Source organism: Citrus sinensis, chromosome 9 (assembly GCF_022201045.2).
Source record: "Citrus sinensis cultivar Valencia sweet orange chromosome 9, DVS_A1.0, whole genome shotgun sequence".
NCBI classification, from domain to species: Eukaryota; Viridiplantae; Streptophyta; class Magnoliopsida; order Sapindales; family Rutaceae; genus Citrus; species Citrus sinensis.
Window position 1 is genome coordinate 9,084,483 of NC_068564.1, and position 72,089 is coordinate 9,156,571.

The 72,089-nt window shown below is 34.0% G+C and overlaps 2 protein-coding genes and 2 long non-coding RNA genes across 4 annotated transcripts; 2 read left to right on the top strand and 2 right to left on the bottom strand.

Moving 5' to 3' along the window:
* Nucleotides 1-10,351: 10,351 nt before the first annotated feature.
* On the top strand, nucleotides 10,352-14,034 carry LOC112495625 (probable LRR receptor-like serine/threonine-protein kinase At3g47570). The gene is made up of 3 exons (XM_052434525.1): nucleotides 10,352-11,272; nucleotides 11,393-13,390; nucleotides 13,509-14,034. Exons 1-3 carry the CDS (start codon nucleotides 10,579-10,581, stop codon nucleotides 13,865-13,867), a joined length of 3,051 nt encoding a protein of 1,016 aa, XP_052290485.1. The 5' UTR covers nucleotides 10,352-10,578; the 3' UTR covers nucleotides 13,868-14,034.
* Nucleotides 13,994-33,248, bottom strand: LOC127900075 (uncharacterized). The gene is made up of 3 exons (XR_008052103.1): nucleotides 32,363-33,248; nucleotides 32,053-32,241; nucleotides 13,994-14,330 (listed from the first exon to the last, which is right to left on the bottom strand). It is a non-coding gene; the product is annotated as an uncharacterized LOC127900075 (long non-coding RNA).
* Nucleotides 33,249-43,152: 9,904 nt separating this feature from the next.
* LOC127899843 (uncharacterized) lies at nucleotides 43,153-45,163 on the bottom strand. Its single transcript, XM_052433977.1, has 2 exons — nucleotides 44,154-45,163; nucleotides 43,153-43,849 (listed from the first exon to the last, which is right to left on the bottom strand). The coding sequence occupies exons 1-2, from the start codon at nucleotides 45,161-45,163 to the stop codon at nucleotides 43,153-43,155; spliced, it is 1,707 nt and encodes a 568-aa protein (XP_052289937.1).
* Nucleotides 45,164-62,924: 17,761 nt separating this feature from the next.
* Nucleotides 62,925-63,560, top strand: LOC127900050 (uncharacterized). The gene is made up of 2 exons (XR_008052030.1): nucleotides 62,925-63,055; nucleotides 63,354-63,560. It is a non-coding gene; the product is annotated as an uncharacterized LOC127900050 (long non-coding RNA).
* Nucleotides 63,561-72,089: the final 8,529 nt, after the last annotated feature.

Genomic DNA, 72,089 nt, shown 5'->3' on the forward strand with positions numbered 1-72,089 from the left:
TCTCAATTGAGAGAGTTGAGAGCAATTGCAAGTAAAGTAATTTGAGAGATTTGAGCGAGCTTTTCACTTGAGTGTTCTAGTGAGGATTCAATTAGGTGTATCGGAGTTGTGGATTTTGAGAGATTTTCCCACTTTTGTAAATTCCAATTTGTTAGTAAAATTATCTTCCAATTATTACCCATGAGTGTAGGCATTACGCCGAACCACGTAAATTATTGTGTCCTATTTTTTTTTGCATTTATTTGTCACATTTATATTTTTCCAGAAGTCACAGTCACTAGAATATTAGTAATTGTTCAACCTGCGCTTCTGCAACAGCAACAACTCAAACACATATTTCCTTTGTTTAAAGTTTAGTTTAGTCTCGTGACAATATAGTTTGGATATCTAGTTACAGAACTACACGTATCTACTTCCAAATATCTTGCAAAAAAGATCGATCTTCAGCTCTTCACAAAGCGTATGAAAAAATTCAAACCACCAACTTCAAGAATGAGAGAGAAAATGCCCGCTATTCAACCAAGAAACTAAGTCTTTTAGTTAGGGAGAGCCTTGGTAAAATCCTAGACTATAAATGCTTGTAATCATAATATAATAATAATACAATGTGAATCGTTTTTTATTTTTTTTTTCAATTTTCTAAAACAGAAAATGGAAACTTTTAAGGCAAAAATTCAAAGACAGCATATTTCATGACACACCCATCCTAGACAGGGACCAGAAATTTTAAGTTAGCCAACTACCCTCTTGACCGAGATGAAAATGGAGACTTGTTTGTTAAACATTTGAAAGCTGAAATTTTATTAGTTTCAATTTTTTTTTCAAATTTACCTTTGTTTTTTTTGTAACTTATGTATGATTTTCAAACATTTATATCTTAATAGAAAAAGTAAAATTTTGTGACTTTAATTTGAATACGAAAAGATATGAATGTGAAGTAAATATTATATCCTAAAAATACCTCTATTAAATATATTTAATCCCTTTATTCATTTTGACCTACAAGGACATAAATATTAAATAACTATATTTAAAATATTTTTATTTATAAAAGTAAATATGATACCACTTATATTCAGATATTAAAAAAAGAGAAACAAACATTATTCGTACACAAATCCATTCAGGCTTCAAACAAATTCAAACCTATTTAAATTTCAGATTTAAAAAAAAAACAAATGCATGTTAATTCTTCGTCGTTGACTGAGGAAGACTTGTTTTATATTTCAAATTAAGAAGTAATTAAATAAAATTATGAATCATTTAGTGTTTGCTTATTTATTAGAAATGGTGTTTGCTTATTAATTCTTAATTCTTCTCTCTCACTACATAGGTTATAGATATGGTGTTTGCTTATTTATTAGAAACCTGAGTAAGTAAGTCCGTAGGGGTGTTTCAACACTTAGTGCCTTAAGGTCAACTGGTCTGGAAGTCATTGGCCCGAAGCTCGCTACATGGGTTAAAAATATAATATTTTAAACTACTTGTGAATCATTTATTGCCTAAAGATAGAATTTCTAATGAATTTTAGAACTAAAATGTTGTTTTCTTTTAATGAAGTCCCATAAGTATTGTGTTAATTACTTGACCACAAAAGAAGGTTTGGTGATATTCTGAATTAATTACTTGACCACCAAATAAATAAACTCTCCCAAATTTCTTTAGCTCTTTGTCATTCACTCATTATCCAGAATATCATCAAACCTTCTTTTGTGGTCAAGTAATTAACACAATACTAAATTTAGAATTTCTAATGAATTTTAGAGCTAATTTTTTTTTAATGAAACCTCATAAGTATTGTGTTAATTAGTTGACCACAAAAGAATATTTGATAATATTCTGGATAGTGAACAACAAAGAGCTAAAGAAATTTGTGAGAGTTTATTTATTTGGTAGTTTAGAGCATAGATAAACAACTATTAACTTGCATGTGAATTTTGCAAATCTTAACTTAATATAACGCTTTAATTGCTAGGGGCTAGCAATAAGCTGGTTGGTGGGTGTGATTAGTGTTAAAAATTGTATGTTTATTAAGGGGTAAAAATTTTATTTTATGCTTATATTATAATTTACATTTGTAATTATGTAACATATTGTGAATTTGTAATTATTTTTCTAAATATTTGATTTTATGTATATTTGTGTGTTTATTAGGTAAAAATAATAATTTCACGTAATTTAAGGCTCCAAACAAATGTACGGATACCAAATGTGGATTTCAGAAGTCCGAGAAATTAGGTCATTGTCGAGGATGATCCGCGACTTTTATTGTAAATTTATAAGTTTTTACAATAGTAAATGTGGTAATTGTGAAATTATAAGTTTTTACCATGTTAGATGTGGTAATTGTTAGTGGAATGTTTTGGGTGTACTTGAATGGATTAAGATAGATTTATGTTTTATTAGCAGGACAAATGTATTGTTAAGATGTAATTAGCTTTATTTATTTGTGTGATTTGGATTAATCGTATATTAGTATAAACAGAGGGGGGGGGGGGACACACCTCTCTACACCTTTCTTTCTTTTCTTTCCCCTCAAATTCTTCTTCTCATCTCTCTTTGTAATATATTTCAATAAATAAAATTAGTTTTATCTTCAAATTTCAAATACTTTTTTTAATTATGCTTTTTTATAATTTTAATAATTCCCTTTATTTCAATATATGTTTAGCTAAATACTAATAGTTATGGTAAGGTGAATCTCTTAGCAAGAAAATATGATTTAATCAAATTTTAATTTTTTAATTATATGAATTAAATTATTTTTCATCTAATTTTATCCATATTTTATATTTTGAAATTTTGATTTGTTGTAGACAAACATGGGGTTTGGTATAATGAATTCTTAATATCTTAGTACAAAGTATGTAAAATGGTATTTTGACTCATTGTAGACAAGTTAAATTTTGGCACACTAAGTACTTAATCTATAATAAAATTATTGGGAAAATAATTTTAATTTATACAATTAATCTTTTGGGCAATAAAATAAAAATGAAAAGAATTTATTAAATTATATTTATTACTAAGAGTGGATCCATAACCCTAACTAATTTAATTTCATAGTTTCACTTAAATTATTTTGCATATATTTAAATTTTATTTTCATTTTTTAAACTAAAATAAAAAAATTAAATATTTTCTCTATGGATTGACCTCGGACTCACCGAGTTATATTATAACTAGACATTTTTATATTTAGGAGTTAATTAAAATAGTATTGAGTCATGTCACTTGTTATACATGCTTGGAGCGATGGTGTTATAAAATGAAGAATTGAAGTAGCTCTCACCATTTTGAATAACCGAACCAAAACAGAGAGAAGAAAAAGAAGAAAAATCGAGAGAAAAGAGAAAGCAAAGAAAAAGAAGAAAGCCGAGAGTGAAGGAAAAGAGGAAAAGAAAGAAAAAGGAGAAAAACAATTAAGTAGAAAGAGGAATTGAGAAGGAATGTTGCAGGAAATGAAATTGAACTGATAGATTAATATCCAGTAAACCCGTGGATAATAGATTTATGAAGTTTGAATAATTATGATTTAATTTACATCATACGTATAATTTTTTTTATATTAGTTCTAATTGTTAATTTTTGAACCCTTTAGTTTAGGAGAAATCGAAGAATTTAGAGACCTGCAACAGCCCTAACAAATTCTGAAGTAAAACAGGAGCTGTGAGTGGATACTGCTATTACTATTATATATTCCTTAATGTATTTATGTTTGATAGTATGATTTAATATCATGTTATGATTACATGTATGCATATTATATGTTTGATTGACTCATGAGATGTGATTGGCAGTCACCATATATGTACCATTCCCCATAGTTCTGCACATGCGTATTGAGAGTTAGGTTACTCTACCCGTGTGATGTAGCTAAATTTCGTTGGGTATTGAGAGATTTTTTTCCCCACTCTACTCGTACGATATTGATCCTGGTGAGTATTGAGAGTTATTTCCCTTGAGTACTATTTCGTGTAGTTTTGTCATGTATGTATGTATGTATGAATTTCATCTTTGCTGATGTATTATATTCAATGTGGAGTTATATCACATGATTATGTATAACCACTAGTGCATTACTTTATTTTTTATATATAACTATATCCACTCATTGAGTCGCAAGCTCACTATTTTCCTATTTATCCCGTTTCTCCTAAGTTTCTAAAGGATTTCGTGCATATTAGTTTCTAGTCAGTTAAGATTGGGTCACGAGATGCATTGCTGCATGACCTGCATTTTGAGCACGTTTAAATTGCTTGTGTGTGTGTGTGTGTGTGTAAATAGATAGATAGATAGATAGATAGATAGTGCAAGTATTTATAATGAGAAATAAACAGCACAAATTTAAATTATCGTTTCAGATGAGCTACAGATATTACTATATATTATAGTAGAGGCCTGAAATCATTTTTTTATATATTCATGAATTAAGTTTATGTCACGAGTTTTAGTTATTAGATCGCATGATTCACTTTCCTCATTCACTTTTGCCAACGTTTTGTTTTCTTGGAAAAAAAAAGTTGAAATTCAATAATAAAAAAAGAGAAATTAAAGGCGGATTTTAAAGATTATTATGAATTACGGAACTCACATTTTTTATATATACCTCATATACCCAGTACCAAACCAACAACAAACAGAAATATCGTATATTCTTGCCAATGAGACAACTCATAGTCTGAGCATGATTACAGTTTCATCTACCTCTCTTTCCTTCTCTCCTTAGTTGCAGCAGCAGCCAGCACCAATAGCACAGACCAAGGTGGCTTACTATGTTTAATGCCTATTCTCGCGAGGCTCTAATGTTTTCAGATAATTGAACGAAATTCTGTGATTGTGGGTAGTTTATAGTCTAATTGATAAGAGCTCGGATTCCTTTGATGAATAACAATAACATATTAACATATTACCGTCAATCAGAACACTGAGGTAAAACAAGCTCTGCCCTTTATCAATCGTGGTGACTGAACGATGACTAGAGAATAGAATGAAGCACTGGAAGCTCAGACAAACCAAGTTGGTTCCTTTAAAAGTCATTGAAATGATGAAAAAATAAGTAGTTTAAGATCCTGGTGTTTTCTTGCTTAAAATCAATTTTGACTTTTGACTCTTGAGTTTTGTGTAAAGTAAACTAGCAATTAAAAAGCCAGATGACTTGATATATATTCATGTGATCCTCTTAAATAATAATAGCATTTTAATTAATGTTTGAGGATCTATCATTTTAATTAAGTTAAATCTGTAAGGTTTTATTTTCATTATTTATTATTTTATTTAAAAAACAGCTATTTTTGTTAATTTATGATTGATTATAATAATTTGTTGATTATTATTCAATTACAAATTTATAACAAAATAAAAAAAAAACTATTTAAAACATCTGTTAACTCCTAAGTCCACCCCTCTAAGCTTGGATGGGCTTCAAGATGGGCTGGGCCTGTTTCTCTTAATGTGGGATTGAGTCTGGACTTGAAAATGTTTGGACCGACCGATCAGTTTTGCCGTCCTTAATCTATGACTTCTGTTGCAAACTATTTCAATTTTTTGTTTTATTTAACTTTTTGGTTGTTTAAATTAGCCTTATAACTGGAGAAGAGTAAAGAACATGTAACAAATTGATGTGCGGGGAAAACAAAAAAAAAATCGAAGGGAAAGGGTGCTTGCAGAAATGGGTGTTGAAGAGAATATCGTTCTATAAGTATTATTGGGGTTACTTTTGGTATTATAAAAATTTTTAGCAAGTAAAACTTGATTTTTTCCGATTTAGTATTAAAGAAAAATTAAAAACTTCGGTGTTCTAAATATTTTTATGGGTGCATATAACCCTCCCCAGAGAGAACGGTTGATAATGAATATAATATTAAATCCTAATAAAACCTCAACGTCTGACCACTCAACTTTATATGTACTAACCAATGGGCCTTTGGTCCAATGGGAGAAACCTTGCACTTACAATGTTGAGTACAAGGGTTTGAGCCTCCATAAAAGCATTATGGATGTTAATTTCAGTTCTTCCTCAATTATTAATTAATTGAGTGGAGACAGTCTCTCCCTTACGAAATATGAGTGGAGCAGACACCCCTTAAATATTAGAGAGGGTTTAAAATATTTGGGCATATACTTCAGTGTGTCAATATATGGTGGTAGTCCCAGTTATATAGTATGATTGTAAATATTAATTGTAATGTCTGATGTAATGTCAGTAATATCTGTGTATAACAGACTTTAAAAAAAAAAAACTTTATATGTACTAATGTCACTAGATCATTAAAAGTAAAGGATACAAAAGGAGAGATACAGATCCCTTTTCCACACGACAATACATTAATTTCTATGCTAGGATCACTTTCATGTAGAATGCATTATTAAAAAATGCAAGTTAATTTGTGGCTATAGAAAAACTTGCAAAGAAAGAAGATAATAATCGAGCGTTGGTAGCAAAATTAATTAGTGCATGCAATTCTTCTTGACTTAAGAGATGACTAAAAAGTACCTAAATTGTCCGGCACTTAGTGATGTGAATACTTGGAATGAGGATGCAGGCTTCATATATACGAAATATCAGTCAATTATTCTCTTGCTAAGCTGTATCCGGGGGCTCCCGCTCATTAATTCGGCTCCCACTTAAGATTCAAAAGGTACCTTTAAAAGTTTTTATTTTAAAGATTTGGATAAAAAAGAGAAATCTTATCCATTATACATCAACCCTTATTCTCTATCATAACTCAAATTCAGGTGATTATAGGTGTAAAGTGCATTCACGAGTAGCTAAGCTATGCCCAGGGGCTAAACAGTTGGAAAGGCAAAAACAAGTGAATTAAAATTAGCAAAATAATAATTAAATAAAAAATTGTAGAGCATTGGATTGTATAGAGGTAGTAAAATGGGTTACGACATGATTCTACGACTTGTTTACGAGACGACTTTTCTGTATTTGTATTGACAAATACTAACATGATTAATAAATGGGTTAACAAGACATGATACAGTAAATAACAATGTCGTATTCATGTTAGACCACCTCAAAACATTTTCTTATTTATGACACGAATATCAATTGATATGTAGTAATATTATTGAAAAATTAACTAATATATATATTGAACACTATATTAATAATTTGTGTCATATCCATATTATGTTATAAAATTATTCATGTGATATATATATAATAATTCTCTAATGAGAACATTCTCGTTTTAACAAAGTAAGGATGCTACTAATAGATGAAAAACACAAAATTTAGTACACTAATAGATAAAAAAATATAGTCTCTAATATATTGAAAAATATATTTTTTATATTTTAGTATACATCCTCGCTAAAGAAGAACTCTCTCTCTCTCTCTATATATATGATTTAACTACTATCAAATTTACTTGAGCACCTGACACTCTTTATATTTACAATTTATTATGAGTCTTAAAAGGAAAAAAATTATCCTTCTTGAAAAAGGTGGAAGAAAATGAAGAAAGTGGAGTTAACCAGTACAGCTAGCAATGAAAGCACGCCATTGTTAAGTCTCATCTCCATCAACCTTCATTCACACCAACATGCCTGAAGTCGCTTAAAAATCTACAAGCAACACAAACAATATCACCCCACAAGACCACACATTGGCTACGACTCCGTCTTACCCGCTCCGAGCCACACAGGTGAAGAATTAAAGTTCCAATGTTGAGTGTCATGTACAACGAATAATAATTTTGTCGTCTCCATTAGTAAATGATTAAGATCCAAAACCTTTTGTTGGAGACTAGTTATTTGTCCACTGAACAAAAAGAACAAGAACAAGTCCACCAAAATGAAAAAGAAAGCGACAGCAACAAAAACTTACAAACGATTGGATTTGTCAATACTAATGGAAACGAACGGGCACCCATCGTCACTCCTACAAATTGTTGGACTTTGAGATTGAGATTGAGATTAGAAGGGATTCTTGAATTACCCTTGCGGCTGCTAGTTAAAATTGGAGTTGTTGAGTTCATAATAAATGTTTTAGCTTGAAGGCTAATGATTTTGGGATCATGATTTGGAATAATGGATCTGAAACTAAGGGATCTGATGACATTGTAACGAAGAAGCTCTCCATCAAAACAATTTACAATTCGCTTTGACAACATCCGATTCGAGTTGACAATTGAAATAATTGCCATGAAATTTTTAGAACATTTGGGGGCAAAAATGTTGTTTCACAAATATTCCCCTAATTGAGTGAAGTTGGCAATGAACAAGTGGGATATAATGTCAACTTCGAGTGGAATTCTGTAAAATATATGTGTGTGTATATTTTTGAAAAAGTGGAATTATGTAAAATATACATATGTGAGTGTGTTTATGAAAAAGTCCAAAAAATGGGTGATTGGTGTATAATTATCCAAGAGCAAAATATGTGAAGATCAGGACGATGGAAGAAGACAATTGTGAGGAGTGATGATGATGGCGATAAAGGTTAGAGGAAAGAGAAAAAAATCTTAAATTGTACTTTTATTTTATAAATTTAAGGATATTGTTGTCTTTTTAATGATATTAGTGTTATATGTTGATTAATATGTCTTGGTTGTAAACAAAGAAATAATTTAGTACTTAAAAAAAAAATAAAAACAGTGTAAAGTGCTAAATAAAATTTTAATAGTATATGTAAACAAAAAGTACCATATTATTTCTTAATATTTTATGAATAAAAAAGAGTATAAGGAGGTCAATAAAATTTAACATTAGTTAAATAACAAAAGATAAAACCTAAGGTGCATTACAACCATTAACTTATTTATTATTTATTTTTAAGAATAATATTGACATATTTATTTTTTGTTAAGTTAATTTTTGATTTTTTGTGTTAAATATAGTAAACAGGTGATTAATATAATTAATAAACAAATTGTATTCATGTTTTGATGTTTCAATATAATTAAAAAATTAATTGTATTTGTGTTTATTTAAATTTACCACGAAACACGAATAAGACACCACACAATTTTAAAAATCATCACCCGTGGGATTGTACGTAGAACTTTAATTAATATCACGCACGCGTGGGCCGGAAGCCGACGATCGATGTAAACGGAAGAAAAACAAAGTTCTTAAACGTGAATAGTCAAATGAAAATTAAATGACATTTAATTTTATTTCCACACGTCAATATGTTTCTACTTTCTACGCTAGATTCAATGCACAGAAAAGCAAGTCTGTGGTTGTGGAAAAACTCACAAAAAGAAAGAAGAAAATGATTGACCATTCAAAAGAGAATTAATGCACAAACAATTGAAATGACCCCATAAAATGGGAAAAATTATTGGTTGCTACTGGAGCAAACCAATTTGTAAATGAAGGAGTAAATGTTAATTACTTTTTTTATTTATTCACTTTTAATTCTAATTATGGGTATGTTTCAACTAATAATAATAATATGTATATACACATAATAAATAATAAATAAATAAAGAACAATATTCTAGAAAAATTAAAATACCTTCTACCACAATAGAGTAAGAGCATCTCCAAAAAAACTATTAGATTTTATTACTTATTTGAAGAAGCACATCAATATTTAAGAATTCAAAAAACACTCCAATTAAGATTTTTTAAATAAATAATAATTTTCTCTTTTCAATTTTGTAGAGTTATTTTCTCGCTCTTCAATTTATATTTTATTACTTTTTTTCGGAGAGAAAGAGAAGTGCTTTAATTACCATTTATTTGATTAAAATAATATAAACTTATTTTTATTGGAAGAATTTTTTGGAGAATAACATATTTTTTCACTCTCCTTTTTACTACATAGATAAATAAATAAATATTTTAAAAAATAAAATTAATAGAGTAGAAAAAAAGAAAAACAAAAAAAATCTTACATGTATTTTCTTCATGGTTCGTTATTTATTCCTCAGTAATCGAATATCCATGCATTACAAAACCAATAGCAAACAGCAATCTTATATCCTCTTATGGAGAGAAATTTTATTTCCACACGTCAATATGTTTCTATGCTACATTCAATGCACAGAAAAGCAAGTCTGTGGTTATAGAAAAACTCACAATAAGAAAGAAGAAAATGATAGAACATTCAAAGGAGAATTAATGCACACGCTGTTGAGATGGCCCATAAAACGGGAAAAATTATTGGTTGCTACTCCAGCAAACCAATTTCTAAATAAAGGAACAAATTTTAATTACTTCTTTTATTTATTCACTTTTAATTCTATTATGTGTTTGTTTTAACTAATAATGATATGCATATACACATAATAAACAATAAATAAAGAAAGAACAATATTCTAAAAAATAAAAGACCTTCTACCATAATAGATAACAAGTATCTAGTGTCTTTGACGGACACTTAATCACAATCACCAGAAATTCTACAGTACACCCGAAATAAATCACGGTTTTTTTTCATCATTCAGGAGCCACAAAGACCCCGCCATTGACTTTATATTAGCAGGGGAACCATGTACAAAAGAGAAAAAGAAAAAAATCTTACATGTATTTTCCTCATGGTTCATTATTTATTTTCAGTCATCGAACCTCCTTGCATTACCAAACCAATCGAAAACAGCAATCTTATATCCTCCTATGGAGATGATTAAAGTGATTACAGTACGGTCAGTAATCCACTGCCTGCTTTGCTTGGTTATTACAGTAGCAGCAAGCAACATTAGCACAGACCAACAAGCTCTTCTTGCGCTAAAAGATCACATAACTTATGATCCAACCAATCTTTTAGGCACAAACTGGACCTCAAATGCCTCTATTTGTAGCTGGATAGGCATCATTTGTGATGTCAATAGCCATAAAGTTACAACCTTGAATCTTTCTAGCTTTAATCTACAAGGCACCATCCCTCCTGAAATTGCAAACCTTTCTTCACTTAAATCACTTGATCTTAGCCATAACAAGCTTTCGAGCAACATTCCCTCCTCCATCTTCACCATGTCAACACTCAAAGTACTTTATTTGATGGATAACCAGCTCTCTGGTTCTTTGTCTTCCTTCACCTTCAACACATCTTCAATATTGGACATTCGTTTGTCTAAGAACAAACTTTCTGGTAAACTTCCAGAAAACATTTGCAATCATCTTCGTTATTTGAAACACCTTTTTTTACGTGAAAATATGTTTTATGGCAAAATTCCATCCTCTTTATCAAAGTGCAAACAACTGCAAGAGTTACATTTGGGGTATAATAATTTATCGGGAGCTATACCAAAAGAAATCGGCAACTTGACAGTACTTCAAAGGATATCACTCATCAATAACAAACTCCACGGTATGTTCATAACGTTAGCTATATAAATGTTCTGATCTCGTTATACCTTTCTTAGATACACTTTTGTTTAAACAAAGATTTTCGTAAGAGAGCTCCTTCGTATCTATGTTAAATTTACAGGTGAGATACCGCAAGAAATCGGCTATCTTCAAAATTTAGACGTTTTGCAGCTTGGATTCAACAACCTAACTGGTGTTGTACCTGCTACAATCTTCAACATGTCTACACTGAAAGAAATTTTCCTGTACAATAACTCTCTCTCGGGAAGTCTTCCATCAAGAATTGACCTAGCCCTTCCAAATCTTGAGTTTCTTAACTTGGGGATCAATAGTTTTTCTGGAACCATTCCTAGTTCCATCACCAATGCTTCTAAACTCATTCTACTGGAGATGGGAAGCAATTCATTTTCAGGTTTTATTCCAAGCGCCATCGGCAATTTAAGAAACCTTAAGCTTTTCGACATTTTTTTTAACAACTTGACATCTTCAACTCCAGAATTGGGATTTCTTTCCTCTTTGGCAAATTGTAAGAAATTAAGATACCTAGGCTTAGGAGGCAATCCACTTGATGGCTTCCTTCCAAGTTCAATAGGTAATCTTTCTCTCTCTTTGGAAAGACTTAACATTGCCTTTTGCAATATTAGCGGCAACATTCCTAAAGCAATCGGCAATTTAAGCAACCTGATAGTTTTAAGTTTAGGAGGCAATAATTTATCAGGATCAATTCCAGTTACATTCGGCGGACTGCAGAAACTCCAAGGTTTAGATCTTGCATTTAATAAGTTGGCAGGATCAATCCCAGATGAGATTTGCCTTCTATCCAGGCTGAATGAATTGGACTTGAATGGTAATAAGATTTCAGGATCTATAAGTTCATGCTTAGGTAATCTCACTTCTCTACAATATCTCAACTTAGGGTCCAATAGATTTACTTTTGTAATTCCCTCAACTTTTTGGAACCTAAAAGACATCTTGTCCTTTGACATTTCATCAAATTTATTGGACGGTCCTATTTCTTTAGCTATAGGAAATTTGAAGGCTGTGGTAGGAATAGATTTGTCAAGAAATAATTTATCAGGTAATATTCCAACCACACTTGAAGGTTTAAAAAGTCTACAAAATATCTCCCTAGCATATAATAGATTAGAAGGCCCAATTCCTGAATCGTTTGGTAACATGACAAGTTTGGAAAGTTTGGATTTGTCGAATAATAAAATCTCTGGTTCTATTCCTGTGTCCTTTGAGAAGCTCTCATATCTCAAAGAGCTAAATCTCTCTTTCAACAAACTAAAAGGAGAGATTCCCAGAGGAGGACCTTTCGCCAACTTCACAGCTGAGTCATTTATGGGAAATGAGTTATTATGTGGTTTGCCAAATCTGCAAGTCCCACCATGCAAACATAGCCAGCCTAGGGCGCAACACAAATCAAAGAAAACAATACTTCTCCTTGTGATTTTTTTGCCATTGAGTACTACTTTGGTAATCGCAGTTGCTCTAGCTCTCAAACGTGGAAAAAGAGGCACAATGTTGTCAAATGATATTATCTTGTCATCACAACCAACAATAAGAAGATTTTCATACTTCGAACTTTTACGAGCAACAGATAATTTTGCTGAAAACAACATAATTGGCATTGGAGGTTTTGGTTCTGTTTATAGAGCAAGACTTGAAGACGGGGTGGAGATTGCAATAAAAGTGTTTCACCCCCAATGTGCAAGCACATTGAAGAGTTTTGAGGCTGAATGTGAAGTGATAAAAAATATTCGCCATCGAAACCTTGTCAAAATTATCAGCAGTTGTTCGAATGATGATTTCAAAGCATTAGTTCTAGAATACATGTCCAACGGGAGCTTGGAAGATTGTCTGCATTCTAGCAACTGTGCTCTGAATATTTTTTGCAGGTTAAACATAATGATTGACATTGCATCAGCTTTAGAATATCTTCACTTCGGTCATTCAACTCCTATTATTCATTGTGACTTAAAGCCTAGTAATGTATTGTTGGATGAAGATATGGTTGCTCATCTGAGTGATTTTGGCATGGCAAAACTCTTAAGTGGAGAAGATGAGTCTACAATGCGAACTCAAACCCTTGCCACTATAGGTTATATGGCACCAGGTTTGCTTCAAATAAATTTTTAGTTCATTTTAAATTTTCCAAATTAACATTTTTTTCAATCCTCATATCAAAATGTTATTGATTACTTATCTAATTATGAAATTAATTTGATTCATAGAGTATGGCATAGAAGGGCAAATATCAACTAGAAGTGATGTTTACAGCTATGGGATTATGTTAATGGAAACTTTTACAAAAAAAAAACCCACAGATGAAATTTTCGTTGGAGAATTAAGCTTAAAGCGTTGGGTTAATGACTTGCTTCCTGTTTCATTGGTGGAAGTTGTGGACAAATCTCTGCTAAGTGGAGAGGAAAAACATTTTGCTGCAAAGGAGCAATGTCTATTGTCTATCTTTAGTTTGGCTCTGGAGTGTACAATGGAATCACCGGAAAAAAGGATCGATGCAAAAGATACTATTACCAGATTACTCAAGATAAGAGACACATTGAGTAAAAGGATAGGAAATTTAAGTTAATTTCGTTTGCTTTCATTGACAGTTAATTTGAATTCATGTAATAAGTGTAAGAATCTTATATCTTTTCCTTTGGTATTTTTTCTTGAGAAAACTGTTGTAGTCATCTTGCTTTCATGGCAGAGTTGATTTAGTTCTTCCAAGAAATGCTACTGATGATCTTTGCTATACTTTTTTTTTTTTGCATGTGTTTAGGTAGAATAGTGGTCTGGCTGTAGGCGAGGAAGTCAAGCTACACTAAAAGCATATGATTTAATTTATTAAACATGACTTCAATTTCAAGAAATGAATCTCATTGCCACCAATGCTTTAGACACCTATTGGTAGATTTGTGTCCTCAACTTTGTTTAGAGCACAGGTTCGAGTCCCATGGACACTCAAACATTCCTCTCCTACATCCACGAGCACGCTAAATTCATCAGCCTCTTGAACCCTCTCCTAAGGGCGCCTTCTGTCCTCCTGTTTTCTGTTTTCATACACAAATAGCAAAAAGAATTCAGACTGACAACTAGGACATATATAAGAGTGAATTGGTTAAAAAATTATGCTTTTTTGTTGGTCGTGTGAAAATCACAAGTACCTAAGTACTGTGAAAGAGATTAATTTACGGAAACTAAAGCCAAGGGTTCAGAAAAAGAAGGCAAAGAGGATAAAGGACAGCAATTATGTAAAGCGACATAATTGTATTGGTAGCACAATGTCATATTCATACAAAGATCAAGTATATTATTTACAGTTGGTAAGGAGTAAGAATTGATGTAGCTAGAATACAAAGATGATAAGGTATGTTGTGCACTATTGTTTTATTCTACCATCAATCTTGACCCTTATGTTTGGCTCTCAATCTTGTCCATCGATCTTTTTTGATCTTGGAAACTTCAAGAGCTTTCAGTCTCATGCCTTATTATTGGTGTCTTTCCCGCCAACTTGCCAATTATTTGTTCATTGATGCATTTTATCAAACAGTTTGGAAACTGTTTAAGCTTGTTTCTCAAGTATATGAATCTGAAAATTAAATTTTAATAATTATATTCGGACTCTACACTTTCAAATGAACATTGGTTTGGCTTGTTATAGGTAGTCTTGGTAGGATTAAAGATGGCCAATGATCCGGGCCGGCAAAACAAGGCACATGCGTGTTCGTGCCCGTGCCGTGTCATGCCCACTATGTGTTTCATGCCGTGCCTAAATTTTTTTGTTTAGACCCAGCCCAGCACACGTGCCGTGCCCATTTGTGCCGTGCCTAAGAAAAAAAGCCCAATAAGCTTTTTTTAAAAAGCTATTTTTGAGCGCATACTAAACTGTTAGCGTATTTTTTTTAAGTTTATTTACTTTTCTTAAGTCTATACCTTTGTTCAAATTTAATAGAATCGAAAATTCAAAACTCAAGTCCATATTTAATAATAATAAACTAATAATAGTAATAAATCGACCTTATAGTATTAGATTTTTTTAATACTTAACAACAATAATAAAAAAAAATTCTTAAGGGTTAACTTAATTATTAACTTGGACTTACATAGAGTCATAAATCATAGTTCACAATAATATTATTCCATATTTATAAAATCATGATATTTATAATTTTATTCATTAAAATCATGATATTTATAATTTTATTCATTAAAATCATGATATCAATTATTTATTTAATAAATTATAAATATAAATAAATTATAGTATTTTTTTTAAACTAAGAATTAAATAAATTTAAAAAATTCAATTTCAAGTTATTTATAAAATCATAAAATTTTAAGTTTACTTTCGTTAAAAAAATAAAACGTGCTTATTGCGTGCTTTTTTACCGTGCCATGCTTAGCCCATCTATAATCGTGCCGTGCTTTGAAGGCTCGCGTGCCTAAAATTCTAAGCCTGGCCCGGCTCACGTGCGTGCCATGCCGTGCTGTGCCGCGTGCCCCACCGAAACGTGCTCGTGTCGTGCTGTACTGTACAGATACGTGCCATGCCACGTGGCGTCTAGCCCATTGGCCATCTCTAGGTAGGATTATCGATCGGTAGATAAATGAGTGTTAGAGCTTTCAAATTTATGCCAATTAAAAAACAATCTACATAAATTTTCAACTAGGCTATTACTACAAGAGACATTTGGATGAACTATTATTGAAACCTTGTTGAGAAGTAGGACGTGTAACATACCAAAGCACTAAGATATCTTCAAATAGTGTTAACTCCACACAGCATGGCACAATAAATAAGAGTTATATAGATAAAATCCTTCACTCTTATTTGGCAAAGGAATTGCAACTGCATTTGGAGCTAGTTTTAATTTTGTCTTTTAATTCTTTTATACTTGTTTTTGTTATTGATGTTTGTATGTGTGTGCGTGTGTGACTGGATACAACTTATATGCCATTGATGTAGCCACCAAAAAGGGTGGTCCATCATTAACCAACAAGGTTTATTATTATTTGTACAGTTTTGATGAAGAAATATATGAGAAAATTGTTAAGAAACACAGTATCTGAACTCTGAAGTAACAATGATCACTTTTGATGAAATCATATTGCTTTTCATGCTAGACTGTTATTGTTTTTCAACAATAGAGTGAATTTAGTAAGAAATCGATTCAGACGTCTACTCATCGAGTTAAATTTATGTTCGAAATTTCAACAGGCATGCACCACCGAACGTGTTTCTCATGGGAAAAGATTGCCAAAACTTAATTGCTGATTGCCAAAACTTGAAAAAGATCCTTGATTGTTACATCTGGACAAATTTTTAATTTTGAGAAATCTTCTTTACTCCTAAGCGGCAACATCCAGAGTGATCGAGCTACTGCAATTGGGAACATCTTTCAGCTCAACATTGTCTCAAGGCACGAGAAGTACCTAGGCCTGCCATCTATGATTGGGAGAAAAAGAAGCAATTTTTTCAATGACATTAAGCTAAGGCTTTACAACAAGATCTCAAGTTGGCAGCATAAGCTCTTTTCAGACGGGGGCAAAGAAATTTTGATCAAAGCTGCAGCGCAAGCCATTCCAGCCTACGCAATGAGTGTCTTCAAGTTTCCTATGGGAGTGTGTAATGATATTCAGCGAGTAGTTGCTAACTTCTGGTGGAGATCAAAGAGTGATAGAAGGAACATTCACTGGTCGAAGTGGGAAAAGCTGAGTCAAGCTAAATGGAAGAGATGAATGGGGTTCCGAGATTTTTCCAGCTTCAACCAGCCGTTAGTAGCAAAACAAGGCTGGTGGATTTTGAAATTTCCAGATTCTTTGGTGGCAAGAGTTCTAAAGGCTAGGTATCTCCAGAATAAACACTTCTTGAATGCAAAGCTTGGCTCCAACCCTTCCTTCATTTGGAGAAGCATTTTTGTGGGGGCAACAAACTATACATGCTGGTTCTAGGTGGAGGATTGGAAATGGATAGCAGATTGAGATTCACAAGGCCAATTGGATCCCCAAGCCACTAGCTTTTAAACCTGTGTTCAAACCAACCATGCCAACTGATGCTTTGGTTTCTGAACTGATAAACGAGGAGAATCAATGGGATGAGAGGCTGATATACAGACATTTGATAGGTTGGATGCTGATAGTATAGTCAAAATTCCTCTACCAAGAAGGCCACAAAAAGATGAAATAATTTGGTACTATGAGAAGAAAGGTTAGTACACTATAAAGAGCGGGTATCAAACAACACTTAGACTGAAGTTTCCAGCCATGCCATCAAGCTTCGAGGCTATGAAAAATCAATGGAACATAATTTGGAACCTAGCCTTGCCGAAGAAGATAAAAAATTTCATATGGAGGGCTGCTAAGAATCTCCTCCCATCAGCTGAGAACTTGTGGAAGAGAAAAATAATTCAGGAGCCCACCTGCCAGGCAAGTAAAATAGGGTTGGAGAATGTTCTTCATGTGTTAGTGGATTGTAAGGCTACCAAGAAAATTTGGAGGCTTACTCACATGGAAGATGATATCAAAGGAAGGTCTGGGCAAGACATTCTGACTATGATGCATGACATGAACAGAAGAAGAGGAAAAACTGACTTAGAAATGATGGTAAGAATTTTTGGGTGACATGGAACACAAGAAACAAGATGCTCTTCCAGGGAAAAAGGCAAAACCCCCAGGTGATTATTGCTAAAGCTGAAGTCGTAATTAAAGCTTATACAAGAGTTAAACATCCGGGTGATGCACGCAAGGAAAATCAGCAGGTGATGCTTAATGAGACTTGGAGTCCCCCCCAAAAAGGATATGGCAAAGTTGATGTGGATGCAACTACCAACTCAGACACAAACCTTGTAGGGCTGGGAGCTATTATTAGAGATGAGCGAGGGAAGGTGATAGCAGCTGTAATTAAGGTTTCAAAATTCTTTGGAGATGTTTTTGTTTCTGAGGCAGAAGCCATGGAATGGGGCATGCAGATTGCTAAAGATGCACATGTACGAGCTTTGATTGTGGAATCAAATGCACAAGGAGTGGTTAACTTAGTAAACAATAACCAGGGCAGCAGAACCGAGATTTTTTGGGTACTTTCAGAAATCCAGAGCTTAATGAAACAATTTGAACAAGTTAGCATCATATATGCTCATAGATCTTGCAATGCCATTGCCCACTATCTAGCTAAACTAACTTTAGAGAAATGTGAAAATATTGTATGGATGGTTCATACCCTTCACATTTGATATACCTAATTTCTTCCTTAGATTAATAGAATCTTCCTTTTCAAAAAAATATAATAACAATTTTACCCCAAAATGAATTAAAAGACTATTTTATTATACAAAATATTGAAAAATATAAAAATTATAATTATAAGAATACCCTAAATTCAATAAAAATAAATAAATACCGAAATCTAAGATGATAATTTTTAAATAAAATTATAATTATAAAGACAACATCTTGTCATTATATTTTTTTGTAATTATAATTTCATTTATTTTCTGTAGTTAAATTAAGTATAGGGAAGCTTACAAAAATTAACATGAAAAGAAAAGCTCCTTATACTTCTTGTATACTTCCCTATACAAGTTAAATGAAATTATGATTACAAAAATTAACATGATAATTTTTAAATGAAATTATATTTATAAAAATTAACATATTGGATTTTAGATTTATTTATTTTATTAAATTCAAGGGTATTCTTATAATATAATTTTTTATTTTTTAAAATTTTGTAGAATAAAATAATCTTTTAATTTATTTAGAGATAAAATAATTATTTTATAAGGTCAAAGTAATTGATTGATACAAACTTTAAAATAAAGGTGGTGCAAAGTACATGTTAAAATTTTGTGGTGATTAGATGTACATATGATCTATCTCTGTGAGTGCAGGATTAGAAAGAAGGAAAAAAGGTGATTCTAACCCCTGGGGCATTCGTAGTTGTTGAAGGAGACAAAGGGCAGTATCCTCTCCATTGAACACACAAGCGTTGGTGGAACAATCTGGTCAGGCAAAGGACAAGCAGATTTCAGCATCAACATTTTGGCGCCGTCTGTGGGGATTTGAATAAAAAGCAACCACCAAGTTAGTAATCATCAGAGAAGCAGCGAACGATTGATTATGGATATGACAAGGAAGGACGCCTTAGGGGGAGATAATGAAACTGGCGAAACAATCACTCTCCGAGAGATCGCAAACGAAGCTAGAGAGAGGATGATGCAAGATCGAATGGAATAGATGGAAAAGCAAATGGAGACGCTCACAGTTATATTACATGAGTTGAGGGATGAGCGGAGAAGGGAATGCGAGACCACTGTGGTAAGAGACGAAACCATGGCGGAACCCATCCTACGGAGGCGTAGAATCAAGGAGATCCCTCTGCTAGTAGACCAACCCTATGGGATACATCCCCATAGAAGCGCTGGTCGGATCCCAGGAGAGCGTGTGGATGAAGGGAGAGACCAGTCTCGCCCTGGGTGAGTTCTAAAAATCAATGACCGATGAGTAAATGTTGACGAAGGTGAGCTCAGATAGCGGCTGCATAATGCCGAGCAGGAGCGAGATCAAATAGCTGCGCGCGACCCTGACCGTGCTTTAGAATTGGAGGGTGAGGTACGCAGGCTGGCGCAGGTGATGGATGAGATCTAGGGCAAGAGAAAGCCTCCGAACTGGAGGATAATGCTGGATGAAGAATCTCCGCTATCAGCTGAGATCATGGGCACTGTTATCCCAAGAGATTTCCGCTTTCCCGACCTTAAGTACTCTGGAGGATCGACCCGCTAGTGCACATTGAGCGCTTCAATGACATGACGGGCGTACAGGGACTAACACCAGCTCAAAGATGCAGGGCATTCCCCTTGACACTAGAGGGACAAGCCCGAGAATGGTACCGTAAGCTGCCACGAGGAAGTATAAGGGGATACGAGCAGATATACCAAGAGTTGGCCGAGCAGTTCCGAGGAGCGGTAGCCCCAGAGGACGATATGATGGAATTAATTGGGATGAAATAGGAGGAACACGAATCCCTTTGGGATTTTGTGAAAAGATACCATCGGGCCATCCTTGATCTGGGAGTTTTCAATCACCAGCAGGCGTTGAGGGGATTAAAGGAGGGTGTAAGGATAGGCCGATTATGGTACAACTTGAGAAGTCCCATCGTTCAGAATTATTTGACGGGGTATGAGCAGGCAAAGAGAGACATAGAAATTGAAGAAGAAAAAAAAGCAAGGATAAAGAGTGAACAGCTAGAGGAGCTGAGGCGAAAGAAAAAGAGAACCCTGAGTGGGAGCGGGTCAGGAAGACGAGCTAGAGAATCACTAGTGATGTGTGGAATATCAGCTCGGTCTCGCCATTATCCCATGGCTCAGAGACCACAACAGCTCTAATACAACCGAGCTCAGCCTCCGCGCCCCCCATTCCCGGAGCGACAGTGAGAATTCAGGCAGTTGGCTGCCCACCCTTATCACAACGCTCCCAGGGCACTGCATGCAGTTAACTCTAGGGCTGGTCGACCAAACCAGCTACCTACAATACCAGCCCGGGACGATACCCACGATAGCCGAGCGGTCTAACTGATTGATCAGAGCTTGGCGTACAAACAGTACACCCCATTGAAAGTCTCTATGAAGGAGTTGTATGAAAGAATCGAGGGACGAGGCATGCTGTACCCTCCTGCCCCTATAACAAAACCCGCTCACAGACGTGATAAGAGCAGATTATGCAAATTCCACGACACTCGTGGTCACACTATCAGCCAATGTCGTGACCTGGAGACTCATGTGGAAGATTTGGTGAGGAACCGATATTTGGATGAATATGTAGATGGAGTGTCCCCCGTCATTGAATCACAATATACACTGGGTGATGGAGTTAAAATGAGCCTAGAGCGGGAACAGACAACTATTCAGGTGATAGCAGGAGGGCCAACATTGGCTGGAGATTCAAACAGAGCACGGAAGAATTATAGGAGATATGCTTTGACCAGTAAAGAGGTACTTTTCAACCTGCCAAAGGCGAAAGTAAGACAAGTTCCCATTATGTGGACAGATTATGATGAAGAGGGCATTTTATACCCTCATGATGATGCACTGGTGATTAAAGCGATTGTGGCAGGTAAGGAATTCCGGCGAATATTGGTGGATACAGGCAGCTCGGTCGACATACTATTTAAGTCGGTCCTAGACGATATGGGGATTGCGGATTTGAAATTAGAGCGGACGAACACATCCTTGAAGGGATTTGGAGGAGGACGGTTGACCCTCATGGGAATCGTCGAGCTGCCGATTACCGTAGGAGCGAAGCCATCTGAAAAAACAGTGATGCTGGACTTTGTAGTAGTGGAAGAGAAACGCCCCTACTAGATGATACTGGGGCGACCTTTTATGAGAGCAAGCTAATGCGTTGTATTCACGCATTATCTGGCATTGAAATACAGAGTAAACGGAGTCGTGGGCGTAGTAAAAGGTGACCAGAGAATAGCGAGGAGCTGTTACGCTACAGTGGCCAAGGAGACACTACAGGTTACCACTCTGGATAACCGAGGAGATTCTAAAAAGGGTCACCAGGAGCCAGTTGAGAAACTGGAAGAGATTTTGGTGAGCAAGAATAATCCGAGCAGAGTGGTAAAGATCGGGTCAGGATTGGGTGAGGCAATAAAAGGCGAGCTGGTAAAATGCCTACAGTCCGATGCAGATATACTTGCCTGGTCGCATGAAGACATGCTAGGAATTGATCGTGGGGTAGCTTGCCACAAATTGGCAATCAAGAAAGGGGTCAGGCTGGTGAGGCAAAAAAGGAGGTGCTTTAACCAGGAAAGGTACGAAGTCATAAATGCCGAGGTGGAGAAACTATTGAAAGCAGGACTCATAAGGGAGGCTAAATATCCGTAGTGGATTTCCAATGTAGTGCTAGTAAAGAAGGCTAATGGGAAATGGAGAATGTGTGTGGATTTCACAGACCTTAACAAGACATGCTCAAATGATAGCTTTCCCCTACCTAAAATAGATCAATTGGTAAACTCAACGGCGGGTCACAGTTTGCTCAGCTTCATGGATGCCCTTTTTGGATACAACCAGATACCCATGGATGAGCAGGATGAGGAGAGTACCACATTTATAACTAACATGGGTTTGTTTTACTATAGGGTGATGCCTTTTGGCCTGAAAAATGCAAGGGCTACCTATCAAAGGTTGGGGAATAAGATTTTCAAGTTGTTGATCGGTCACACTATGGAGGTATATGTGGACGATATGATCACGAAGTCTAAAGAACCGAGAGATCATGTGAAGCACTTGGAAGAGACTTTTGAACTGTTAAGGAAGTACCAGATGAAGTTGAATATAGAGAAATGTGCATTTGGGGTTAGCTCGGGTAAATTTTTGGGGTTCCTGGTGAGCCACCGAAGGATCAAGACCAATCCTGAAAAAATACGGACAGTAACAGAAATGAAGTCCCCCCAGACAGTTAAGGAGGTGTAGAGCCTTACAGGGAAGTTGGCAGCATTGAACCGTTTCATCTTGCGGGCCACAGATAAATGTCACCCTTTCTTCCAAACCATAAAGAAATGGAGGAAAATAGAGTGGACATCAAAATGTGAGAAAGCACCCAGGCAGCTGAAGGAATATCTTGTCCGTGCCCCGTTACTATCAACTCCGAGGGAAGGTGATCAGCTGTATTTGTATTTGGCTATCTCCAAATGGGCTACCAGCTCGGTACTGGTCAAAGAGGAGGAAGGAAAGCAACATCCTGTGTATTACACTAGCAAGGCCCTGGTGGACGCAGAAACTAAATACCCACTGATGGAGAAATGGGCGCTAACTTTAATAACGGCAGCACGTAAGCTCAGACTGTATTTTCAGCCCCACCCAATAGTAGTAATGACTGACCAACCTCTTCGGCAAATGTTCCAAAAACCAGATGCATTTGGTCGGCTAGTAAAATAGTCTGTAGAGCTAAGCGAGTTCGACTTATCTTACAGACCACAAGGAGCAATCAAAGCCCAAGCCTTGACCGATTTTATGGTTGATCATATTGAATCAGGGGAAGAAGTTCAGGAGGAGCAAATAGGTGAACATGAGAAACCAAAGGGGGTATGGCTGATAATGGTTGATGGGTCACGTAGCGAACAGGGGTCCGGAGTAGGAGTTGTAATAGGAAGCCCAGAAGAGATAGAAGTATCCTATGCAGTGAAATTCGAATTTCAGCTCACGAATAACCAAGTAGAATATAAAGCCTTCATCACTAGGCTCGGGCTTGCACACGCACTATGAGCAGAAATGGTAGAAATTCGAGCAGATTCCCAGTTAGTCTGTAATCAGCTCAGTGATCAATTCCAAGCAAGGGAAGAGAAGATGAGGCGTTATTTGAAGAAGGCAAAGCAGATGGTTGGGCTTTTCCAAAAAGTAGAAATAAAGAAAATATCCCAGAGTGAGAACTACCGAGCAGATATGTTGGCCAGAATGGCTGCAATTGCGGATCCAAAGTTACCCAAGTCGGTTTCATTAGAAGTGAGGACCTCTCCAAGCATAGTAGAGGATATAGAAGTAATGTGGGTGAGCATCGAAAAATCCTAGATGGACCCGATTCTCTCATATATCCGCGATGGCATCTTACCAGAGGACAGGAAGCAAGCAAGGAAGTTGAAATGTCGGGCAGCAAGGTATACGCTACTCGATGGGATACTCTACCGCCGAGGATTCACCTTGCCCCTTTTGAGATGTTTGGATGACGAGGAAGTAAATTATGTGTTGAGAGAGATTCATGAAGGAATATGCGGCAACCACTCGGGGGCAAGGACTTTAGCCTTCAAGGCACTTCGGCAAGGATACTTTTGGCCGACCATGCACCAGAATGCTAAGGGGATGGCAAAAAATTGTAAAGTCTGCCAAAACTTCACAGAGGTTCCTCCTCAGCCCCCAGGAAAGTTGACCATAATGTCATCCCCATGGCCTTTTGCCCAGTGGGGAATTGACCTAATCGGTCCATTACCCAAAGGTCGAGGAGCCGCAACACATGTGATTGTAGCTATAGATTACTTTACTAAATGGGTAGAAGTGAGAGTCCTCAATCAAATCACAGAAAGAAAGACAACGGATTTCATCTGGAAGAATATCATTTGCAGATACGGGATCCCCTATGCTGTCATAACAGACAATGAGAGGTAGTTTGACAACCACAACTTTAGAGAATTTTGCCAAAACTTGGGTGTGGATATGAAGTTTTGTACCCCCGCACACCCCCAGACAAACGGGCAAGTGGAAGCAGCCAACAAGGTAATAAAGAAACTCTTAAAAACTAGGCTAGGAGAGAAGAATAGAGCTTGGGTCGATGAGCTACTAGGAGTGTTATGGGCCTACCTGACAACCCACAAAACCGCCACAGGAGAAACCCCATTTGCCATAGCTTTCGGTCATGAGGCAGTAATCCCTGCAGAAATCGGGGTGGGAACACATCGGATAGAGTATTTCAACAGGGAACAAAATGACGAGCAAATCTGCATGAGCTTAGACCTGCTGGAGGAAAAAAGAGAAGGGGCCTCGCAAAGAGTGGCCAAATGCCAGAAAAAGATCATGCGTTACTACAACAAAATGTACGTATGAGACAGTTCCGAGCAGGAGATTAAGTACTTAAAAAAGTGAACCAAAACACAAGAGATCCTAATCATGGAGTTCTTGGCCCGAAATAGGAGGGCCCGTACAGAGTTGTACGAACAACTGGCCCAGGAGCTTATAAGCTGACTTACCTAGATGGACGAGACGTGAAGAGATCGTGGAACGCTGAGCACTTGAAGAAATACTTCCAGTAAGCAAAGTGCTTTACCAACTTTTTATTTCGATAAGTTATTTCTGTTAAATGCATGATGAATTGTGGCATATGCACATATTTCGCCTTTTTGTAATCCATGCAAAGTTCAATAAAGATGAATTCAACATAAATTCCCTCGCTAGGCAAATTTTACTAAGGCAAGCAAGTGTCTATTCCTGCTCGGTTGCCTAAAGGACCAGCAGGCTATTTCACAAAATTCGTTAAGGCAAGCAAGTGCCTAATCCTACTCGGTCGCCTAAAAGACCAGCAGGCAAATCTACAAATTTTACTAAGGCAAGCAAGTGCCTATTCCTGCTCGGTCGCCTAAAGGACCAGAAGGCTATTTCACAAAATTCGTTAAGGCAAGCAAGTGCCTAATCCTGCTCGGTCGCCTAAAGGACCAGAAGGCTATTTCACAAAATTCGTTAAGGCAAGCAAGTGTCTATTCCTGCTCGGTCGCCTAAAGGACCAGCAGGCAAATCTATAAATTTGGTTAAAGCAAGCAAGTGCCTAATCCTGCTCGGTCGCCTAAAGGACCAGCAGGCAAATCTACAAATTTGGTCAAGGCAAGCAAGTGTTTATTCCTATTCAGTCACTTAAAGGACCAGCAGGCAAGTTCTATAAATTTCACTAAGGAAAACAAGTGCCCGTTCCTGCTTGGTTGATTAAAGGACCAGCAGGCAAAGTCAATTAAATATGTTAAGGCAATTTGTAGAAACGATCCATAAGCAAAACCATGGCAAGAAAGCAAACAGAAAGCATCATAAGTTTATAGACATCCAAGCGTTTGTAAATAAATGAAAATCTAAAATTTACATAAAAAAATAAGCCTAAGGATCATGAAGTTTGGCAGCCTCGGTAGGAGAAGGATCAATAATCTCAGAAAGAGGAGGACCAGCAACTTCTGAGAGAATAGGCGTTGACCCCTGGCCTGCTTCAAGAGCATGATCCCCTGTTCCCTCCTCCTGCACCCCACCTGAAGGAGCCTCCACCTGATCTTGGTTCCCCGGCTCTTTATCCCCCTGGTCGGACTCGGCCATATATTTCTGCACTCCCGCCTCCAGCTTGCTCATGTTAAACTCGAGATATTCCTCCTTAAGCACAAACATGATGCACTTGTTCCAGCCGATCGTCCACCTCAGCAGATTTACCTTTTAGCTCGGCTACCTGCTCATTCAAGGACTTGATTTACTCCTTGACGGTCGTCCTCAAAGTATCCCGCTCACTTTGAGTGGCTTGGAGATCAGACTTCAGGTCACCCAACTCATTCTCAAGCTTGGAGGAGTTGGACTCAACAATGGCCACTTTCTCCTCCAGGTCCATGATCTGCTTGTGCAGCTCAAGAAAATTCTCCTTCGAGCGATCAGTAGAATCAGCCTTTTTCTTCAGGTCTTGGTTGTCAGCTTGAAGCCTCCTCTCATGGTGCATGTACCTGTTCTTGTAGCAAGAAACCAAAGTAGCCAACTTAAAGGAGACCCTCTGAACGGACCCAACTAACTCGCTAAGGTTCATGTTCTTAATATCTTTAACCATTTTAGGTCCCACTGACTTGCCATAATCCCTCTGGTACGGGGTCAGGTAGTCACCCTGGTCCCGAGGCGGAAGAGGAGAGGATCGGTCTCCAGACTGAACACTGACCTCAGGACTCTTGTCACTAACCTTCTCCCCACCATTCTTCCGAGATGGAGAAAGGGGCAGAGCAGGAGCAGAAGCCTTGAAGAGACTAACATTGGTTTTCTTCAAAGAAGGGGGGGTTGTTGGAGCTGCCTGAAGCCCGACCACGTTTTCTTGTCATAGCACTGAGGATCTTGTTGTCCATCCTGACAGTTACGTCCACTAAGCATGACCCGACAAGATTTGTTGTTAACAGGAGATCTTGACAGGTAGACGCGTTCACCAGAGCAGTTTCCACTTAGAGCAACGGTCTGTCGTTAAGATTCTCGATCAGGCCCCACGACTCTGAAAGAACAAAAAAGGTTAAAGAATCGAATAAGTAACAAACAGAGAAGAAAAGTATGCAAAAACTAAACGACCTGGGGTGACAAAACGCGTTGAAAGGTGAATATCACAACCAAGCGAATGGATTGATGGACACCAATTTCCTCCAGCAAAGAAGAATTTGTTCTTCCAGTTTTTACATGAGGAAGGAAAGCTGGTGATAGGCTTCCTCTTTGCAAAGCTTGACATGAAGTAGTACCAGCTTGCTTCCTTTGGGTTACTCCTCAGCTGGTACAAATGCTTTACTTCAGCAAGGGAATGTTCCACGAGTCCACACCTCTCCTATAGCACATACAAGGCTGAGAGAACCCTCCACCCGTTTGGGTGAAGCTGACCTGGAGCTTGATGCATGCCACCCAATATCCTGGCAAAATAAGGCTGAAGGGGCAACCGAGCCCCTAACTTGAAACTCTCCAGGTGCATCGTCACATACCCCCTCGGAGGCCGACTGGGGACGTCATCTTTCCCGGGGATTACAAGGAGAACCTCCTCAGGAATATTGTAAAGATTTCTAAGCTTAAGTAGGTCAGTTGGGGTGGTGGTACAAGCTATATAATCGATGGGGTAAGTATCTGTTTCAATCTTATGGTTAATGTTTCTCTTTTTAAGGGGTCTGCTCGGCTCGGAACTGCTTTCCTCACTGTCACCCACTTCCTCAGGGACCCCAGCCCCACCAGAATTATGATTCTCACCAGAGCCCGACGCTGGTCCACCACGGTTTTCCACAGGTTCTAATTTACGGGAAGACAAAGTGGTCATAGGACGAGGGTATTCAAGGGTATCCCTATAGTAGGAGGGACCTACACTACGAGAAGAGCATAGGGGATCATTGGGTCCAAACAGGTTAGGGTATGAATCCTCTATCTCTTCATCACTCTCATCGATAATTATTTTTCCCTTTCGGTGTGACATATTGAAGTCTTAAAAGGGAAAGCACAGTAAATCCAAGTATATGGGTGCAAAAAAAGGACAAATACAGAACCCACAATACAGAACCCAATCAACAACAACCAGAGAAGAGGTTAAAGGCGATACCTGGAATAGAATGGCACTGGTAGCACTGTCGTGACAGAGAAATGACCCAACAAACGAAGGTGTACGACGCGGAAAGTGTGATTAAAGTTTAAAGAAGGAGTTGGCTTACGGCAGAATGGCAGATAGCGAAACGATGATAGTTTTAATTTAGGGATTTGAAACGAAAAGGGAGAAATGGAAGCGTTTAAGTGATACGGATGTCAGCTCACTCGCCGTATATCAAGGATAGATAGGCCGTCGTTTCAAATTTCAAATATAAAAGGACAATAAACGACACATTACTAACCGTTAAAAAAGGCCTGACGAGATGTTAGCCCAGCTAAATATTGGACGTGCTCACAAAGGCCCATACTGAGACCGAAATCTCCTTAAACAAAATACGGAACCTCAGATCCGTCATAATAACACGAAGACCAGATAGGTATTTCTCGGGGTCGGTAGGATCCGATTCTTAGTTTCTAATCTCAACTCGTTTCACTCACAAAACCAGAAACTGGGGGACTGGTGTTAAGCAATAAAAAGTACTGGCTCGGCCATGTCCTCATTCCCACCCCGAGGTGAATCTCCTTAGCTGAATGGCACGAGAAGAGTCCTGGTAAAACGTCTTATATAAACATATGCCAACTAGAGACAAGTACCAACCAGAGACGTATACCGACCAGATATCCATCACCCGAAGAAAGGGCACACGATCTCATAAAATCGCGACAGTTTTATTATGCCCCGAACCATCGAAAGAGACATGGCATCCCACGTTTACCCACAATCTAGTGGTTGGAGACCCACGAGGGTCTGCCATCACCCGATAAAGGGGGGAAGAAGAGTAGGCAAAAACGTGGGTCAGCGGCTATAAGAAGTCTGGAAACCGATGAAAAAAAGGGACAAACAAATTGAGAGTAAAGGGAAAACTCTGCCAAATTGAAACCAAATTATATTCCTTACAAGTTTTAGAAAGCATTACATGAAATTAAACAATCCAAATTATATAGTTTTCTCGTAAACACCTTGTGTTAACTTAGGCATCGGAGGGTTTACGCCGGTAAAACCACCAGCGTCTCTAATCTATCTCTATGAGTGCATGATTAGAAAGAAGGAAAAAAGGTGATTCCAACCCCTAGGGCGTTCGCAGTTCTTGAAGGAGGCAAAGGGCAGTATCCTTTCCATTGAGCACACAAGCGTTGGTGGAACGATCTGGTTGGGCAAAGGGCGAGCAGATTTCAGCATCAGCATATATTACCACAGATCAACAAGCTAGCTCTTCTTGCCCTGAAAGATCATATAACTTATGCCCCAACCAATCTTTTGGCCTAAAATTGGACATCAAATACATTTGTTTGCACCTGGATTGACATCACGAGTGATGTTAATAGTCGCAGAGTCATAGCTCTGAATCTTTATAGCTTCAATCTACGAGGCACCATGCCTCCTTATCTTGGAAACCTTTCCTCGCTGTCAACACTTAATCTTAGTCATAACAAGCTTTCAGGTGAAATTTCCTCCTCCATCTTCACCATCCATACATAGAAATTACTTGATTTCAGTGATAATCAGTTCTCTATCTCCTTTTCATCTTTCATCTTCAACACGACTTCAATATCAGACATTCATTTGTCTAATAACAGACTTTCTGGTGAACCTCGAACAAATATTTGCAACTATCTTTTATATGAAAGTACTTCATTTGGCCAAAAACATGCTTCACGGAAAAATTCCTTCTGATTTATCAAAGTACAAACAACTGCAACTACTAAATTTGCAGTTCAATAATTTATCCGGTGCAATATCAAAAGAAATCGGAAGCTTGACTGTGCTCAAATGAATATATCTCACTACAACAAACTTCATGGTATGTTCATAATACTATATAAATATTTTAATTTATCACTTGTCATCTTTCTTGAATACTTTAGATAATATATTGCAAGTGAGATTTTTAGCATCTATGTTAATTTACCAGGTGAGATACTCCATGAAATCGCAAATCTTCCAAATCTAAAGGTTTTCGTGCTCACAGTGAACAACTTAGTTGGTGTGGTACCAGCTCTAACCCTCAACATGTCAACACTGAAGCTAATTGTCCTTATAAATAATAATCTCTAGAGAAGTTATTTATGACAGAATGTATAATGGCTATTCATAAAGTTTTGATTTTTTTAAAAAAAATTATATTATAATTATAATTTGTTGATGAATTCTTGTTTATAGATTTAATTGATTAATAACATGAATATCATTAAAAAACCAAAAACAATTAATAATAATTAACATCCATTCAATCAACTAAATTAATTTCAAAAGATATACAACTAGTATCCACTGTGATCACTACCAACACATGATGAAACATACTAAATTCAAAAAACCATCTCAAAGTATAAAATAACAATTAAAATCTAATCAAACTCCAAAAAAAAAAAAATTAAATCAGCTAAGTTACCCAACAAAACTTCCAAAGATTAATGAAAGTATTCCAACAACAAGACTTCTGGCAAAACTTCCAGCAGAAATACCATCTTCCAACAATACTCTAATTCCACCCATACACCCAACAACATTCCAACTCAACCCTAGCAAATCAGTCTATGCATAATTAATCAAACCTAATGTTATCAAATGCATAAAATCTACACTATAATCCTTAATAGCAACCATCAGAGTTTAACACTATAACTTTTATTTCAACAAATTGTAACAACTAATATCCATAGTTTCATACTTTACAATTTTGCTAATGCAACAAGGATGTTAGAAAAATGGTTAGCCCACTCCAGACAAGCCTCATCTAGCTCATCCTAAGTATATGTTTTCTTTCCATTAAACTGTTAATTACAAGATTAATATTGTCAAACTTAAAAAATGATGTCACATATATCGTTTTGGATTCAATCAAAAACTTTGGCTCACCCATCATTAGACATATAAAGATTAAATTTAAAAAAAATAATTTCACAAACTCATAGAGCAAATATTTCATTCTTTCACACCTTAACTGGCTAAAGATTGCATCATTTAACAAACTCCAATTCTTTTATAAAGTTCTAGGTGGAAGAATGCAACAGACCAGATCCTTGTACTACAAGTTTATTTATTAACCAATAAACCAGACTAGTGACTAGTGCTCAACATCATGTCGCAAGTATAAAGAAATAGACCCAAATGTGGCATGCACATAAAGTATTTCAACAGACCACTATTACTTAGAGGAATGGCAAACAAATGAAAAACAAACTACCACGAAATATAGTGGCTCTTTGCTAATGTATATTGATGAAGATAACAAGCAAATTTACCTATGAAGGAGAAAAACATAAGGTGAGGTTGCAATGGGGCCCTTACAGACTTTGGAGACAGACAAAGTTCTTTGTCTCTCCCTCATTTGACTCACAAATACAGGATCCAAGAGTACAAGATATATCCACATAACCACGATACTTTAACCAAAAAAAAAAAAAAAAGTTTCAGATCAAACAAAATAAACTTAGGTTGGGCTCCTTTCACGGTGAAGGGGGAAGTTCATTGGCTAGTGATGTACTGAAACGAAAGGTTAGAATTTAAGATGACACTATATATAATAAATCACTGATAGAGGGCCATGCCAGATAAACATCATTATCATATAGATATTACTTATCAGCATAGGTTAGGAGAGTTCTAAATGTTCAACCCCAATTTTCTTGAGACGATTGGCAAGCATACATATAAGTAATTATTTAAATGAACTTGAAGATACATAAGCTTATATGCACATGCAGAAAACATTATTTATATGCGTCAATAGCTTCATGAATGCATATTCACTTTATTTTAAGCATCTACTTATTGTGCTTGCACTAAATTCAGTAGTAAATTTGAACCGTAAAGGTATTAATTCAATCAACATGGACAAGAACATAGTTGAATGCTAGCTTGCAGATTAACAACATGATCCAAAACAATGTATACCTGGGCACACACAATTTACTCTGTTAATGGAGAAGAGGCACATCCAAATCGTGGCATTAGACTTTAAATCCCCCAAAGTTCCAAACCCCGATAAAGATAAAGAAAAAAGGAAATGAAACCAAAAGCATCCTCTTATCTTACTTTAGAAGTTGGAACGTGCCTCCTACAAGCCTTTTCTTACAATTTCGGCTGCAAGATAATAAAAAGGACAAAAGAACACTTATTCAATTTACAAAAGAAATTCAAAAGGTAAGAAAGAGAAATAAGAACAAGAACATCGGTGAAAGGTAATTGTTCTAGATATTCCTACCTAAGCCCACCACATAAAAAGTGTGACAATATGTAAGTCTAACTGCTCCATAATTCTCTAAAGTTGCGGAAGAAAAAATAGAAGAGCAGCCAATATAGTGGGTATGAAATATAAATTGCAACGACATAATGATATAAAGATCCCTAGTTCTACAATTCATATAGGGACTTCAGTGCAAATTGATTAAACTGCTCGGCCTAAATATAAAGTTTACGAAACTTAAAGGATCTCGATGATATAAACCATGAAAACCTAATTTCATCTTTCCTCTGCTAATTACTTCCTATCCGCTTTAGCCGATTTAAAAAGCAACCCACACCGATGCTTTTCCGTGCCGCTGCTGGCAAAAGGAGAGAACGTCTATTGCGCTACATGAATATCGCCACTGCCAGTGGCTAATCCGCCTCGGAAATGGCCACCGAAGTCTCCCACCTCTAGCCAGCGACAACTGCACGACTAGTGCGTGAAGCGCGCTTTACTGCCACTGTTCTGCTTCATCTTTTGGCCACCACATGTGCCAGCCCATGCCGGAGCCTCGTCGTGCGACCAACAGCGTGAGTACCGACACGTTTCAACTACATCAGGAAGCATAGGTCGATTGGAACACTGCCGTCATGGTGGCTGTGGATGTGAACATTTACTTAGGTCGATTAGGAGTGGCTATGAGGGCTTGTGTGGGTTCAATTAATGATGGCTATGAGGACGCTAAGGTTTCAGGTGGTTTTGTGCGAATTTGGTGAAAGAATGGATAGGAGCCTCAACACCAAGGGAAAAAAAAGTTTGAGGTTTTTTTTTTTAATTTAAACTTTTATTTTTATTTTAATGGGTTTTTTATTCTATAATAGAAAATTTTAAATATTTAATATTTTAAATTTATGACAGAAACACCGTCTCTCCAACTTACATGAAACGACAACATTTTTTGGTTCATATAACATTTTATTTCAAATAATACTCAAAATTTTAGTCAAAAAATAAAAGTGCTAAAATCAAGTCAATATTTAAATTTTATCATCAATTTTTGATGTAATATATTTTATCACAAAGCCGTCCTATATTCTTGACATAATTTACTTCTATCACGAGTTCATCATGAATACTTGATAGACACAAAATCTATCATGCTTTTATGACTTATGTCATTTTCCTCAGAATTTGCATAGTTTGTTATCTATTGTCAATTTTTTTGTATGGTTAACCATGCAAACTTTGCAAGCCTATGACAACATAAATCAAGGAAAAAGATACAGCTCTTTATGATTGTCTTGCTATTGAGTACTACTCTAATAATTGTAGTTGCTCTGTCTCTCAAATATAAGATGAGCAAATGTGGAGAAAGATGCAGACGGTTGTCAAATGATGGTATTTTGTCATCGCCAGCAACATTAAGAAGGTTTTCAAACTTGGAGCTTTTGCGAGCAACCGATCAATTTGGTGAAAACAACCTAATTGGCATAGGAAGTTTTGGTTTCTTTCATAGAGCGTGACTTCATCAAGATGGAATAGAGGTTGTAATTAAAGGATTTCACTCCCAATATGCAACGGCATTGAAGAGTTTTGAGGGTAAATATGAAGTGATGAAGAATAATCGCCATCAAAACCTTGCCAATATCATCAACATTTGCTCAAACAATAATTTCAAAGCATAATTTTGGAATAAATGCCCAATGGGTGCTTGGAGAACTGTTTGTATTCTCACAATTGCATGTTGAATATTTTTCAGAGATTAAAGATAATGATAGATATTGCATCAGCTTTAGAATATCACTATTTTAATCACTCAACTCCTATTATTCATTGTGACTTGAAGCCCAGTAACGTATTGTTAGATGAAAATATGGTTTCTTATTTGAGTGATTTTGGCATTTTAAATCTCTTAAGTTGAGAAGATCAATCTGTGATGTGAAAACAAACCCTTGCTACGATAGGTTATATGGCACCAGGTTTACTGTGAAACAACTTTTTTCCTTTACTATTAAACTTTCCAAATTAATACTAATTTGTAAAATTCTCATACAAAATATTATGGATTATTTATCTAATTATGAAATTACTTTGATTTTTAGAGTACGACATAGAAGGACGAGCATCTACAAGAAGTGATGTTTAAAGCTATAGGATTGTGTTAATTAACAGAAACATTTACCAGGGTGAAACCTACTGATGTAATTTTTGCAACAGAATTGAGCTTATGACATTGGATTAATGCTTGCTACATTTTTCACTGATGGAACTTGTGGAGAAAAATATGCTGAGTGGAGAGGAAAAACAATTTTGCGCAAATGTATGTTAACTATTTTGAGTTTGGGTATGGAATATGCAATTGAATGACTGGAAAACAGGATCAATGCAAAAGATACTGTAATGAGACTATTGAAGATAAGATGGACATTGAGTAAAAGAATAGCAAATTTAAGTTAATTTCATATGTTATCAGAGTAAGAATATTATACATTATCCTTTGATAGTTTTCTTGAGAAAATTATTAATTGTTCGTAGCCATATTGTTTCCGTGGGCCTGGAGAGTCGTTTTAATTCTTCCAAACTATGAGTGAAAGATATGTGCTTGATATGGCCTAGATTTTTAAAGCATCTGTAATAGTTTTTAGGGGTGTCAAGTGTCAACTTTGATGAATAACTAATTGATTTCCTTTCTTTCAGTTATTCTTTTCCCCTTTCCTAGTCTATTAATAACAAAACGGACTCCATTCACATTTTATTCTAATAGCCACAATTATGAAATAATTGAGAAATCGACTGAAATTAATTCTCATAATACTTTTATGGGGCTCGAGTACTTAGAGTATCACCAAAAAATTATTCAAATAAGATTTTATTACTTATTTGAAGAGTCACATCAATATTGAAGACTCCAAAAGACACTCCAATTAAGATTCATCAAATAAGAAATGATCATCTCTCTTCAAATTTGAAGAGTTACTTTCTCCCTCTTCAATTTATATTTTATTATTTTTTGTTGAGAAAGTGAGAGAGGTGTTTTAATTACTATTAACTTTTCCTTTAAAAAAAAGTTATTTAATTAAAATAATATTAACTCATTTATATTTGAAGAGTCTTTTGGAGAATAACATATTTTTTTACTCTTCTATTTGCCACATAGGTAAGCAAATAAATATTTGAAGAGTAAAATTTATAGAGCCTTTTGAAGATGCTCTTACTCTCACAAAGTGCTCTCCCATTCAGCCAAATGCTAATTGGTGAAGTCATGATATACTAAAAGTATATGACTGAATTTATTAAGCATATGTAACTTCAAGTTCAAGAAATAAGTAATCAGAAAGTCACTACATTTTGAAGCCCCATGTCATCAGAGCCCCTTTACTACTTCTCATATCAGGCCATTGGTGTTGTTTCAGCAATAACAACTACCGTATCACAACTTTAAACAACACAAACAATTTTATTTTATTTTAATCTATGTCTTGTCAGTGTTTGTTTTTTTTTTCAATTTTCTTATAATCTAATGCTGATTTTGCTTCTTGATTCTATTTCAAGATGAAAAAATGTTAAGGGAGCTCACTTAATTAGTAGAGTTGAAGAAGAATTGTTGCACTGTGCCAAATCGCCAAATCACCAAATCAAAGCCACCTCAGCAGAATTTTGTTTAAAGTCTGGTGCCAACAGAAGTGACACACCAGGTTGTCTTTATGTATGCTTATCTTGTATAACATCTTTGCTCAAGCTGGCTAATGCTGGCGCAGGCTGAGTCACCTCTCACACATACCATGTGATGACTTGCTGATTTTGTGATGTTAAATGCTTGGCTTATACTTCTCAGAGGCAATTCATCAAACAATTCGTTCATTCTATCGAACACCTTAACCACCCAAAATTTGAATTTACTTTTGATGGTTTTGAGTAGGGTTGGCAAACTCCGAATCTGGATCTAGATCCACATTTACATTTTTATATCCAGATGCAGTTAATATCTGCAATGGATGCGGACCAATATTCTGGATATCCGAATCCGTAAAATTCAAAAGTTAATAATTTAATATATAATTTAAAATTTTAACAATTCATTAAATACAATCAAATAAATTAAAAAATCAACCAAAATACCAAATCATTAACAAAAAAAAACCATGTAATTAATAAAAACAAAAGAGAAAATTATCTGCAAGAAAGAATGAACAATCCAATTAGGCCAGGCTTGGACAACGACGAGGGGTGCAGCAACAGCGGTGTGGCAAGGCTTCGACGATGGCGAGGCATGCAACAACTTCGATGTGAGGCTCAAGCTTCAACAACGGCGTGCCCACATCGTTACAAGCCCTTCGGATTGAGCGTTAAGGATTTGTGGGTTATGGCTACTAGTGAGATTCTATGAGTGCGTGTAGATGCGATATTGTTAGGGTTAGGGAGTTAGCTTAGATTTTTTTGAGTTAAGTGTGTGTGTATATTTTAATTTAATATTTAATTTAAAATAAAATTTAACCGAATCCGGATATTCAAATTTTTGGATGCACTTGCATCCAGATTCGGATCTAGATCCGTGCGGATGCAGACCGAATCTAAATTTTATAGCCATCCTTAATTTTGAGTGCATTTTTCTTTTAATGATAATTTTGTAAAAATAAACATAAACATTGAGAGAAACGTGTCAAGTGACAATTATAATTATGACCAGCAGTGCTGAATATTAATTAACTAATCATCTCTTCACATAATTATCAACACTTTTGCTCCCACCGCTTAAGATAAAGAATAATTAAAAAATTAGAAAGGCAAAAACAAGTGGAAAATTATGATTTAAAGAAGAATTAATTGAAGAAAAAATTGTGGAACTCATTTGGGTTGTAGCACTTTCATCTGACACGCGGAAGCCAGTTGCAATGCGAACATGTAAAAAAAAAAGATTTATTTTTATTTTTATTTTATTTTTATTAGAAAAAAAAACAAAGGTCGTAATCGTGAGTTACTTGACAGTATAGTAAGGGTGGTGATATTTTTCCACCACAATTTTTGTAAACGAGCCCCACTTCTCAGAAATAATTACAATAAATTCATACTATTTTTGAAAAAATCAAATAAAGAAGAGATTTGGAGATTCAATTAAAAAAATCAAATACCTAAACTATTACATATAAGAGCTCATGATTTTTGGGTAATTTAATCATTTCAGATTATAAGGATAAAATGGTCAAATAAAAATTTATCATAGAGCAATCTTATTGGTCAGAGATACCTAGGTATAAAAAATAATAGGAAAGATTTACTTGATTAATTGTCTAAAATTTTGATTGATTTGTATATTTTAAAAATAATACGAAGTTATTCTAATTATTTTCTAGAATTGGGGTGGATTTACAAAATTAATAAAGGATAAATTTCGGATATCTTTGATGAAATGACAATTTTCAAAATACTTTTAAATTATTAGAAAATTCAATTTATTATTTTTTTATTCAAAAGATATGAGAAAAATGATGGTGAGTTGTGGAAAATTTTGTTTTTCTTCTTTACATCAAGTTAAGATTTACAATAGCGTATAGAGTATTTTATATATGTGGGAACATTTCATTCAATTATTGAAACTTTCCTCATTCACTTTTTCCAACATTTCGTTTTCTTAAAAAAAGGAAGTTGAAATTAAATATTAAAAAGAGAAAAAAATGAGAAATTAAAGTTGGAACACGACTTCTCCCCCCCCCCCCCCCCCCCCCCCCTTCAAAATATTATTTTGAATTAAGTAACTCACATTTTCTATAGATACCTCAATATTAAAAAGAAAAAAAATGAGAAATTAAGTTGGAATTCGACTTCTCCCTCTCTTCTCTCTTTTTTTTTCAAAAGATTATTTTGAATTAGAGAACTCACATTTTCTATATATATCTCATATGCCCATTACCAAACCAATAACAAACGACAATATCACACATATCCTCTCATGGAGAGAACTCATAGTCTCAGTATGATCACAGTTTCTATTGGGAAAGGAACTCACACAGGCAGTTATAAATTAAGCGGAAACAAAACTCTTTCATTCTTTATGTAATTAAAATAGGATGTATACCATAAATAAATAGGTGGAAAAATAAACCAATAAAATCTAAAAAAAACCAACCATAAGAGACACAAATTTTTATGTGGAAAACCCAAAGCGGGAAAAACCATGAGACCATAGTTCGGTATAATCTTCCACTACATTGATGGATTACAACACAAATTCTTCTCTAGATAATACTAGAGGCTAACAATATCAAGAATCTCAATATTCTTAGCTCACAGTAATAACCTAATATCTATCTCTCTAACGAGTGAGTATCTTAAATAACAGCTAACGAGACGATAAAATAAAAATCAAGACCAATAGGATTATAGAGAGCGATGATAAGAACTTACACTCCAAATTTAGGAGAAATCAGAGTTAAAAACATCTTTCAATCATCCAATCAAAAATTGAAATTACTATTCTTAAAACCAAAAATAGCCACAACCTTTTTCTTCCTCTCTCATCCTTTTCTTCTTTTTCTCTCTACAACCGCCACCTGTTTTTCTTTTCTTTATAAAGCCACGTTTTTCAAAACCTAATTTTATGAAAATTTTCATTTACCCCTTTCAAGTTTCTTTTAATTGCTTAATTACTAAAAATTATAAAACTTTAGGCTTGGACACTCCAAATGAGATGAACCCAACAAATCTCCCCATTAAGATCATATGGGGAACACCATCAAGCTCGCTTTCAACATATAGCTTTTCAGTTTCTCCTTAGGCAACAACTTTGTCAACATATTTGACCTATTTTTCATTGTGAATCTTTTCAATTTGCAATTATTTCTTCTCAAGCGCGTCTCATATCCAATAATACCTGACATCTATATGCTTGGATTTCAAATGATATGTCGAATTATTTCCCAAGTGAATGGCACTTTGACTGTCACAGTACACAATAAAGATATCTTACTTCACACCCAACGCTTGTAGGAAATTCTTTATCCATAAGGTTTCTTTACAACCTTCAAAGATTGCAATATCCTCAGCTTCAGTGGTAGACAAGACAACACATCGCTAAAGGCTGGACTACCACGAGACTACTCCCTTGCAAAGGTGAGCAAATATCCTGATAGGAATTTTCTGAAATCAACATCTCCTGCCATATATGCACTTATTTACACTTGTAATACAGATTTGTCACCACCAAAACATAAACATGCCTTAGAAGTGCCTCTTAAATATCTGAGAATCTACTTCACTTTTGTCTAATGCTTTTTCCTTGGATTGGAGAGAAATTAGCTTACTATACCAACTGCATGAGTAATATCTGGTCTTGTACAAATCATAACATACATCAAACTACTAACTGTTGAAGCATAAGGAACTTCTTTCATCTCTTGCTTCTTTTTCTCACTTGTAGGACAATACTCGGAACTAAGCTTGAAATGGCCTGCAAGTGGAGAACAAACAGATTTTGCCTAGCTCATGTCAAATCTTTCAAGAACCCTTTCAATATATGTTTCTTAAGATAACCATAACTTCCCAGATTTTCTATTGCAGGAAATCTTCATGCTCGGAACTAAGCTTGAAATGGCCTGCAAGTGGAGAACAAACAGATTTTGCCTAGCTCATGTCAAATCTTTCAAGAACCCTTTCAATATATGCTTCTTAAGATAACCATAACTTCCCAGATTTTCTATCGCAGGAAATCTTCATGCCAAGAATCTATTTTTCCTGTCCTAAGTCCTCTATTGCAAAAGACTCACTAACTTCTCTCTTCAGATTATTAATCTTACTAATATCCTGACCAACAATCAACATGTCATCCACATAAAACAAAATAATGATGAAATCATCATTACCAAACTTCTTCACAAAAACACAATGGTCACACATAGTATTTCGAAAGCCATGACACCCATAAAAGAATCAAACTTCTTGTACCATTATCTTGGTGCCTGTTTCAACCCATATAAACTTTTCTTTAACTTGCATACAAGTTCTTTTTTATCTTTGACACTGAACCCTTCAAGTTGCTCCATGTATATTTCCTCCTCTAAGTCATCGTTCAGAAACGTTGTCTTTACATCGAGTTATTCAATCTCCAAACTCAAGTTAGCTGCAAATCCCAGAAGTACTCGGATAGAAGACATTGTCACCATAAAAGAAAATATTTTTTCAAAATCAACACCTTTATTCTAATTGAAACCCTTCGCAACTAATCTAGCCTTGTACCACTATTGTGAGTTGCTTTTAGTCTTCAACCTATAAACCTATTTGTTCTTTAGTGCCCTCTTTCTTTTAGCAAGCTTCACTAACTCATAAGTGTGATTTTCATTCAAAAATTTCATTTTCTCTTGCATGACTTTAACCCACTCATTTTTATGTTGATAAGACATAACTTCTTCAAAACATTCTATCTCTCCTCCATCTATAAAGTATCACATACTCATATGGAGGATATCAGTGGATAGTCGCTTCTCTCTTGCAGATCTTCTTAATTCTGGGCTCAACTAGTGGTGCTGGTGGTTCAAACTCTCTTAAGAACATCACCATCTAATAGAGTTAAAGGAGAAAGGTTAATCAAGTCAATTGTAGTACGCATAGCTTCCGCCTAGAAAGATTTAGGAAGATAGGCATCAGAAAGCATACACTTAACCCACTCTTCAATTGTTCTATTCATCCTTTTGGCAACTCCATTCTGCTAGGGGGTTTTTGGTACAGTCCTCTCAAGTCTTATTTCATGGGATCTACAATACTGCTCAAATGGTCCTCTGTACTCACCACCATTATTTGCCTTGACACATTTTAATTTTCTCCTTGTCACTCTCTCAATATAAGTATAGAAGAACTTAAACATATTAAGCATCTGGTCTTTCGATTTCAAAGCAAAAGCTCACATTTTTCTAGAATAGTCATCAATAAAAAATCACAAAATAAAGTGCACCTCTTATTGATCTACTTTGCATCATGCAAATATCAATGTAAATCAAATCAAGGATTTGCAACTTCCTAGATGAAGAAAAGCTTTTAAAAGTTAGTATGTGTGTCTTTCTAGCTAAACAACGAACATAAGTCTTGAGGGGCATGTCTCAATGTGGGTAGAAATCCTTTTTCTGGCAAGAGTTTCCAATCCTTTCTCACCAATGTAACCAAGCCTTTTGTGTCATGTCTCAATGTCAAAATCTTTTACAATCATAGTTACATCTTCTTTCTTGAACTTGGCTTATATCACATAAAGAGTATTTACTTTCCTACCCTTGGCTAACACTGGGGAGCCTTTGGTGAGCTTTGAATTTCCTTTACCAAATTGGTTAGTATAAGCATCATCATCAAGCTTGCTTGCGGAGATCAAATTAAGGCGAATATCTAGTACATGTCTGACATCTTTAAACAACAACTTACAACCAATGCTGGTTTCCAAGCAAATATCTTCTATACCCACAATCTTGGATGCCCCTTCATTTCATATCCAAACATGGCCATAGTCAGGGGCAGACCCAGAACTCTGCAGTACCCTAGGCTAAATTAAAAAAAAAATTTGTACCAAGTAAATATGAAATTTCATATATATAGATGACAAAATACACCTAATAACAAGAGACATTAAGAGCCTTACGCATAAAATCCATATTGTAAATAAAAATAATGGATAAAAGTTAATTTAGTCCTTATATTTTAAGATTAGTATCCATTTAATCCCTATATTTTTAAAAATACCTCGAAACATCCCTGCCGTTAAAGTATTGATACCCCTACCGTTACTTTTTATTTCTTTTAGCTTACTTTTATAATATTACCCTTTTATAATTTTTTTTGCTTGGACATTAATAAAAAGAAAATAATTAAATTACTAATTTAACCCTAAAAATAAAAAATATATATTAATTTTTAATTGTCAAAAATTAAATTATTACTTTTTATTTCTTTTAGCTTACTTTTACAATATTACCCTTTTATAATAAATTTTTTGTTTGGACATTAATAAAAAAAATAATTAAATTACCAATTTAACCTTAAAAATAAAAAAATATATATTAATTTTTAATTGTCAAAAATTGTACGCAAACTATCAAGTGTGCAAATGGTGCTTGCAAAAAAATTAATATAATTTTTTTATTTTCTAAGGGGAAATTGGTAATTTAATTATTTTCTTTTTATTAATGTCCAAACAAAAAATTATTATAAAAGGGTATTATTGTAAAAGTAAGCCAAAAAAATAAAAAATAACGGTAGAGGTATCAATACTTTAATGACAGGGATGTTTCGAGGCATTTTTAAAAATACAGGGACTAAACGAACACTAATCTTAAAATATAGGGATTAAATAAGCTTTTACCCTAAAAATAATTTTAAAAAAGTAGTATAAAAAATACAATCCCAATACAAATTTGCTACCGAAGTTGAACTTTTCAGGGTTTCAAATTATAAAAATCATCAATTACAGAATCTGAATTAACAATATCTGTAATTTCTCTTTCAGCATAGATAACCATACAATCTGAAAAAAAAAACTCATTGTCCATCTTACTATGAAGTGATGTCTTGATAAGTTTCATGGCTGAAAATGCACGATCTATTATGCTCGTAGAAACAGGAAGAGTCAAGAGTAGACGAATTAATCTACCAATCAACAAATAGTGCTATGACTTCATTGTTTCAACAAATCGTCGACATAGCTCAGAAAGGGAAGCCATATTTTGAAACCATGGATGATAAAGCACATCAATTTGATAATGTTCTAATTCTCTTCTCAAAGCAAGCACCTCATTTGGAGTGAAATCATGAGGATAAAATTTCTCCGTAAGAGAACAAATAGTGTCTGTATCAAATTATTTGAACCCATCAACTGGATCCAATGCCGAGCTCAAAGTGAGGAGTTCCATAGTTTGCTCAGAGAATCTACTATTTAACTCCATCAATTGAAAATCTATTACCGCATTAAATACATCAAAGTGATAATGATGTTCAACTGTAATATAATCTTTTTGCTGACAAGAACGCCATGTACCTTCCATATAACAATCACTCATATCAAGTATAGTAATATCATATTTTTCACAGAAAGATACTACACTTCTAATAAAATCATCCCATCCACTATCTCGAAACTCTTGCAAAAGTCTTTTTGTACTTGAGACATAGTTCAAAGCATTCAAGATGTCCAGTGATTTTGTCTGTAATGCTCGACAAAGAATATCAGAAATTCTGAGAACTTTATTCAATAAAAGCAAAATAAACACAAACTCAAAGGATTTCATCTCCCTATATGCACCTTTAGCTTCCCCACGCATATCTCGACTAGATCCATCATTAATCATCTTTCCTAAAACTTCAAGAGTTGTACCAAGCATCTCAATAAACCTATTAACTGAAGTAAAATGTGAGCTCCAACGTGTATCTCCAGCCCTTTGTAAAGTTCTAACTTGATTAGCCCCTATACCAGTCTCAAGCTCTTCGAAAGCTATCAAATCTATAATTTCTTTTTCTCTAGCAGATTTTAACTCAGAATAACACTTGAAAGAAGCACTAGCAAAGTTAATAATAGAACTCAACTTTGAAAAAAATAGCCATACCTCGTGCACTTCTTTAAATATTGCAACTAATACGAGTTGTAGTCGATGAACAAAACAATGTACATAATAAGCATACGGACAATCATTGAGAAATAAATATTGTAATCTATTCCATTCACCCGCCATATTACTAGCACCACCATACCCTTAACCTCTTAAATTTTCAACTAAAAGATTGTACTGAGCAAGCACATTGCATATCTCATTCTTTAAAGTCAAGGCCTTTGTTTCATTCACATTCACAATTTCAAAGAAACGTTCTCGAATAACCATCACAATCAACATATCTCAAAATAATAGCCATTTGTTCTTTGTGAGATTCATCTAGTGCCTCATCAACTATGATACAAAATTTAGCATCACCCACTTCCTCTTGAATCTTGTGTCGTACTTTATTAGCAATAATATTCAATAACTCCTTTTGAATCTTAGGTGCTATGTATTGGGCATTTTTAGGAGTATTTTCTAATACAACTTTATTATTCTCCTCATTCATTGTTGCTAACAACTTAATTAATTTAATAAAATTTTCATGATTAAGAGAATTAATGGACTCATCATGACCTCTAAAAGCACATGCTTGTTTTGCTAACCACTTGGTAGCTACTATTGAGGTTTTAAGTTGCAGTATATTCTCTAAAATTTGTTGCGAAGATTGTGCATTCATTCTCTTATCAACATGTTTAGATGGATCCTTTAAATTGATCCATTTTAATATGGCATCATTATAAGAAGAACCATGACCTCCTTCATGTTGAGCAAAAGGACATGTTTTTTCACAACCAACATACTTCCAATTTTGAACCCCATCAACAATAAATGCTTCATTCTTAGATGGCTTATCATGAAAAATATAGCATGGAAAACAAAATGCTTTGTCTTTTGATATAGGATATTCAAGCCAAGGAAATTTCAAGAACCAAGAAAATTGAAATCGACGGTTTTGCGTACCATATTTAGTCGATGGATACTTTTGTAGTTTGGGTTGAAATGGTCCCATATTTATATATGCCATCCGCACATCTTCACGCTTGTCAATGGGAAAAGCACTTATTGAAAAACGCAATCTGGGATCACGTTCTAGATAAGGCGTGTCAATAGTAGATGGAGTATCAACTTTCTCAAATTCGACTCTTTGAGACTTAGGTGGAGAACTTGAGGCATCAATGTTGCACATAGAACTTGTCCCATTTAATGATTGACCATCATTTACTTTAGTAAAGAATGAAAGTAGAGTTTTCCTTGGTTTGGATTTGTTGTTTGACATTATAACCTATAACAACATGTAATTGTGTAAAAATTAAGAAATCATTAAAAGTGTTATAAGCTATACATTCTACTAATTTTAAATATATTTAAAGTTGCAAAATAAAAAAATCAACATTAAAAGCTCATACAAGTCAATATATGGTTAATACAAATACCCATGCCTATCAAATTTTTGAAAAAAAAAATTGTAAAATATTAGAATAATAAGAAAAAAATTAATAGATGAACACTGAGATTTGAGTTAATTTAATCAAATGAAGAAGTTCAATAAACAAATTTATTTATTAGACAATTTATTATCTATTCATTCTAATATAGAGATGCCAGCCATCAATTAGAATTATATGGTAACTAACAAATCAATAATCACCAAAAATTATTACCCAAATCTCAATTATTGATATTTTTTTAACTGTTTATACTTTATACCTAATTATTGCAAGAAAGAGAATCATAGAAAACATGTTTTGATTTCACCCATGCTTGTAAACGAGAGAGAGAGCGTTGTAATAAATTAATCCATACTTGTAAACGAGAGAGGGAACTGTCATAAAATAAAAATAGGATGTGATTCTTACCTATTAAAAATTGAATGGAAAGTGCTTGAGTCGAAAAGTGAAGCAAGGGACCACCACAGCCGCAGGAGTGAGGGATTTTATTGCTGCTGCTGGATGGATGCAAAAGGGAGAAACATGGAAAGGTAAAGAGGAATAAGTAAAAGTAAATATTATTTTATGTATTTAATGGCAATTCTGTAATTTTTGAATAACTTTTTAATTTTATTTTTTTTGGGCTAGACTAGGCACAGGTCTGCCACTGGTCATAGTCACCATTGCGATGTGCAGTAGCATGAAATGAACCACACGAATCAATCACCTAATCACTGGTGTGGCAAGTGAGATTTACAGAGCTCTCAACATAAACAACACATATATCACCATCAATTATGGTTGCAGTGTTCTCTTTGTCATTTTTCTGAACATCACCCTTTTCTCTTCACCTGTTCTCTTTTCCATAATCTATACTCCTTTTTAACGTGACCCATTTTCTAACAATGAAAGCACTTCATGTTTTTTCTCTAGGACTTAGATCTTCTTTTGGGGTTATCATTGTTCTACTGACGGGAATTTCTGCTTTGACTTCTCCTCTGCCTTTTTTACTTTTTGAAATAAGTGCATGCAACTCATAGGGATCTGCTTCAATTCTTTTTCTTCTACATTCTTCATTCCGTAATTTATCTGTTACTATATCCAAGGTTAATTTCTCGTTCAGCGCTGAATTATTCACTGACACCACTAATGTCTCCCAACTGTTAGGCAAAGAACTAAACAACAACAATACTTGTAACTCGTCATCTAAAACAATCTTCATAGTTGTCAACTTATCAACCAAACCCTAAAACTCACTAGTGTGTTCAGTTATACTATGCCCCTCTTTGTATTTCAAGTTAACAAGCGTCTTCATTAAACTGACTTTATTCTATGCTGTCGGCTATTCATAAATTATTTCTAATTTTCTCTAAAGAACATCAACCCTGGATTCTTTTGCTACATGGTGGTATACACTTTGATCAATCTATGACCTAATTGTACTCATGGCCATTTGACTAAATTGAGCCCATTTCTTATCATCTAAATCGGCGGGTCTAACTTCTTTGCCTTCAATGGGCTCATGTAAATATTTCATGTATAACAAATCCTCTATTATAGACTTCCAAACACCATAATTCCATGACTTTAATTTAATCATGCATGCCGAGGACTCCTCCATCTCAACCACACAAGTAATAGAAGCACACAACCTGACACTCTGATACCACTCTATTGGAAAAGGAAATCACACAAGTAGTTGCATATTAAGTGGAAATAAAACTCTTTATGCGATTAAAATAGGATGTATACCACAAATAAATAGGCAGAAAAATAAACCAATAAAATCCAAAGCAATAAACCAATCACAAGAGACACAGATTTTTACTTGAAAAACTCAAAGCGAAAAAAACCACGGGACTAAAGTCCAATATAATCTTCCACTATATTAACGGATTACAGCACAAATTCTTCTCTAGATAATACTAGAGGCTAACAACATCAAGAATCTCAATATTCTTAGCTCACAGTAACGACCTAATATATATCTGTCTCTCTAAAGGGTAAAAATAGACTTATCGAGAAATAACTTTTCAGGTGATATCCAAACCACAATTGGAGGTTTAAAATATGTACAAAATATCTCACTAGCATATAATGGATTGGAAAGCTCAATTCCAAAATCATTTGGTTACTTGACAAGTTTGGAAATTTTAGATTTGTTAAATAATACAATCTCAGGGTTTGTTCTAATATCGTTAGAGAAACGCTTGTACCTCAAAAAGCTAAACTTATTTTTCAATAAACTAGAAGGAGAGATTCATAAGGGAGGACCTTTTGCAAACTTCACAGCTAAGTCATTCATGGGAAATGAAAAATTGTGTGGTTTACTTCATATCCAAGTCCCACAATGCAAGCGTCGCACGTCAAAAATCAACCATAAAGATGATTATCCTTGTGATTGTCTTGCCATTGAACTACTATAATAGTTGTAGTCATTCTCGCTCTTAAATACAAGTCAACCAGATATGGAAAGAGTACGGGGTTGCCAAATGATGGTATCTTGTCATCATAACCAACATTAAGAAGATTGGCATAGGAAGTTTTGGTCATGTTTATAAAGCAAAACTAGATGACATGATTGAGGTTGCCATAAAAGCCAAGAACGTGCAAGGGCAATTAAGAGCTTTAAACTTGAATGTGAAGTGATGAAAAATATTCGTCATCGAAACCTTGTTAAAATCATCAGTAGTTAATGTTGATTGGATATGCCTAAAATTTCTCGAAGTACACGAACTGACACAGAATTATAAAATATTTGCTGCTAGAAATAAATAAACAATTGTATATTGAGCAAACTTTTATGAGTCCAATGATTTATGTACAGTGTCGTCACAGCTACGCACGCATGACCTGAATCCTAAATGAACCAATCCCTATCTTAAAGCTGGACCTTGGCTAGAATTAGGGTGCATTTAGGATTGAAGTTAAGGAGTTATGCCTTTTAAACTACAATATTAAAGTATTTAGTAAACATTATCTGCTGTAACTTGGCAACTACGTTGATATGATTTTTCCCTTTTATGATGGAAAATTTATTATATCTTTAATAATTTTGTCAAATTATTATTTAAAATTTATATTTCTACATATTATTTACCTTTTTTTGTAGTTAAAGCTTTTTTTTTTCTACAGCAGTTGCAGCTCAAGGGTGTGTTTGGGATTGAGGTTAGGCAGCTGTAGTTTAAAAGATATAACACTAAAGTATTTGGTAAACACTAGTTGTTGTACCTTATAAGCTATGTTGATATGATTTTGAACTTATATATTAGAAAATCTATTATATCTTTAATTTGTAAATGTTCTCATTAATCATTCTTAAACTTTCTTAGATAATTTTTTTTCTAAATAAGATTTTGTAAGAGAGTTTTTTGCATCTTTATAAATTTTACAGTTGAGATACCTCACGAAATTGAATATCTTCCAAATCTAGAGAATTTGGTGCTTGGATTCAACAACCTAGTAGGTGTAGTACCCTCTGCAATCTTCAACATATCAACAATGAAAGAAATTTACCTGCTAATTAACTCTCTCTCAAGAAGTTTTTCATGAAGAATATACCTTCCGCTTCCTAACGTTGAGAGACTGAACCTGGGCCTGAACATATTTTTTGTAACAATTCCTAGTTTCATCACCAATGCATTTAAACTTGTATATCTAGATATAGGAACAAATTCTTTTTCGGGAATTATTCAAAATACAATTGGTAATAATCTAAGAAACCTTGAGTGGCTTGACTTAACTTACAATTACTTGACATCTTCAACTCTAGAGTTGAGCTTTCTTTCCTCTTTGACAAATTGCAGAAATTAAGCTTCTTAGGCTTAACAACTAGTCCACTTGACGGCATCCTTCCAACTTCAATAGGTAATCTTTCTATGTCTTTGGAAAACATTTACATCTCAAATTACAGTATTGGCATCAGCATTCCTCAAGTAATCAACAATTTAAGCAATTTGTTGCTCTTAGATTTAGAAGGCAATAAGTTGATTAGATCAATTCCAGTCACATTTTGTTGGCTGCAGAAATTCCAGGGTTTATATCTTCCATTAAATAAGTTAGCAGGATCAATCCCAGACCAGCCTTGCCATCTAGCTAGACTGAATACATTTGGTTTGGCAGGTAATAAGTTTTCTGGATCAATCCTTTCATGTTTAGGTAATCTCACTTCTCTACGGTCTCTCGACTTAAGGTCCAATAGGCTTACATCAATCTTGCCCTCAACTTTTTGGAATCTAAAGGACATCTTGTTCTTTGGCCTTTTATCAAATTCTTTGGATGGTCTTCTTTCTTTAGACATGGGAAATTAAAAGGTTGTGATAGGAATAAATTTATCACGAAATAAATTTTCACATGATATCCCACTACAATTGGAGGTCTAAAAGACTTACAGAATATCTCCTTAGCATATAATAGATTGGAAGGTCTAATTCCTGAATCATTTGGCTACTTGACAAGTTTGGAAATTTTAGATTTGTCAAATAACAAACTTTATAGGTTTATTCCGAGATCTTTGGAGAAACTCTTGTACCTCAAAAAGCTAAATTTGTCTTTTAACAAACTAGAATGAGAGATTCCTACAGGAGGACCTTTTGTAAACTTCACAGCTAAGTCATTCATGGGAAATGAGAAATTGTGTGGTTTACCAAGTCTTCAAGTCCAACAATGCAAGTATCGGACACATCGAAAATCAAGGAAAAAGATGCTTTTCCTTGTTATTGTCTTGCCATTGAGTATTACTCTAATTATTGTAGTCCCTCCAGCTCTTAAATATAAATTGATCAAAGGTGGAAAGAGTAGTACCGGCTTGTCAAATGATGGTATCTTGTCATCACAAGCAACACTAAGAAGATTTTCATACCAAGATCTTTTTCGAGCAACAAATAAATTTAGTACAGACAAACTAATTAGCGTAGGAAGTTTTGGTTCAGTTTATTGAGGAAAACTTCATGATGGATTTGAGGTTGTAATAAAAGTGTTTCACCAGAATTGTTCAATGGCAATGAAGAGTTTTAAGGCTGAATGTGAAGTGATGACAAAATATTCGTCATCAAAACCTTGTCAAAATAATTAGTAGTTGTTCGAACAAAGATTTCAAAGCATTTGGTCTGGAATATATGCCTAATGGGAGCTTGGAGGATTGCCTGCATTCTACCAATTCTTCGTTGAATATTTTTGACAAGTTGAATATAATGATAGATGTTGTATCGGATTTAGAATAACTCCACTTCAATCATTCAACTCCTGCCATTCATTGCGACTTAAAGCCCAGTAATGTATTGTTAGATGAAAATATGGTTGCTCATTTGAGTGATTTTGGAACTGGAAGGCTATTAACTAGAGATCAATCAATGACACAAACAGAAACACTTGGACGCTTGGTTATGTGGCATCAGGTTTGCTCTGAAACAATTTTTTTTTTTCATTTAGACTTTCCAAATTATTATTTTTCCACGATCCTTGTATCCTAATGTTATTGATTATTTATCTAATGATAAAATCAATTTGGTTGATAGAATATGGCACAGAAGGATGAGTATCTACAAGAAGTGATGTTTATAGCTATGGAATTATGTTAATAGAAATATTTACCAAGAAGAAACCAACTGATGAAATGTTTACTACAGATATAAGCTTAAAGCGTTGGGTTAACAACTTGCTACCTACTTCATTGATGGAAGTTGTGGACAAAACTCTTTTAAGTAGGGAAGAAGAAGATTTTGTTGTGGAGGAGCAATGTGTGTTATTGATCCTGAGTTTTGCTATGGAGTGTGTGATAGAAATGCCAGAAAAAAGGATCGATGCAAAAGATATTATAACCAAACTATTGAAAATAAAAGACATATTGGTAAAAGGTTAGCAAATTTAGGTTAATCTCATTTCTTGCCATTGATACTTTAACTTGAATCAATATATACTTAATTTGAATCTATGTATGAGTGTAAGAATATGATATATTTTCCTTTGATTTTTTTTTCTTGAGAGAAATATTGTACCTATCTTGTTTCAATTTAATTTTATGCTTTTTTTTTCTTTTTCTAAGATCATGCCAAAGAGTCGTAGGAAGATCCAAAACATCATAAAAACTTTGCAAATAGGTCCAATTTCAGAATTTCCTAATAATAGTTGTCTTTCCAAAACTTTTTGAAATTATGATATAGCCCCAAAGATATTATTATTTCGCAAAAATATCTTTTTCAACATAATACCCATATTTATCAAAGTTCTCAAAACCTTTCACTTTAGTCCAAAATATTCATAAATTATAGTATGACCCAAAACATTTCAAATGTTTGTAAAAAGGTCCAACTCTGAAATTCAATAATAATACTTATTAAAATCAAAGATTTCAAAACTTTGCATTTAAGTCCAAATTACTCAAAACCACAAAGTACTTTATCTTATAATAATAAAACCTTTTAGTTTATGAAAAGTAATTAATTAAATTAATCTCTTGAGATTCTCAAATGCTAAATCATGCATAAATTAAATCATACCGGCTTTACAAGAATTTATCGCACTAATTTGTCCGTTGAGCTCTAAACTTTATTCTTGATTTCGCCGTTGTCCGTTGAGTGTCTTGAGCTTGATTTCACTTGTTTCACTTGCATAAATATTATCCTTAAAAAACTACTGAAAATGTGAAATACAATATCTATTAAATCATTTAATACATATGTTTGTTATCATCAAAATTACATTATGTATAGCCCTTTAGGCTAACAGAAATATCAGTAAAACTAGAAAGAAATTTCAGCTTTGTTAAGAAAATGCTTTAAAGTCAAACCATATATAAACAATATGCTTTTCTATCCTTAGTCAACAATGAGGATTTTGTGTCCAAAGACACGATTAAAATCAGCCATGGCCAACACTTGGCCTTAAACAATTTGTGCTATTTCCTTTTCATACTTCTAACACTTTTCAACAGTTATTGGAAATTATGCAATGTGAACTAGAGCCATCGTTTCAAGAAAACAAATATAGCTAATATCTAAATTTTTCCATGCGAAAGTAGTAGTTGAGCAAATATATATATATATATATAGCTCTTCAAATAGTTTCAAGCTTATATTAAATAAATTGAAGCAGAACCTGGATTTTAGTCCTTGGCTTATGGCTGAGTTCTCTTGAGCAAACAAATTTACATGTTTAACCATAGTATGCAATCGCTATATTGCCTAACACAAGTTCCAGGCATTCAGTTACTACATTACTAAAGACAAAATAATTTCACGTATTTAGGATTTGGATTAGCAACCTAAATCATTTCTCTAAAATGGTCATCTTTCAGATATCATGTTGAGCCTTTTGTTAATACAGCTCTAATGCAAAAACAAGATTGATAAAAATTGTAGAGCTAAAGTTTACCCATTTTTATAAAAACAAGGAAAATAAATTGACCAACCAATATTATAAATTAGTCTAGTAGAGATTTCAAAACAGCTAACCAATAGCCTTTAAGTGAAAATATAATCCATGGAGTTAAAATCTAGAACAAATGCACCTGAGGCGGTACTTTGTTGTCTATTAACTTCTCTCAGCTATTTCATCATATAGTAAGCATATACTAACTTGTATATGCCGTAACTTGCAAGGATAACCACACAGCATGTTCAACAAGCAATTATCACAAAATTAAAGGTAGCTTCATTTCATGCATTTTTGGTAATTTCAGTGTTGCAAACATAAATCAATTCTAAAAAATAGTTATACTCTAAAAGATATCATACCAGACCTTTTGTGACTATAGCTCTTACGATTTACATGCAAAATTAAGATTGATAAAAAGCTGTACAGCTAGAGTTTTACCAAATTTTTATCGATAAATGACCAATCAGTATTATAATTTAATCTAGTCGACGTCTCAAACCAAAAGGCAAACTTTAAGCGAAAATATTACCTGAGGAACTGAAGTTTAGAACAAATGTACCTGATTAGAGTCTTCGCGAAGAGTGGTTTCTTGAGGATCACAGTCTTGGCTTTGATTTTCTTCTTCCCATAAATGTAAATTTAATGGATTCATGATATCCATGCAGGCTCGAAGTGAATCCCGAAGAACAACCACCAACTTTTTCTTTACAGCTTCTCCCTTTAATCCCTTCCTTATATTTTTTAATAGGAAATTTCTTACCATTAAAATTTTCCTGGTCAATTCTTTGTAAACAAGACTTATAATTTTAAAAGAAGAAAAAAAAAAGGAAAAATATAGTGGGATTCCAAGCATATGTGTAGTTTCGAGTTTGTATGGTGCCAGCCCAGTTTGAACTGCAAGTGAGATAAAAAATAAATAAATAAAATCTATCTATCAGGAACAAGATCATTGAAGCTTTCACTCTTTATTTAACCTATTACTTCATTTATTGACTTGTAGCATTAAAAAAAATGTAAGGTATGTTGGAAATAATAATTAATGTAAGAATCTCTTGGTCATATACCAGTTTACGATCCCTGTAGGACCATTGTTTTGCCATAATTACTTTCCTTTTTTATGTTGCTAGGACATCCTTAATATTGCTTTTTGGCTATCTTCTGATATTGTTGTCGTGACCTTTAGAAATCAGCTTACTTAACTGTTTTAAATAAAGTCCCAGAACAATTCTTACACCCTGAGATATTTTATCAAACACCTATTGCGATAAAGCCACAACTACAAGACTAGATTGGTTAGTACATAGCAAGATGCTAAGCTTTTGAACCCAATGAGTAATGCCAAACCATCCCGAATGCCAAACCTTTCAATAAACGAGGGTCCAATCAAATTAACCCATTAATCCATTGTTATTAATCTTATCGGTGATTTGACTTCTCCTCAATTCTTAGCTATTTCTCTATCAAATAAAATAATTTTGGCTAATTACCATTTATTTGAAAAGAAATTGCATAAGTAGTTCAATCATCTCAGAATCGAGAAACACCATCATAATCAACAAATAATAAAACAATGATTAATCTATAATTCATGCTCCTTAGTTTCATTTATTCTGAATAATTAAATTGAAACCGAACCTGATTCTCACCTTTCGAGCTATACTTGCCAACAACAATTTGTTATAGTGCCCTCGTATTTCCTATCCAATGAATCTCATCATTTTCTTATTGCTTTTTGTACCATTCCCCACAGACGGCACTAAGACGTTGATGCTGAAAAATGACCTCAACAGCTAAATTTGTTTTGGGTGGAAAACTAGTACGAACCAAACTTGAACATTGATCTGAACTTCAAATCTGCAAACTGAAAACCACAAAAATCGGTCAGAACTCGTCGGTGGGGGTTCCGACAAGAACCCTCAGATGCTTAAGTTAGATTAGGAGTACATTAAATAGTTGACTGGAAGGGAAATAACTTAAGCAGAATAGCACAAAAAAAAAAGATGAAATCACATAAAAGTTCTCTCTTTCTCTGCAATGGAAGATTAATTTTCTTTCTTTATTCCTTCTTCCGCTCCCCCCTAGTGTCCATTGATTTCTTTTATACCCCTCAAGAGACAGAAAGTTTTATTCCCCTGAAAAGTCGCTCCTCTTCTCAACATGGGTAGTTGGCTCACATGGAATAATTGAACCCAACAGGAAAGAAAATGTGTCTTATTTGTTTTATATTGGGGTACAAAGATCACTAAGAAATAAAAAGGTTTACAATTACTTTATACACAATCACAAATTAAATCACACAAGTCACCTCACTTGTCAGCCAAATCTAGGTTTGTAGTTGTTAAAAGTCATATGCTTCCCATTCGTTTTAACGGGGTTTAATGACCGGTTAACGACTCTAGTGCCTTGCACGTGAGCCACAAAATTTCTTTAATTATGACACCGTAACTCTAGGGTGGGAAAAAAAAACATGAGCCAGCCCAGGCCTGCAAGTCTTGGTCTAGTCCTCACGCATAAGGTTCAAAATAAGGGTTCAAGAAAAAAAAAGCTCAAGCCAGGTCTAGGCCCATTATTTTTTAAAAAAATAAATTTATAAATTAGAATGGGATAATTAAAATTAAAAAATAACATAAAAAAAATTTAAATTCTTAATCTATAAATCAATAATGATTCAAAAAACTAAAATTCTAATACTAAACTCTCTCTTATGTGTTAACTAGGAAATAGAACCGCACTTCGCTCGACTTTGAAAAAAGATTTTAGTATTATCATTTTTTTTTACTTTGAACTTGATAAAACTGGTAAAAAATATTAATTTTTTTTTTAAGATGAGACAATCCTATAAAACTAATTTTATTTATGAGAGTTAATTATTTTTTTTATTAACTTTGAAAATATATATTAATGTGTATAGTGTAAGTGTACAGACCTTATACTTTTTGTAGTTGTTGATAAGTTTCAAATTATATTCAACTTATTAATCTGTTAGAACTTTTATATCTCTTTTTTTCCAACCAGCTCCAACCATCTCAATATCACCCACACCACATAAACTTCCGACAATATTTGTAATATTATGGAAAAATAACATAAACATGTTAAAACATAAGGATCAATAATTTCTAATATACACTTAAATATTAACAAAGATTAATAATTAAAAAAATACCTGAGACGATTGTGTTATCATTCACACATATATCAATCAAATTCGGAGATATGAATTAGAATCTATTGATTGGAATCTTAACAGTTCCTTATTCTAACCTCTTAACTGAACTTATAACCAAGAAAATAATCTTATACTAATTTAAAAGTGGTATGTACTCGCCTGTAATTGAAACAACTTTCAAATTCTTGACACTGTACAAAGAACCTTCACTCAACATGTGCCTAAACCCTGTCACTGAATTTGTCCTAATTGTTGCATGCATTAGATTTTTCTATGAAAAAAAAACATGCTACATTAAGTGTAAAATAATTGGGAAAAAATTAGAGAAAACAGTAGGAGAATGAATTTTTCATACAACATTTTCATCAATAAAAATCATATCCACACTAATCAATTCTCCATTCTTCTTGGTATTAACAGTCTCCCGCATCCTACAAAGCCTGACCATTATCATCCAACTATCTTTATCATTGTTCAACTCATTAAGAAAAGAGTACTCCAAGAAGCACACAATACTACAAATTCAAATAAGTCAAAAAATAAAAACACAATAATATTTCTAAAGAGGATGTTGGTTAAATAATAAAAAAAAATTCAAACATAACAAATCTTAAATACTTAATGTTTATAGAGTTTGAAGAAGTCAAAAGACACTAAACAAAAGGTTGTATAATTAGATATGGGATTATGTCATTAAAATTACGCCCTAATGGCGTTGGTGAGGGAAAATGAAGGAACATTCCTTCCTATATTAATTAGTTGATGCATTTTAAGCCATTAAAGTTTAATGGTTGGCTTAATAAAATAAATGAATATTTCAAGACTTATAATTAATTATTATTAATGGTTACATATTGTTGAATTTAAATAGAAAGAGGAAGAGACATGTAATCTTTTGTAATCTAATAATTATTTTCTATTTATTTTTTATTTTTAATATTTTATAATGTAATTATTTTTTAATCTCAACCAATATATTAGATAATAGAGAATATAAAAAGATGAGAAATAATGATGACACAAATCTTAAATACTTAATGTTTATAGAGTTTGAAGAATTCAAGAGGCACTAAACAAAAGGTTGCATAATTAAATATGAGATTATGACATTAAAATTAGGCCCTAGTGGCATTGTTGAGAGAAGATGAAGGAACCTTCCTTCTTATATTAATTAATTGATGTATTTTAAGCCACTAAATTTTAATTGCTGGCATTATAAAATAAATGAATGTTTCAAAACTTATAATTAATTATTATTAATGGTTACATATTATTGAATTTAAATAAAAATAGGAAGAGACATGTAATCTTTTGTAATCTAACAATTTTTTTCTATTTTTAATATTTTGTAATGTAATTATTTTTTAATCTCAATCAATATATTAGATAATAAAGAATATAAAAAGATGATAAATAATGATGTCATATCACCTCTTGTAGTCCCAATTTTATATAAATATATAAATTAATTAAGAAAGTGTTTGAATTAAGGAATCGAGTATTAAAACAATTAAATTTCTAAGCTTTTATTTGCTTTATTTATTATTTTATTTATAATTATAACAACTTATTGATTATTAAATCATTTTAAATTTATAATAATTTAAAAAAATTTAAAAATAAATAAAAGTCCAAACCCGACTCGAACCTGACCCTCATGCTTATCTTGAATATCCAAGCCCGCTTTTGGCATCCTTACGCAACTTTGTTGTTTAACGGTCACGTGTTAAGTGATTGCACGTGATGAACACGTTTTGCATAGTTGCATGTAACCGTCGTGAGTTGGACGCCGTTTGTAAAACTATACAAGCCAATCGACATGTCGTCGTAATTGGATGACGGCACAGTGTGTTCTGTATCTCCAAACCGACATTGTCGTCTACTAGAAAATTTGATAGGTACTCCTCCTTCCGGCCATCAGCAGCCTGGTTTCCGTTTCTTTTTACTTTTACTGCCGTATATCTATCATTATATTTTTATGTAAACTGATTTTATTGTAATGGGTTTCCATTTTCTGGATACGAGTTCGATTTTAAGAAAATTCAAAGCACGTACAAGATGAAGACACCGACACAAATCATGAAACAAAAATATTTAAGAGTTGATAGCGGATTCTAATGGTAAATATTATCGTACTTCTCTGCTCAAGAACGCGAGATACCAACTGTTATGATATAAAACTGAGCAGTTTGCTTGTACAAAAAAGCTATTAATCAGCCTGGAGTTGTACTGTTCAACTGATACACCTTTAGCTATGTGGTTTGGTACAGGGATTTGTCCCCGCTATACCCTAAAGGTTAGGTATTTATCCAACTACACCCCTATAATTCAAAATTTCTTTTATATACCTTTTTCAATGTGCAATTATAAAACTACCCCAATTTAATTCTTCAAATTTCAAAATCTGCCTTCACGAGCTACCATACACAACGCCTGTCCTGCTGCTGCAAGTTCATCCACCACATTAAAGGCTACAAAATCACCGAATTAAAGGCTGAAAATTCACCGAACTAAAGGTCATTAACCACATTTACACTTATTTTTTACTTTATAAAGAGAATTTATGGTGCATAATTGTTAGGGTTATATGCATTAGGGTTTTAAAAAACAAATTACCCACATGATTTTGGTCATTATCTTGCTTATTTACTGATAATCTTTCTTGCTGGTAATGTAATGAAGCTTCTTTAACTTGTGAATTTGAAATTAAAGAGAGTGAATTCATAGCTCTTTAATAATGGTTGTGGGAGTTCCTAATTAAATATTATCCTTATGAATTTTCGGTTATGGCTACACTAGTTTATGCATTAGATCTTTATATAATTTTACTTGTTGTTTGTAGTTGAACTTCATCCATGGGAATTATATATCAATTTTCTTCAGCTACGTATGCATTCATTATGCTACAATCTGGGTTTTCTCTATTATTTGTTGTAGAACCTTTATTTTGCAATTCTAATTTATTAACAATTTGCTATTTGTTTCAGCATAAAACTATTGATAGTACACTATTAATAAATGTGTTTTGAACGACTTGTGAATTTTGAAACAATGTTGGATCATTTTATTAATTTATTTCACTATGAGGCTATTGACTGAAGAAGTCACATAGCATTTAGGATTTGATATTATTGTGTAGCAAATGTTGTTGTATATATTTCCAACTAGTTAACTATTGGAGAATTGCCCTTTAATACACTCGTCCTAGACTTGTTTTTAGTTTTTGACAATTAGTTCATGAAGCTGTGATAAAGTCATTGAACAAATTAATTGCATTTTATTTGATTAATAATGTTAGATTAGAAAAGAGAAAAAGAGGAATAACTTGTGGTTTACAAATTTGTCAGGAAAAATATGTTACTGCCAAAATGTGTTTCTGTTACTAGTAGTTTGAAACTGGGAAGTACTTCAATGCTGAAATCACAATCTGAGAACTGAGATGCCTCTGTATAGTACCTGCAAATACTTCAATGCTGAAATCACATAAAATAGCCATAACTAAAGTTGATTCAAGAGATGAACAATTCACTGTTGATACATCTCACTAATTAATTTGTTTCTATTTTTATATTGATTTCGTTTAATTAATTGTATTCTACTATATGTAGTCTATGGTTGTGATTTGCAGCTCAATTTCCTTTTTTTAGTTTTTACTTGTTAAGATAAAAACAGTTACCGCATTTCGTAAATATATTTGCCGTTACTTGTTAAGAATATTGTCTGTATTTCGTAGGTGTATTTGCCAATATTCATGAATGATCATTGGGTTCTCGGTGTGGTCGATATACTTGGAGGCAAGATTTCTATTTATGACTCCATGATAGACTTAACAAAGGATTCAGTTTTGGTGAGACAATTGCTGCCTGTTGCAGACATGATACCTCTAGTACTTCAGAAGATAGCATATCACGAAACACATCCAGACTGTAGTGAGGTTATTTCGAAAATTCCTTGGCCCATCGTGCGAGTGCGTGACATCCTGCAACCAAAATCAGGGTATGTACTATATATATAATGTGTTTTGAACATAATAATAAGAATGATGATTTTTAATAATTGATTTATATGAATTTTTTTAGTGGTGACTGTGGAGTATTTTTGTTGCGGTACTTGGAGGTCCTAGCCCATGGACTTGATGTCAATTCATACTGTCAACAAGATCATGTTACACAATTTCGACAAGCCTTGGCTGTAAAATTATTTGGGCATAGGTCATGGAAAAAAACTTTGTAGTGTCATTTTTTGGATTATGAGATGTAATAGTTGTAATGAGGATGTTGTTGATATTTGATGTCATTAAAGACAATTGACAGCATTAATATATTTTATTTCTTTGTTATTTATATTAATGATAGATAAGATAGTTTGCACAATATATGCACAGGGAATACACTGTAAGAGAATACACGACTGCAGTCGGGTATTTGCACAGATACACGACTGCGGTCGGGTATTTGGAAATAAACATAATACGCTCTGTGACAAAATACTCGACTGCAGTCGGGTATTTGCACAGATACACAACTGCGGTCGGGTATTTAAAAATAAACATAATAAGCTGTGACAAAATACTCGACTGCAGTCGGGTATTTGCACAGATACACGACTGCGGTCGAGTATTTGGAAATAAACATAATAAGCTCTGTGACAAAATACTCGACTGCAGTTGGGTATTTGCACAGATACATGACTGTAGTCGGGTATTTACAAATAAAAATAACAAGCTCTCTATGACAAAATACTCGACTGCAGTCGAGTATTTGCACAGATACACGACTATATATTTTATTTCTTTGTTATTTATATTAATGATAGATAAGATAGTTTGCACAATATATGCACAGGGAATACACTGTAAGAGAATACACGACTGCAGTCGGGTATTTGCACAGATACACGACTGCGGTCGGGTATTTGGAAATAAACATAATACGCTCTGTGACAAAATACTCGACTGCAGTTGGGTATTTGCACAGATACATGACTGTAGTCGGGTATTTACAAATAAAAATAACAAGTTCTCTGTGACAAAATACTCGACTGCAGTCGAGTATTTGCACAGATACACGACTATAGTCTAGTATTTAGAAATAAATATGACAAGCTCTCTGTGACAATCTGGTATTTGCACAGATACACGACTGTAGTCGAGTATTTAGAAATAAACATGACCAGTTTTGTAACAGCCAAAATACACGATTGTACTCGGGTATGTGCACATAATAAAAACTCTTTTCAATCATTCATTATATTGATGACACAATCAATATAGATTTTAAACATATCAAACTTCAAATAAATGAAACTAACTATAGTCCAATTGCCTATCAAATAACACAAATCCAATAGTTATTGAAATCGTAAATAAGTCGTAATATAATAGAAGTTGTTTAACATTCATCATAAATATTTGGCATATTCAACCCAAACACTCGGTCCATATTTTATAAGTCTCTGGTCGCCTCCCTTCAATACTTGTTCTTAGAAAGTCACACAAACATGTTTATTCATCTGCGAAACAAAAAGGTAGAAATTTATCACTAAATATGAAAGATATTAAAAAAATTAAAACAACAAAAAATAACAAGTATATAAGGTTCATAGTAGTCGTGTAACTTATTAACAATTATAGTATGTAAGTTTATACGTACACGTTAATAGTCGTGTAACTTATTAACACACACGACTATAGTCTAGTAATAGTAAAAGGATATATATAGTGAAAAATATATATTTTTTGAACCAATAGAATAATAAGGTGTCATAATAATTGAAATTTTTTGCACATTTTCACGACTACAGTCGTGTAAATACATACATACACGACTGCTGTCGTGTATGTCGGGTGTAGAAAAAAATTTGGCAACAACTTCAGATTTTAACGAATGTAGTTATAAAATCCATCAAATAACAGTCATATGATGCAAATGTAATGAAAATATGAGTTGCTTTAGTGTTTATCACAAACCAAACAAAACCCTAAATATAATATAACGTCAACAAATTGAATAGATAGCCCAAAATAAAATAAAAAAAGTTTCAAATACCTTATTCATGGGATGAATAATACACCCAGCTGCAAACAAACTCAGTGCATTAGCTGTTTGTGAGTGATTTTGAGTGTGGTGTGAGTTTTTGTATAGATGATAAATACGTGAGAAGCAAAGAGTGTTGTGAGTTGTGTGTGTGTTTTATATTTTTCTTTAGGGATATTTTAGACAATGTACCACATAAAAAGGCATACTTAGATGATTTTCAAACATAGAGTATATTTAACTAAATACATTACTTTTAAGGCATATTTAATTAAAAACCCCGGTTTGCTATGTCTGCTTACGTAATAGATATCATTTCTTAATCCGTACTCTATTTTTGTGAAGCTTGTCCACATCCATTAGCACTTTTAAATATTATGTCCATTGGTTGTAAGAGTCTGGATATGATCATGGACTGAGGATTCTACTTTCTTGATGTAAATGTTATCCACTCGCGGGCAAAATGATAGTCTATCTATAGGTTTAGACTAGCACGAGCATTCACATTGATAGCGTTAGCTCATGACATTTCTCGCCTTTTCTTTGCTGGACCAACACCATCCACATATATTTTCTAGTGCGCATATATGCGGAAGTTTCAAGCAATTGGTTGAAAATAATTTTAGAGGTGATAATTTCCTAGAAATTTAAATGACCTATATATGGGACTCAGATTTTAAAGAAGAGAAACATAGGCTTTAGCTTGAAACCATTACCTTGCTTGCCTTCTTGTGTTTAGAATGCCTTATCTTTTTCAATAGGATTTAAAGGACCAAAATTTTATATGCTTTATTTATATTTCTTTTATTTTTTTCCTATTATTGTTATTATTATATTTTTGGGCTGTAGAGCATACCATCCTTCACATTCTACTTTTTTTTTCCTAATACTATTACTATTATTATTATTTTGCAGCTTATTTTGTTGAGTACAATATCTAATTATTTTACCTTTTAAAACAAGCAAGCAACCAATTATGCTAAATTGATTTTTATTTTCAAAATGCTTTATTGATTTTCAATCTAGACTGGCAAACCCATCGTATATTCTATGAATTTTGTTTGTTTATTTTATGTTCATATAAATGAATTCAATAATATTGGCTGTGGCGATGGTGCAAAGATTATTGACCAAGATGATTAAATATGTCCGGAAACTAAAAGGTGAGATTCTTAACTAGGCTCAACTAAGCTCAACTAAGCTTTCAAGTGATGATTGAATACACAGGTTTGTCTAGGGACTTCTATTGCATACTTTTAGTTGCATCCTAGATCTATTAATTTATATGAATATCAACTCTGTTTGTCCATTGTAAAATTGTATTGTCTCTTTAATTTGTTCAGCTTGTTTCATCTCTTAATTATCAACGGCTTCAGGGATCAGAGTGCTTACATGATACTTGAAATATTATGATGGATAGTTATGCTTATTACTTCTTTTATTCTTCTTTTATTTGAATAGGGATAACATTTGGAGCTATGAGACTTGTGGAATAGACAGGCCGCTAGTATTCTTAAGGTTAATGAGAAAACTGAGCTTCAAGTTGGATTAAATGGTGATTACCAAATGTCATTTTGTTACTGTAATTTCAATACTTTTTTACCATTTGGTTTAATGTATTTGAGATTTTGTATGTGAATTAACATTTTGTTAATATTAGAAGTCTTTTACACTTGATTGCATTTTGTTTTCGTTTGTCTTATATTAATATTAGAATTTAAATTCTAAAAGCAGCATACAAAATAATAGAAATTTATAATTTTCATTAAAAAATATTATTTAAAAAATTATGATAGAGAAAACTATAGTCATAAAAATCATCAATTCAGTGTGATAGACATGTGACTTGTAAAACTTATCATAAGTATTAGGATAGATTTTTTTTTTTATCATAAATGAATAAGAAGTACATAGCATGATAGATAAATTCTCTGTCATCCACGCCATTTATGATTGCCTTCTTACGGTCATCAATTGCCAATTTCATTGTACTGAGTCGTCCAACTTAACATCTCCGACTGCCATGGATGATCTTCAATCTTCATGTCGAAACAAAATCACAGTGCCGCTTTCATCTTACCCTGATTTTCAACTTAGTAAATTTGGATATGCAAGCATAGCAACTCAGATTGAATAGCAATTTATTGAAAAGGCTGACAGAAGTCAGATTAAGTAGCATTAAGAGTGATAAAATAAATAAGTAAAAAGTAAATATACAGAGCTCTTTCATTGTTGAAGCATAAACGACAACACTATACTACTATTTTGCTCAATTTTAATATATAATTGCTCAAATTCTTTTCTTAGCAATTTTTTGATAATCATTTAGTTTACTTAATATTTTATTTTGTGAGTTAATATACAAGCAATATATTTTATAGTATTGACTATTAATAAATGTTAGTAAATTGACGGGTGAAGTAGACATGCAACTAAAGTGAAATTGAGAAATAATGAGACAATAGAATCACACAGAACACCAGAAATTACGTGGTTCGACTTTTAGCCTACGTCCACGGGCGAAGACAGAAGAAAAATATTTTACTAGTAAAAAGGAGTTACAAGTATTGTAGTATTTTAGCTCACTTCCCAAAATTCCAATACACCCAAACTCTCAAAGCACTAAAACAAGAGCTTTATTATTTAAGCTCTACAAAGCTCTCTTAAATGCAAGAATTGCTTCTCACAAAATTGGATACAGAAATGAGGAGGAGGAGGAGCCTCTTTTTATAGCCAAAACTGGCTACTGTTCATTTAATTATTTAATTATTATTTTTTCTTCTTTTTTTTCGGCCCGACACCCATTTTTTTCCTTCTTTCTCTATTTTTCTTTTGCTCCAGTCAAAGAAGGAAGCAATGCCTTCTTCTTCAAAATGGGTGGGCCCACCTTCTAGAAGGGTGGTGCTCATATGCCATTTTTGTCATTCTCCCACTTGGAGATTAGATTGAGAACCAATCAATCTTCACACAATCCTTTCTGTTTCGCCATAGTCATGTTGCCTACGTTTCTGCTAGGCCACAAGAGGATCTACTCCATACAAACTTATCAATATTTATTGGCTTGGTCAAAACATCTGCTAGATTCTCCTTCGTATGGATTTTCTGTAAATCCACACTTGGTCAAAACATCTGCTAGATTCTCCTTCGTATGGATTTTCTGTAAATCCACACTTCCGTCTTCCACTACTTCTCGAACGAAGTGATACTGAACTCCTATGTGCTTTGTTCTGGAATGAAAAGTTGGATTCTTTGCAATGTGTAAGGCACTCTGACTGTCACAAAACATAGAAATTTTCTCTTGTTTGTGCTCAAGCTCCTCCAATAACCTTTGTATCCAAATAGCTTCCTTGCAAGCTTGTGTAGCTGCCATGCATTCTGCTTCTGCTGTAGATAAAGCCACAACGGTCTGCAGTTTTGAAACCCAGCTTACAGCTCCTACTGCAAGTGTAAACACATAGCTAGTAGTGGATTTCCTTTCATTAAAGTCTCCTGCAAAATCTGAATCCACATAGTCCGTGACAGTAAACTCTGATCCTCCATAACATAATGCAACATCTGAGATTCCTCTAATATACCTCTGAATCATCTTCATAGCTATCCAATGCTCTTCACCAGAATTCACCATGTATCGACTGACTGCTCCCACTGCTTGTGCAATGTCTGGTCTTGTACAAATCATAGCGAACATCAAACTTCCCACTCCTGACGCATACGGTACTCGAGACATTTCCTTCCTATATGCTTCATTGGTAGGACACATACTTGAGGATAACTTGAAATTAATAGGACGTGGGGTAGAAATTGGCTTACAATCTTGCATGTTGAAGTGCCGCAAGATTTTCTTTAAGTAATTCTTCTGTGAAAGCTAAATCTTCCTGTTATTTCTGTCTCGGTGAATTTGCATCTTTAGAATCTTGTTTGTTGGTCCCAAGTCCTTCATTTCAAACTCCCTAACCAATTGTACCTTCAATTCTTGGACTCAAGTTTGTTGGGGCGTGCTACTAACATGTCGTCCACGTACAACAGCAAAATGATGAAATCATTATCTTCAAACCTCTTGTAATATGCACAATGGTCTGAACTGAGTCTGTTGTATCCAAGGCTCATGAGAAGGACTCAAATCTCTTATACCAACACCTTGGCGCCTGTTTGGGATCGTATAGAGATTTTTTTCAACTTGCAAACCAAGTTCTCCTTTCCCTTTTTAGCAAAACCTTCTAGTTGGAGCATATAAATTTCTTTTTCAAGTTCTTTATGAAGAAATGCAGTTTTCACATCTAACTACTCTAGATGTAAGTCAAATGTAGCACACATTTTCAAGACTACTTTGACTGTTGTAAGTCGAACCACTGGAGAAAATATCTCGTTGAAGTCGATACATTCTTTCTGAGCATATCCTTTCACCATCAATCTTGCACGATACCGCTCTACTTGATCATTGCCATCCCGTTTAATCCTGTAGACCCATTTGTTTCTAATAGTTTTTCTTCCATATGGTAGTGGTACAAGTTCCCATATCTTATTCTTGTGTAGAGCTTCAATTTGTTCTTGCATTACTGTCATCCACAAAGTAACATCTGAGCTATTTAAAGCTTCATAGAAAGTTGATGGCTCTTCATCCTCTGTTAGAAGACAATATGCAACATTGATCTCTGTGATATACTCCGAGTACCACACTGGTGGTCATCTCTCACGAGTTGACCGACGAACTACTGGAGCCTCGGACTCGACTGGTTTTTACTCCTCGTGCTCTGGTGCTGCTTCAAAAGAATCTGAATCTTCTAGATTATTTTCCATATATACCGGCACAGTCTCTGATTTTTCTTTTACAATGCTATCATCATCATCTCTCCTTTGAAGTTTATCTTCTACAAATATAACATCTCTGCTGATGACGATCTTGTGGGTAGTGGGGTCCCATAGACGATACCCATTTACTCCATCAACATATCCCAAGAAGTTGCACCTCCTAGATTTTGTATCTAACTTTGTTCTTTCTTGGGCATTGTACATCACGTACACAGGACATCTAAATGCATGTAGGTAGGAGTAATCAGCTGGCTTTCCAGTCCACATCTCCATCGCTGTCTTCAACTAATTGTTGTGGATGACGAGCGATTTACTATATAACAGGCAATTTTGGTTGCTTCTGCCCAAAATGAATTGGGTAGACTAGTAGTCCTCAATATAGCTCTTATCCTTTCTGTAAGAGTCCTGTTCATCATCTCTGCCACTCCATTTTGTTGAGGAGTGTATGCTACCGTGAACTGCCTGTGAATACCTTCTTGCTTACAAAAAGTAAAAAACTCGCTGTCTGTATACTCTCAATCGTTATCTGTCCTCAAGAACTTGATCATTTTGTCAAATTCAAGTTCCATCTGCGCTTTGTATTCTTTAAACACTAGAAATACATCTGACTTTTTCTTAATTGGATACACCCAACATCTCCGAGAATAATCATCAATGAAAGTCACTATGTACTTTGCACCTCTCATGGACATATCTGGCGATTTTCAAACATCAGAATGAATCAAGTCTAGAATGCAATTACTTCTAACAATAGATCTACTGAACTTTAATCTATGCTGCTTACTTGTAACACAATACTCACAAAATGGTAAACTTACTGATTTGAGCCTTGGAAGCAATTTTCGCTCAGAGAGAATCTTCAAACCTTGTTCTGACATGTGGCTAAGTTTGAGATGCCACATCATTGTTGACTCTTTTTCATTTGATGCGACACACACGTTAGCCTCCTGTAGTGTTTCTCCTTTAAGCATGAATAGATTAGCACCGATCTTTTCTGCCTTCATCAATACAAGCGCGCCTTTAACAATCTTTATAATTTCATTTTCAACATGAGTTTTGCACCCATGACTATCTATTTGTCTCAAGAACAATATATTTTCCTTCAGGCCTTTGACATGTCGTACCTCTTCAATTGTGCGAATTGTACCATCAAACATTTTGATTTTGATGGTATCAATATCAGCAATCTCCAAGGCATGATCATCTCCCATATATACAGATCCTCCTGAAATAGGTTCATATGCGTAAAACCATTCTCTCCGAGAGCTCATGTGTCAGGTAACTTGTGAGTCTATGAGCCAGACGTTAGATAGTCGTTTTCTGCCTTCTGAAACAGTTGTTGCCTCGTTGTATAAAATTTCACCATCATCCGACGTACTTACTACACACCCCTGAGCATTTGATGACTCAGGTTCTTTGCCCTATTTTCTCTTTTGGTTATTCCAACACTCTTTCTTGACGTGCCATTTCTTGCCACAGTTGTAGCATTTAACATTCTTCGTACTTCTGGATTTTGATATAGCATGATTGTGACTCCCACTAGGGCCACGTTCCGTTGATCTCCTTCTCGTCACCGATAGCGCCTCCGCTTGCTGTGAACTTGCATGTCTATTTTCCTTATATTTTCGCCTACTCTCCTCATTTAATACGGAGGCTACAACAACGTCGAAAACTAGACTGTCCGCTGGATTATTGTTCGTCAGGTTGATGATGAGTTGATCATACGAATCTAGTAGACTTTGAAGTACAAGCTCTGCACGTTCATTTTCCTCTATATTATGACCCAACATTGTGAGTTGTGAAAATAGAGTCTTTAAGGTGTTGATATAGTCGGTCACTGATGTAGATTCCGCCATTAGAAGAGTATAGAGTCTCCTCTTTAATAAGATCTTGTTGTGCAACGACTTGTCCTCATACAATTTTGTGAGAGTATCCCATATTTCTTTTGCTGTATTTTTCTCTACCACACTAAATAATACTCCATCCACAAGTGCCAAATGTAGATCAATAATGGCGTTGCCATCTATCTCATTCCACTTGTCATCAATTATCTTCCTGGGACTTTTTCCAATTGCTGCCAAACAATTTTTTTTTTCAATACAGCTTTCATCTTCATTTTCCACAACGAAAAATTATTCCCGTTGAACTTCTCAATTTCATACTTTGCCGTCATTTTGTTGATAAATACCGCACACAAGCTAGTGTACCACCTTGAATAGTTGTGAGTATGTGTGAGAATGCACACCAGGAAAGTTCCCAGGAAAGACTGGAGGGGTCACAATGGTCCCACTTAAAGCCCAGACTCCTTAGGCTCTTATCGCTTTTGTCACAAAACTTTCCTAGACATGTACAAAACCACACAGTTACTTTACTCACACCACTATTCCCTGCTTTGTACCACAAAATTCTTGGATCGCTCCAACCGTTTCTCGTGAACATTATCCCCTTACGTGAACAGTACCCGACTAAAAAAAAATCAACTAATGGCTCTAATATCACTGTTAGTAAATTGATGGGTGAAGCAGGTACGCAACCAAAGTGAAATTGAGAAATAATGAGACAATAAAATCACACAGGACACCAAAAATTACATGGTTCGGCTTTTAGCCTACCTCTACGGGCGAAGACAGAAGAAAAATATTTTACTAGTAAAAAGGAGTTACAAGTATTGTAGTATTTTAGCTCACTTCCCAAAATCCTAATACACCCAAACTCTCAAAACACTAAAATAAGAGCTTTATTATTTAAGCTCTACAAAACTCTCTTAAATGCAGGAATTGCTTCTCACAAAATTGGATGCAGAAATGAGGAGGAGGAGCCTCTTTTTATAGCCAAAACTGGCTACTGTTCATTTAATTATTAATTTTTTCTTCTTTTTTTTCGGCCCGACACCTATTTTTTTCCTTTTTTCTCCATTTTTCTTTTGTTCCAGTCAAAGAAGGAAGCAATGCCTTCTTCTTCAAAATGGGTGGGCCCACCTTCTAGAAGGGTGGTGCCCACATGCCATTTTTGTCAATAAGTAGGTCGAATCTCAAGAATTGCATATTCAAAAAGTCTAGTTTACATATTAAAATAATTTCAAACCCCAGTGTAGTTCATAAAAAATAACTATGATAAATAAAAATTAAACCAACTATGCAACAAAAAATTAAAAAAATGTAAACAATTCAATAATTAATTAAAGGTTACAAATGCTTAATTATTCAACAATTTCCTATAATTTGATTAGTAATAGTTCTTTTGTTGTAAGTCACTAAGTTTCCTCTTATAATTATTCTCAGCGCAATATCTAAAATTGTCTTGTTTGCAGTTTTTTTTTTGTGGCATTTTTATGTGATTATGGCCTGTAGAGGGTGTTTTATATTGTATCTATTGATAAAAAAATATTAAAAAAATCAATCTCACAAAAAATAGAAGTGCAACCAGTATAGTCATTGAAAGTAGTCAGTGGCCGAGCAAAAAAGTTCTAAGAATAAGAGAGAAGGTTACCTTGGTTTCTAATTAGTTTCCGTTAAATTTATTAAAGTATTTTAAACTCATTAAATTTAAATTTTAACGTTTATGAATTATAAAACACCTACACTTTGACTAAAAATAATAATAGCCCAACCCACAACTCAAAATATTTTCTATTCTCCAAAATAACATTAATTCTTTTAGTTTCCACAATAATAGTAGAGAGAACATTTTTGGTAATGAAATTCATGAGGAATCACCTTTGGAATCAGATGAGAGATGAATGAATGAATATAACTTTATGTAGAAAATAGTACATTTAATAGTATTAATAATTGCAAATGCATCAAGAACAATTATAAATGTGTTAGCAAATATCTTATATATTCAAAGTTTTAATTTTTACATTTTATTATTATCTAACTTAGCTCTTCATAAATTATTTTTCTAATATGCCACTGAAAGTAGTGAATTATATTGTCCATTTTTTATTTCATTAATTTTATTGTCTTAAAAAAAACAAAAGTAGTGACTAGTGATCCCCCAACTCCCAAGTATCAAAAATACCAAATTTAACAGTTGCCACAATGAAAACAAAATTTTCATTAAATAGCTATGAGTTTGAGAAAACCCTATAATCCATGTGGGGAAAAAAATCTATTTTTAATTTTTAATTGCTATATAGACTTTACACAGAAATTGCTGAAATTTGAAGTTCGAAAATCCTCACCACTGATACCATATATATCACATCATTGAAAGTTGATTATTTCAGTGGTCAAGTAAAATGAGATCGGAAATTGAAAAGGGTATATTTCTCAAGATCAAACAATAAGTCCAAAATGTTAATGCTTCTTTTTAGTTAATTTTTTTTTTTGAAGTTAATGAGTAGCTTAGGTGGAGTTTTTTTTGTTTGAAACTTGAATAGATCTGAATTAGTCTGAATTCTGAATAGAGCTGAACGTCTGAATCTGAATAATATGTTTGAATTTTTATTTGAATCGCTAAAAATAAATACTAAATTGTTTGTTCTTTAACTTAAAAAATCTGAAAACTAATATTTTTACATTTATGCTCTTACAAATTATAAATGTTAAACAAATAATAAATATCTTAAAGAATATAAATAAGATAATAAATTATCTTTAATATTCTATATTATATATGTTAATCAATTTTATTATAGTTTATAATATTTTTGTATGAAAAATATTCATAAAACATTATGAAGATAAATAACGCTAATTTGAAAAAATAAAAAGATAAAAATAACAATAATAATCTACCAATATATATATATATATTCATAAAAAAATTATGTGTCACTGTATGTTATGTTGGGGCAATTATATAGCTGTTTGATGTGTGCACGGAATTATATAGTTGTTTGATGATATGTCTAATTTGAATTTAATTTTTAGGAAATTGGATATTTTATTGCGTGATCATTAAGTTTATCCGTGAATAAATAGCCGTTGAATTACAATTTTGGTACGTAAAATTTAAGGGCCAGCAGCTAACCGCCATTGCCGGTAAAGGTGATAGTTAGGGTTTGGAGGCGCCAAAGCTACAAATAGCACGAGCGGTGCCGGTGATTAATTATCAATTTATTATTAGTATTATTATTATCTATTGATTTTAAATATTATAAATTATTTATTTTAATATTATAAAAAATTTACAGGCGACGCTCGTGTGGTTAATTCAATTTCTGGTGCTCGAAATTCAAATGTAAATGTGTTGAATTGTACGTGTATCGTTGAGCAAAATATCACTATAAATTGTGTAATGTGATAATGATTACCTTTGCATATGATTTTCAGAATTAGATGAATATGTTATTTTTCTGAATATGCCTAAACAATTTATGAAATTTTATCGAAACCCGCATCATCTGTAATTGAAAGGATTAATGGGTGCATAGTTAATTTC

What these genes read in the sequence shown, in the direction of transcription:
- LOC127899843 (XM_052433977.1), bottom strand. Translation starts at nt 45,163, where the DNA reads ATGTCAAACAACAAATCCAAACCAAGGAAAACTCTACTTTCATTCTTT. An exon ending in TGTGATGGTTATTCGAGAAC is followed by an intron (nt 43,850 to 44,153) that starts GTTTCTTTGAAA and finishes TAACTTTGCTAG; the next exon opens with TGCTTCTTTCAAGTGTTATT.
- LOC112495625 (XM_052434525.1), top strand. Translation starts at nt 10,579, where the DNA reads ATGGAGATGATTAAAGTGATTACAGTACGGTCAGTAATCCACTGCCTG. An exon ending in CATCAATAACAAACTCCACG is followed by an intron (nt 11,273 to 11,392) that starts GTATGTTCATAA and finishes TTAAATTTACAG; the next exon opens with GTGAGATACCGCAAGAAATC. An exon ending in TATAGGTTATATGGCACCAG is followed by an intron (nt 13,391 to 13,508) that starts GTTTGCTTCAAA and finishes TTTGATTCATAG; the next exon opens with AGTATGGCATAGAAGGGCAA.